General features: G+C 46.6%; 1 protein-coding gene across 7 annotated transcripts; it reads left to right on the top strand.

The window, feature by feature from the left end:
• Positions 1–23,840: 23,840 nt before the first annotated feature.
• On the top strand, positions 23,841–65,274 carry DISP3 (dispatched RND transporter family member 3). Of its 7 annotated transcripts, none has more exons than XM_088178784.1 (21): positions 23,841–23,951; positions 40,127–41,063; positions 42,849–43,068; positions 44,549–44,685; positions 45,118–45,252; positions 45,480–45,640; positions 46,654–46,793; positions 47,470–47,615; positions 49,053–49,214; positions 49,601–49,762; positions 50,206–50,328; positions 50,923–51,059; positions 51,560–51,741; positions 52,181–52,311; positions 54,187–54,362; positions 56,038–56,164; positions 56,972–57,117; positions 57,461–57,620; positions 58,002–58,115; positions 59,079–59,245; positions 59,890–65,274. In XM_088178784.1, exons 2-21 carry the CDS (start codon positions 40,136–40,138, stop codon positions 60,253–60,255), a joined length of 4,020 nt encoding a protein of 1,339 aa, XP_088034910.1. In that variant the 5' UTR covers positions 23,841–23,951; positions 40,127–40,135; the 3' UTR covers positions 60,256–65,274. The 7 variants fall into 7 exon arrangements, 6 of the variants coding, with proteins under 6 accessions (XP_088034910.1, XP_088034907.1, XP_088034911.1 ...); XM_088178781.1 differs by lacking the exon at positions 23,841–23,951 and adding an exon at positions 23,983–24,001; XM_088178785.1 differs by lacking the exon at positions 23,841–23,951 and adding an exon at positions 37,948–39,561.
• The last annotated feature ends 5,710 nt before the right edge of the window (positions 65,275–70,984 follow it).

The raw sequence follows: 70,984 nt of genomic DNA, 5'->3' as shown, positions 1-70,984 counted from the left end.
GCCACTGAGATTTATTTGCAATTACAATTACACAGACATCTCAGTGCTCAGTTAGTTTTAGCCAAAGAATAACTTTGCAAAACTGAGCTGTCATTACCTGTTGTGCAGGTGGAGACATAGCAATGTTTTGGGGGCCTGACCTAAGGCAGCATCAGGGCTCCTTAATCTGAGGTGGTGGGAGTAGCAAGTGTCTGATTCTTCAGTGTTGCACAGGAGCCAAGCCTACTCCAAAATTTTACAAATCTTTTCAAGCCTTTGGCTCAGCCTGGGGTGAATTTCTAATCTGATGCTCTAAGTATGTGATTTCCTCGTTCAAGATGTCATTATTGACATTTTGCATTGTTCAGATAAAAATCATAGCCAGAAAGATGAATTCTGTTTTTCCTTCTGCCTCCCTCCCCCTTTTTCTCAATTTCTAGGCTGTGCTGGCTACTTAGTAATGCTGCCATATGTGGTGGGAAACTCAGACCTCATGGAAGGAAAGAAGTTTTTCACATGCATCTTTAGATTAATTATTAGTTTCTTTAATGTCTCAGAGCCTTTAACGAAGGGTGGTGCAGACTCTACCACTTGTGTCCAAGCAAGTGCTCCCTCAGCCTAAAACTAATGAGTGCATTAACTTCAGAGAGAGATTCATGAACTTTCACTGCCTGAGGATGCCATGCTTAATGTTTAAAGAGTAGCCTCTAGAGATTGCTTTAGCCAACTGTGCCCCATTTCCTTTAGAAAAATCCACGGGAAGGTTCCCATTATTCACAAAAGGTAGTGTGGTTTTTCCAGGAGTGATGGCTGTGGTATAGTAGATTAAATCCATCATTTACACTGCTCAGGAAACAGGACTGGAAAGCTCACTCTGACCACTCAGACAGATGATTTAAAAAATAACAAATGCAGGCACAGTGGATGTGAAGTCTGTGCCACCCTGCACAAACGTGCTGTGTGTAGGATGCTGGAGCACCAGTGGCTTTTTGCATGTTGGTGTAAATGAGGACCCAAGGAGCAGTGAAGCTGGGAGGATGTAAAAGACTCACACAGGTGAGTATCAGAAACAGAACCAGAGGTCAAAGGTCCTCCATTATTGTCACTGCACTGCCTTGATTTCACCATACCCTTCTAGTCAAATGAGATTTGTCCTCCCTTTGAGTGGCTAACTGCTCTCTACTTAACATGCAAGTGCAATGTTTTAAATGAGATGCCTTGGTTTGTGGGAAGAGGCACTGACATTCAGTCTGTGTTTATATTCACAAGCAAACAACCTGTGGACTCAGATACAACTGACAGGGCCACAGAGGCTGACACCAAGAGCCTGGATCATTGGTGTGTTCATGCCATAAATTCATGGTTTAAATGCAGATTCATACAGGGGTGACTCTGTTGCTTTGGCTTGAGCCCATGGAGCCTGCCTGGTGGAGAGGTGAGCTGCACACTGCAGTGCCTGTGCTGGATTCCAGCTGGCTTTGCCTCGTGTCCCAGTTGAATACTGACCTGAACCAGTTTGTGTACACTTTTTTTCTCATTTTGAAACACCAAGCCTCCCAATTTTCTAAATAGATCTTGCAATCTGTAGCCATTTGACTCCCATTAAAGACATCAGCATTTACATACTACATTGTTATGTGCACATCTCTCCTGAAGCAGCCTGGGATGCAGCTATCAGGAACCATTTTTATTTTTGGCTGTTGCCAATCAGAGAGGACTGGGGAGTTTTCCTGTTGTCCTGTCTGGTGAAATGTTATGTTGTATGAAGGTGTTGAGCATCTGCTTCTTCATACAGGGAGAAGGTTGGAACAGCTCCCTGGTGCCCTATCAATGCTGCCAGAAAGATAAGCAAAGAGCTGGGGTCAGAGGGGCAGTTGCTAAAATGAGAATTATGCTAAGTGCTCACACTTTTTAGCTGTGGAGCTTTATGCACAGTGAGTGGAATGAAATTAAAAAGTGAGAGGCAGATTCTGTTTTTGCTGTTGCTGGAGCTGGTGTGGCTGTGGAGGGGGTGATACCAAGCTCCAATGCAAAGAGCCACACAGCAGAGGCAACGTGCACAATCTTTATTATCTGAGATATAAAACTTTCTGAGCATGGCCCACTGTTTGCTAACTGCATGTCAACAGATTGCTGGGTAGCTTTTTGGCAATATTTGGGATGGTACTGACCCAATGGTGGCTGGTGCAGGAGTATCAACAATGACACAGCCTATAAAAATGAAAATTAGACAGAATGTTTTTAAGCTTGATTTGTAACAGACGTGGCACATTTCTAAGGGGGAGAGGTTATTTTTTTTCCCTCAGATGAGGGTGCCTAGTGCTTTAAAGAAAATATTGAGCATTTTCCAAGATTCACTTCTGTAGGTGGGTGAGGTTTCCTGGGAATATTGATGATCAGACCAGCTCAACAAAGGTCCCAGCTCTGTCGTAGCACACCTGACTCTATTTGAACATTTTTGTGAGATTTGTTGTGACATAAAATCCTACTGATGATTCAGAGAGACACTTGTCAACAGATACTAAAGAATAAAAGTGGAAGAGCATTCATCTGCAATTACCTTAGATGCTTTTAGTAACAAAAGAATGAATTTTGCATGCAAGTGAAGCTACACAGAAATCAATCTGGCCTGCAGCTATATTTTTTTGTCAGTTCTCTGTACATTTTTCTTTTCAAAGACCATTTTCCTGCTCACTATTTGCAAAGAGACATTGACTATGACATAGAATAAGCATGCTAGTTTTATGAGTAGCCTGACATGGCCTGTTTATCCTTTCATTTCAAAAGCACACCAGATAGATCTATCTCATCCTCCTGTAATTCCCTCCTTTTCTTGCTTTTTTCCCCTCTTCTTGAGAACTGTAGTAGCAAAATTGAATGGGAGCTGAGATCTTCTTGGCAAAATTGGAGCTCAGCAGTAAGCTTTCTGTGCAGAGACTTGAAAAAGGAAACCTCAGAGGGAAGGAAACAGGGAGTTAAGATGGAAGTGCTGATATGACCTTAACTTGAGTGTCATCCACAGCAATGCTTTAATTTATTCAATCAATTGCAGGGCTCTTAGGCTGGGAAAGGATAACTCTGGGATATTAAATCTGTCCCTCTCTCCAATCTGTCACTGGTGTGTCAGAATACATTGATTCTTCTAGTCTGCTTTTATTAACTGTCTCCTCAACGTGGCCTCTCAATCTATCACACACTAACCTGCAATTGCTTGCTGAGTGCAAGACCCCTGGAAAACCTCTGGATTCTCTGCTGACCCCATATTTTATCCCTGTCAGTGCAGATGTACTGACCTGCTGTTACTGTATGTCACTCACCCCCACACACCTGGGGATTGCCATGGGAGCCTTGGCTGGAATCCTGCTTTGTCTTCTGCCCTCTCACAGCCTGTGTGCATCACAGGAGATGTGACAGCTGTGCTGGAAATCCTGTGGCATGGTAAAGGGTGAGGGATCCAGATGCCCCCAGATGCTGTTGATGGTTGGTTTAATTACACTCGATGGCATTTCCAGCTCCAAGCTGCCTGGGACAATCTCTGTCAGGCCAGTGGCAGGAGGAGGTTTCTTAGTTGCTCACTGTGCAAACAGCCTGGAGCTGAAGGGTTGGCATTTCCCAGGTGCCAAAGCCCCTCAAGGCTGGCCTGACTCTCTAAACTAACTCTGGGGGCTTAACAGTAATATAAAAAGGGCTAAACTCATCTCTCCTATAGTACTGTATGCATTTTTAAATCCTTTTTAAAGGCTAAGGCTACTTATAAGCATCCTGTGGATCCAAAGTGCTTGGTGTCAGTAGTTTTGTGGATGCCTACCTTGGTGGCCAAAGCTGGTACACATTTATGGCACAGCTTTGCCTCAGTGATTACTGGCCCCCAGTAGCTCAGTGAAGCACACAGATGTGAACATTAAAACTGGAAGCACCGTTTTGATCACCCAATTCTGCCTTAACCAAGCTAAAGACTCTAAGCCAGGCTGCCTGTCTCCTCAGTTTGGACTGATTTATTAATTTCGGGTTTGGAAACTGTCAGAACTGGAAACTCTGTGTCTTTTGTACAAGTTGAAATGAACCTGATCATCAGAGAAATAAATTGCCCAGGAGTTCAGCAGGGTGTGGGAGCTCCATGAGCTGCACACCCCTAGTCACAGCATGAGTGAGAGGCTGAGAAAATCCTGCCTAAAATCCATTGCCACAATCCTTCCTCTGGCTCTCATACCCCTGTAAGATTTGGAGAGAGGTTGTTTAGGGTGGCCATCATCACCTTCCCAGCTGTAGCATCCAAATCCACTTGCAGCTTTGAAAATGTCAGCCTTTTGGCTATACCCTGATTATGTTATCCACAGCCCCAGAGAGCTTTAATTAAAGACTTTCCCAGTACTTCGACCACTGCAAAGCTGGGCACTGGCAGTGGGTGGCTTTGAAAATTTTTATCTTTATTGAGAAGCCTCTGTTGTAGAGAGAGGTACATTTCCCCTCTGTAGTCTGAGTAATTGAGACACTCCTCTTGCCTGATTTATTGGCCCATAAAATTCCAGGTGGTTTTGGCACTGTTTCTTTCCCTTGTAGCATGAGCAAATATTAAGCAGCAAATCCTCACCTTAATTTCATTAATTATCTGCTAGGGCGGGAAGCCTCTGAAATTATGTCTGATTTTAATAGAGATCTCAAAAGCAAAATAAGCTCACAGTCCCTCCACTCCTTTCAAAGCTCTTTTTCTCCTTTTTCTTTGAATCTGATTTTAATTCACCTTCACCTTTCAAAGATTTTCAGACTTCTTTGTTCTTATCTGAGATGGAGAAGAATAGATGATTGTGTTTCATTACTATGGGCAATACATTTGCAGTAAATTTCTCACTCCCACAAAAATAAATAATGAAATAAAGTCCCTAATTCATCGAGGTGATTTTTCTTTTTAGTGCCTGCATGCATACTCACTGTGTCTGCCAGGTTCGAAGGGAAGAAACCATCTTGTTGTTCTGTAAATATCCCAGCAGGAATAATACAGAGTGCAGAAAGGAAGTGGAAAAGAAACAGCTGACAAAAGTCCTCTGAAACGATCCTGTTCAGGATGCAGACTCCTATTAGCTGAAGTTCTGGCCAGGGACCCTAAAGCAGCTGAATAATCAAGATTTCTTGTTTCATAGAGAGGTCTCTGCTGCCTGGGCTTCTTCTGAAGCTGAATCTCACTTTGATAATCTGGGCTAGCCCTGATGTGTTCTGCTATCCCTTACTTCCCTCCTGCTGCTGCAACAGCACAAGAGCTGAGAAGAAGTTGTCAAAATAAAAAATCTCACAGTTGTTTCATTAAAAATTAAGTATTTGTGGCCTGGAGGACGGTGCTGAGTGTCCAGATCTCCTCTAGCTTACTGACAGAAACACCCACATACCCAACTAACAGGCACAGAGGTGAGCTAGGGTTTCTGCTGCTTTATTCTTCAGGCTGAGGAGCAGTGCTCTGTATTTACACCCTTGGGGTAGGTGCAGGAGGCTGCTCTGGGCTCTGCCAGATATGGAAGTTGGTGGCTATCATAGCAAATCAATCTCCTGCACATAAAATATCACTATGATCAGGAAACACATTTCTCATCTAGTCACTCTTTGTTCTGGCTGCTCAGAAGTTCCAGGAGAATTAAATACATCTTGCAGAGGAAAGATCGATGTGCACGTTTATGGGGAAGAGCAGAGTGTGGACTGTGTGAGGTGTAAAGGGCTGACAGCTGCTATCAAATGTTCTCAAAATCCTATTAAAAGAAGAGTTTCTGGGAAGGCTCTGTGAGAAGAGGGATAAGGGAACCCGAGAAAGGGAGTACAGTAGATTTAATTGATCAAATTTTCTTATTATCACTCCTCAGAGCAGTGTGTGATATATATGAAGATGTCATAGGTTAATGTGTTCGTGAATTTTAAGTGGGAACAATCACTTTTGTAGGAAATTTTTTAAGACAAGATCTCAGTCACTGTGAACATAAAGAGCACAACAATTTGCAGAGCACTTGTAACCAGTTAAATATACAGAGAAAGGAAAGTTGGTCTGGATGGTAATCCCAGAACTGGAAGAATTCAATTTAACATGTCATGGAAAAATCACTTAGAAGACCCCCAGAACAACTAGGGTCTGTCTCTCCTCTGCATTCCTAAATATATTTGTTGGCTTGACTTTGTAATCTGAATTTCATTTCCCATACATTTAAAAGGGGGTTTTAGCAGAGAGACTTTGGAGATTTAATTTATCAGTCATCCACCAAATCCACCAACATCCTGACTGGAAAGGCTGGCAGCACTGGGTGCACAAAGAGGTGAGTAGGTGGTGTTAACTGCAACAGCAGTGGGAGTTTTGCACCATTTAATTAGTGCTTTGTCTCAGTTTCTTCTGTCTTCACTCAGAGCCAGGATTAACAAATACACAAAGGAAACGAATTTTCTCCTGTTTGGGCTTGGTTGTTTATTAAATCTTATCAGAAAGTACAGAGCATTTAACTTCCTGCTAGAAGTGAGGAAAATGGAGGAAGATCCAGCTGCTACAAGGTCTCTTAAAGGTAAACAGTCCAATAGAGAATTAACACCCATATTATTTATATTTTTAACCCAACGACTAAATTCCCATGACCCTCAGTGTGACACTGACTGACCAACCAGAAACTACAGCCTGAAACCATGAAGAAGAAGAAAGATGAACAAAGAAAGAGACAACACCCAAAATCTTCTATCTTGTCCCATGTCTATTACTGTGTTATAAAAACCTCAAATTAAAAACCCTTTACAATGGGAAATCACACAGTTCTATTTCACTACACACCCGTGATTTTTACTTCATCACTCATATTTAGAAGCCTTCTCCAAGGCCTCAGGTCAAAAGCAGTGTTCTCCAGCGGGTCTGTGTCAGAAAGCACAGAAAGCTCAGAAACTCCAGGTTTCTGGGATCCCACACTTATCTGCATGTGTAGATAGAGACAAACATCCAGGCAAACAAATCACTCTGTGCTGCCTGGTCTGCTTCTGTAGCTTATCTGAGACTCACTGTGGCAAGTCCTTTTTTGATTTCTGCTCTCTTTGGGAAATGAGCCTGTGGTTTGGGACCAAGACATCATTGATATTTAAAGGCAGCAGTGAAACTGGGTATTTGACTGTTTGTGCTTGGTTGGAAATTCCTTCTAAACTTGGCAGCTCTTCTCAAGAGGAGAATCGCAGCAGTTGTTGCAATCAACACAGATTTCTGTTGCAAAGCACAGATTTCTGAAGAAGTTCATTGCAGAGGAGAACAGCTCACCTCAGGTGGAAAAATAAAGGCTAACATCTTTTTTAGGCCCCAAGTTGGATTCCTAGTTAGGTCATCCTTGTGCCTCCTAATCATGTGTGACATTAAACACTTATTCAATGAAACTCCACTCTTTGCACTAATTATTAAGCATGAAAAATTGATATTGAGTGAGGCCACTGAGCCAAGACGGTTCAATAACTAGCAGGGAGGAGAGATTATTTCGATAAAATAAGTTTGCTTGAGCCAGATGGAGTTCCCAGGATGCACTGAGACAATGACACATGAAATTGTCCTCTGACTTGTGTGACAGCTCTAACTGTGCTATTAAAAAGCCATCAATGAGCAGAGTGAGGTGATGCAAGAAAGGGCACAATGAGGGGGAAATTGAGGGTGTTTTAGATCAAATGTAGGTAAATGGTGAATATAAAATGTATCAGGGCATGGCTGGGAGTTTTGGAATACCTCTGTGATCCTCAGTGACTGGGATGAAACAAAACTGCTGTATTCTTGCAGGACTCCCAAGCAGATGTTATGTGACCTGCCCCTGCCCAGTGGGACAGGCTTGTTCTCACAGTGAATTTCTAGCTCAAAGACCTGTGCAGCACCTCACAATTTAAGAAGAAAATGCTTTGTGTTTGCTGGGGAAAAAAAATCCCAAAATTAATCAGTTTTCTCTTTTCCTTCTCCTTTTCTCTTCGCTTAGATTTCCTTCTTTCCCTTTCATTTCTTCATCTCATTCTTGTTCTTTATGCTCTGTCTTTCACCCTCTCTGCTTCCAGCCTGACTCTGAGAGGTTTAGTTTGGAATGAGGACTTCTTGGAGCCAGCACCTCTGTGTCCTTACTTTTTCCTTTATACTTCATGGGACCTGTGCCTTGTGCTCTCTGTCCTGGGATGCAGCTAACAGCATGGTTATGGAAGGAAATGCCATCCCAGAACAGGTTGGGTGGTATATGACATCCAATTATCCAAACAGAATATAATGTAATTTCACCCATGGGCAGTGCTGAAAGGAATGAATTTCCTCTGAGTGTGATGTATGAGGCTGCCTCTGCTATCTCTGTTTGCTGAGCCTCTTGCCTCATTCCCAGCTTCCCAGCAAATCTCTAAAGCTCAGAAAACACTGGAGCACAGCACGTTTCACAGCTGAGGAACCAAGATAAACCAGAGACACAGAGGTTTGTTGTTTAAACCCCAGAGCAAACAGAAGCAAATTAATGGCTCTATCTTATATCCCTCCCTTTCACTCTTCTGTTTGTCTTTTCCTTTCTTGTTTTCTCTTCTCTTTCCCTTTTCCTTTGTTCTCTTCCTCCTTTGTTTCTTGTTTTGATAAACATTATTCATGGCACAAGGGCATTCAGCCTTTGAAGCTTTGCTTTACATCAGGGGAAAGGCTAAGGGCAAGGGACTCCAGTTCAGGGATTTAGCAACTTGTGTTTGACCTGTTTTTCCCAGGGATGAGGTGCTGGCCAGGAAGGAGAACAGAGCTGTGCCAAGATGGGTCAGTTAAATCCCAACGGGAAGGGCCAGAAAAGTGCTGAGCTTGTTCCAATCTTACATCTCACAGGTTATTCATATATTATTAACTTAATAACAACCCTCCAGTGAGAAAGTCTGTAGCATTTCTGACTGGCTCTGCTTCTGTACAAATATTCAAAGGTATGGAGACATCTATAGAAAGAGAAACATCCAGCAAGAAGTTCAGAGCACCCAAGCAGTTTGGGTGTTTGTTTGTGAGTAGGAATGGTCTCTGACCTCTTTGGATGTTTTTGGGGTCTTCCTGCCCAGTGTCTGCATCATGAGGTGCCAACAGCCCCCAGTAACTGTTTTAGTTCTGGCAGGTGAATGCAGGAGTGCTTGTACCACACAACCACATATCTGCCTGCACTGAGCACCACATCATCACTCCCGAGTTAAAAACACAGAATGTGCATCCCTCAGGCAGCTTTGGGAGGGTAAGCAGAGTCCTGGGTGTTATTAACATGGTACCTGGCACTTCAAACTTCCTCTTAGCAGAGAGTGGTCCAGATGTGACCAACAGATCATGCCATCATATGAATTACAGGTGTGAGAAAAGGAAAACAGCAGTTGGTGTGGAGGAGAATATTTGGATGTTTGGCTGATTCCTGATTTCAACTCTGCTTCCCCAGGACAGCTGGGGGCTCCCCAGGGATTTCTCTGGGATTCCCCAGGCTGAAACTGGGCAGATTTCTGACACAGCTTCTGATCTCCCTCATGAAATGCCTTTTTCCAGAATGGAATTAATGGACTAAGGGTTCATTGTGTTCTTTTTGAGGCCTAATGCTCTATAAGCTTTAGCACTTTGTGAGCTGAAGGTGGCATCATGCATGTCACTACCAAGTGAGGACCACTCCAACCCAAGCAGAGTTGGTTTGGATGTGCACTAGGGTGTCTGAGATGAGCTGTGGGAATACCAGGATGTAACAGGGTGGTGGTTTGCCTAGTCCAGGGTGGTTCCACTAGAAGAAGACAATGATATGTTCTCCAGTGGGAAACATCAACTGTGTACACTACACAGCATTCATCATATGAAGACAGGGAAGTAGAATGTTGAGGGCTGTCTCCAGAACACTCTCAGGGTGAAATTCCTTTGACTAATGCCTGTGTCTCCTCTCAGGCATTCCCTAGACTGGCATTGTCTCTGTGCATGTCCCTAAGTGGCTGATAAAGAGGCACAGATACATCTCTGCCCTGCAGCAGGTTATTGGTAGGGTTATTTCATTTTGAAGGTTTGGATGAGTCTTCTCTTTGCAACACTGGTGAGACATTTAAGAAAGGCTGTGCAGGAGTGAAAGGAGTACCCAGCACTACCTTGCACAGGCAAGAAACATGAAAGGAAAAGTTATGTTAACCCTTCTGGGCTGGACTGTGATGAGCCTTTAATTGTAGGATTGCACACAACTTCCTGCACCATGGAATACAACAAACAGCATTTCTTCAAACTCCAGCTGTATTCTCATGAGTTACTGCCTTCATGTTTATTTGAAAGAGCTGACTGTGAAGCTTGTTTAAAAGTAAATCCAATGAAAAATGACAGCAAATGGTGCTGAAAGCAATTGTGCAGATCCCAAAGGTCTAAATTAAAGGGAAACCCCTTTCCTATGGGAACAGCATGGAGAGGATTCAGGAGAGACAGGTCTGCCAGCCCTTCTGATGTTTCTCTTTTTCTCTCCCCTGCCTTTCTCCTTGCTGTTTAAGGTAAACACCAAGGGTTGCTGGAGGCACCCTTGGCCCTCTGAAGTGGTGATGCCTATTTGATTTGCCATTTGAAAGTGCATTGTAGTGGTTTGGCAAGTGAATGTCTTTCTGCTTCCTTGCTGTGTCTTTGTCAGGGATATAATTTGAGACTAATTAGTTCTCAGCTCTCAGGCCTCACAAAGGAGCACCAGCACCTGGTAGACTTGCTGAAGCCTTTATGAAATGGGAACACATTGCTCTTTCATCTTATTGTGCAAATAATTAGAATAACTTAGCCAAAGTCCCTTGGGATGCAGTTTGTGTTAAAAACACTTCCCTGCAGTGACTGGCAGCCAGTACAGAACTGGAGGGGCTGAGACCTCTTGCCTGTGAACACTTCCAGCCTTTCATCTGTATCCCTGTGGGCTCCAATCCTTTCTAATCCAATCCCTCTAATCCTCTCCTGTGTTTAGAGGAGTGAACACAGGCCAGGAAGAGGCAGGATGGATGACACACTGAGTGGATGGATGCAGGAGGTCCTCCAATGATTCCTCCAGCTTTGTGGTCTGGCTCATGGTGCATGCCCTGGTCTGGGGGCCATGTCAGACCCTTCTCTGTGGGGTTTTCTGGGTCACCCCAACTGCTCTGCACAGCAGAGAAGCTCACACACGTGTGCTCAGTGCACTCTCTTGAGCTCCTGAAGGCCTTGGCATCTTTAAAGCCAGTGGAGTTGACAATAAAAGTAACACCAGCTCAGTAAGGTGATTCTGCATATTGCAAGGCTGAATTCTATTTATGTCCATAAAGGTTGAGGTCTTTGAGACAGCTGCTTTTGTTTGATGACATCTTGTCACAAGCAGACATGAAATGTTTCACATCTATGGGATTTCAACCAGTAGCAGAATTCTCTCACACATATTCCATTGCTGTGTTGGTGTTAATTTCCCTGCTTCTAATGTATGTGCACATTAACGTTGAGTTACTGTTGCTGTGGGAGCTATAACTTCAAGTTTTATGATTCAAAATGAAAAAAAGAGTATATTTATATACTTTATTTTGCTTATGGATCAACATGGCAATATTGATATAAAGGGAGAAGAAAGAGAAACTTCTGAATAGAAAGCATAAAATCAAATACTGTTCTGTTTATTCTCCCTTCCATAATGTTCATCTCATGGGCAAAATCCCCACTATGAAGAAAAAAATATAAACTATGAAGCAGAAAAAAGGGAAAAAAGAAAGCAACAGATAATTGAGATGTTAAATGAAGTTGTTCAGAGAGAACATGTTTGCAATTGCCAGATACATGCCAGGAACCTTAGTGTAAAACCAGGCAATAACTTGAGATACTGAGATTGGCAAGTCTAGGACTTAGAGTGGGCAATTCCAGTCACACTGCTGGAGCTGTGGTGATGTAGAGAAACAAAACTGACACTGAAAAGCACGTAGGGGAGACCTAAAATCTATTTATGGTGTTTATGATGTCTCTCCCACTGCCCTGGGATTGCTCACAGGTTTGTGAATTCAAAGCAGAAAGGTTCATTCCTCACAGGAACTCAGGAGAATTGGAAAATGTTTGTGGGAGGCTCGAGTAGAAGACTGCATCAGTGTCTCTGAAAAATGAGGAATCTGGTTTTGGTCTCACACTGGTATTAAGTCAGAAGGAACCTTCTTCAAGTTAATGGTGTTATATGGAATAAATCAGGAGTAATGGGGCTGTGTAGTACACAGGGAAACACTTCCCAGCAGTGGCCAATATTACTTCCTAGTCATGAGTCAATATGATGTAGGATCTAAAGTACAGTCTGTGTTTACCCAGTACCTTTCCAGCATGGATACTTCTAATGAAGCCACAAAGTTCTCTCTTTTCAATTTTTCTCTAATTTTAAAAAATACAAGCCTTTTCCCTCTCACAGCAAAAGGCCACTCTTCCCTGGTCACACTGCCTACTGTGATTTAATTTGTTATTGATTTTTACTGAGGTGGTGTCCATAACAGAAGTGGAGCAACCCAAATCACAAATCACTAATGAAAATTGTGACCAGCCTCTTACCAGCCTGCAAAGATGATGATTAAAAAGGACTGGGAAAGCAAAATCAATCAGGCCTCTCCACAAAATTGTTTGTGTAGGGTCCTGACTGAGGTACAAAAACAAATAGAAAAGATTAGCAAATATTAAAAACTGATTTTTTTCAAAAGCTTCAGATGGTCTCCTGTGTGACAGAAATACCTTTGTTTCCTGAACACAGAAGAGGGATTTATTTCCTCAGCAGTAGTGGCTGAGGAGGAGCCACTCTAGTGTGTCAGATGAATAATGTGAATTTCTAACATTGTTTTGCATTCCAGAGTTCACAAAAGTCTTAACAGCCTTCAGGACAATAAATGTGGAGAGTGAGTTAGAGATGTAACATTTCAGATCCCGGATGGCTGCTGTGGGACAGATTTTAACTCTGGTGGATTCCTGAGAGAGGCGTGTCCCTGCTGGCTGGGCTTGGAGCCTGCTGTGCTGAAGGCACTCAGAGCACTCCCTGGAGCTCCCTGCACCCATCCCAGCACCAGCTCCAGCTCCCCTTGGGGCCAAGCGTGGTTTCAGTGAGGTATTCACAGGGCTGCTATTTTCCTAGGGGCACAGCACAGGGATATTGGTAGATGTAACCTCGGGGGATCACTGCACACATGGGCATTGTGACACACCTGGTGCAGCCCCAGCACTGTCAGAGTCCCCAGTGGGGATAAACTGCTCTAAATCCAGCAGATTCACTGCCACTACAGCGACTGATCTGCACCATGAGAGGGCTCAGATGGAGCTGGGGAGGTTGCAGACCATGAGAAATATCTCTCATTCAGCTCGTCTGGATGATGGGGTCTGTTGACTGAGCAAGGGAAGAAGTCCAGCAAGATCTCTGCATCTTCTCTTTCAAGGCATGAGAGAGCTTTGGGAAGGCCTTTTCTGTTCTTCTCTGTCAAATGTGCCAGTTCTGCATACCCATCACATCAGTTACATACACTGCAAATATTTGATTTCAGGGAATTGTGAAAAGAAGGGAAACTACTGCTCCCTGTCTCAGGGTGGACTGGATGTGCATCAGGAGACAGACAGAGCTGGAGAAGCAGCTTTTATGGCTTGTGGATGAAATGGCATGAAAATGAGACTGTGATTGGCTCCCACACAGTAACCAAGCTGCCAGAAGGCCCAGGTGTCCTGGCTAATTGTTGTAGACAATTAATAACTCACATTGTACTCATTCCATATGGAGCTGGGCAGCTCTTTACAGGAGCAGAGAGTGAGAGTCTCTGCAAAAGCTGCTCGGAGATAGGGAGCCTTGGGGGATCCAGGCTTAGGGGCAGAGGAGGTCACAACTGGGCTGGCACTGCTGTTGGCTCAAATGGCAGCAAAATGAGAGGCACAGCAGGAGGCAGTGACAGTCTGCCAGCCTTTGGCTGAGATCTGCAGTCACATCAGGGAGAGCTCTTACCCCCTGCTCCTCCCTGGAAACAGGAGCTGGGTAATGACCCTGTGGGTTTAGCAAAGCCTAACAAACCACATCTTTGTCCTGTCACCCAGCTCACATGTGGACTTTTCTTTGTGGTAACATGAATCCCATAAGTCAAACCCATAAATTGACCCATTGTGTCCCATCCACACATATATCCTGCAAACTGGCTGACTGGTGATGGTGGATGTGACTTCCTGAAGCCCACTTGAGCCTTTCATGATAACCTGCCACTAAGCACAAGTGTCCCTGAGAGGAACCACCAGTAATTTCAAGGAGGGGATGTGGCAGCTGCCCAGTTTGCTCTGTGTTGCAGGGCCCTGACAGAATTTGGGGGAGGGCTTGTGCTGCCACCAGCCATGCTCTGCATGCTCTGGGAATGCTGGCATCTGTCTCGAGCCAGACTGGTCAATACTTATAAAAAAGTATTCTGAAAAGTGATGGAGCCTGGTTTTCAGAGCCTTCTAAGGCTCATTTTTGCTGGGTTTAATGCACTTATCACAGCAGCATCCATCACAAGCCAGCAGCACTTGAGAGAGTGCAGCTCCCTGGTACCTGAGCACCCAAAAAATGGATGGTGCTCCAAGCTGAGATTTTGAAGGCAGCATGGATCACATCTAGAAGCAACTGATATTTTTATGGAGTTCCAATAAGCTCCTCCATGAGCTGCCTCTCCCCCTTCCTCCAGCATTCAGACACTTGGGCTTGCAGGGGTTGTAACTGCACAGCTTCAGGAGCTGTCTCCTATTCCTATTTTAACTTTCTCCTTTTTTCTTTCTATTAATACCTTTCCTGGTGTTTAACACTAAGTGTTAGGAAGTTCCTTCTCTGCAGCTTTTCTATCCATCTCCCCGAAGTTCTGTGGCAGAGATTATAGATACCAGTCCTATGCTGTAGAACTGGTTTTCTAAAACTTCTGTTGTACTGTTTTTAATTCTCTCACTTGTCTCCTTAACACTTTTTCTCTTCTGAGTATTCTCCTTCCTATACTCACATATTTCCCTGCTTTTTCACTTTCCTTCCTGTTCTTTTGGCAACTTGATCATGGCAGAAGAGGTTCTGCAATATTTGGCTGCAAGGGGTTGAGTGTCCCAGAGCCTGGTGCCTGGGCTTGGATTACAGGGGGATCCAGGGGGATCCTGGAAGGGATCTTGGATGCTCTACTTTGAGTCAGGGTCATGTGAGCTACACTGGATTCTTACAGATATCTAAATAACAGCAATTCTAAATCATAACTGCAGGGAAATATAGGAAATTATAAATGTAGCAGACTGCTGATGGGCACTAGTGGAACTTTGATCTCAGGGCTGTTTTAAACACATCCATGCCACCCACCAGCTCTGGCCATTCTCACTGCTTTGCCATCTGCTGCAGGATGGCTGGATGAACAAAATTTCCATAATTTGCACAATGTCCTCATGTGAAGCACAGTAGGGAGGCTGCTGGTAATTTCTGACCTTATGACTCTGAGGAGACAAAGCTGGACTTTCACTACAGGGAAGAGACCAGACCCCTTCCCATGTAACTCTTTTTCTTTGGAGTTTCAGAACTCGAAGAAGTTTTCCAGTATTTTGTCAAATGGTCCTCATTTTTTCCCCAGGGACAATGAATTTCCACAGCATCCCATGGACTACAGCTTCAGCAAAACAATTCTCTGCCAGCACCTGAGGCAGTCAGGGAAGCAAAACAAACAAGTAAAACCCAAGCCACACACACTGCTTGAGCTTAATGCAAATAAATCACAGAAGTATTAAGTTCAACTCTAAATCTCTCTCTACATCTTCCTATCTTTCAGACTGTTACTTCACTAAGAATATTTTACCAATCTGCCCCTCTGGCTTTATGTAGTGTTTAGCTTTTTCCTGGCTGTGTATTGTCTTTCTGCTTCCCTGCTCATAGTTCTCACTCTACCTTTATTTTAATAACACTCTAATTATTCTAATAACATTCAAATAATGTGTTGGCAAATAAGGGCACACCACCTAAAGCAACTGCAAAAGACATTTCTTCAGCCTCATCTCTCAGGGGACACTTGTCTCCATTTTTTTTTGTTTTTATAGAAATTGTTTTCTTTCTGGTAATTTTCTGACTTTGAATCACTTCTGCAAGCTCTCCTTGTTTGGTTCTGCAACACTTGAAGAGATTAATAACATTTCCAAAGTGGTAGTGGGTATGCACTTGCATTTCAGTGTGTAAATAGGTTGGTTTGAGTTCCTGTCCTCCTCCTTATTTTCCTTATTCTGTTCTGCCTTCCTGGAGCAGACATTTCTCCCACCTGATTTTCAGAATCACTTTTTTCCTGCTGCTACTAATATGAAAAATCTTATTGTCCACACTGCATATCTGGTGGAGAAGGAGTCAAAAATGATGCTTTGCTTAAGTACATTTTAATTGCTTCAAAGAGGAATATCTAAACTCTAAATATTTCAGTCTAAACTAAACAGCCTAAACTAATATATTTTTGTTCCAGTCAGTGCTTCTTAAAGATTTGTGTTTCCAGTGAAGAGCTGAAATGTTCTGCTGGTAATGTAGAACATTTTCTGAGAAGTTTTTATGTAAATAGGAATATTTACATATCTGGAAATAAATGACCAAGTTTTAAAAGCCTTGAGTACTCACCAATTCCGTTACATGTAATGGGAGCTTCAGTTTTGATGCTTAGAGGTTTACATATTAATTTGAAAACCTACCTTTTGGCTTCTGGGTTCGAAGTTTTTGGGGTTTTATTATTGGAATGCCTTGAAAAGTCACACACTTTTCCTCAGTGTGACTGCTTCAAGATGTGTTCCCCCTTTGGGACCTTGCATTCAGCAGAGAAATAATTTCTGAAATGCATCAGAAGACTCTGAGTGATTTGTACCTGTGACACACAGCAGCTGAGGGGACCTGAACCTTCTGCTGCATGAGGATCAGCAGCTGCTGGGGCATTTCTGCACACAAAAATACAATCAGGTGTGGGAGTCAGCCTGACCAGTATTCCAAGCCAGGCAACCATCACTGAATGAGAGCTGTATCCCAGCCCTAGACTGTGGGAAGCATTTGTTCAGTTGTGGTGACCCCAGAGAAGTTGCCCATGTTAATATTTAATTTACTAGTCAATCATCACCACTCCCATATCCAGAATGTTTTCCCTTCCTTGTATCCCCATCGGTTGTGCATTGTTCCACCCCCCCTACCCCACTGGACCCTGCTTTCCCTTATCCCACCTCTGCACCACCTTCCCCTGTACCCATTGGACCCCACCTCAGCTCCACCTCCTCTCCTACCCCGTATTTAAACCCTGGACCTCCCTTCACCCTCGTCTTTGACCACCAGCTCCTAAGGAGGCCTTGTCCCCTTGGTTGGCGTATTTGGGTTTTTGGGCCTCGTCCCACATTTACTTTCATTATTATTAAAATGTTTTATGTTGCTAAGCCGTGCTCGTCCACCGCTCTTCTTTTATTTTGCCACTTACACCCTGAATATCTGTGAACCCTAACAAGGATTGTCAGGGACCACCCTGGACCCCAACAGTCCAGGAGCTCAGCTAGCAGCTCTGTCTCCATGGTGCTGGTGGGGGCTCAGGGGCAGTAATGCAATATGGCTCTCCTCTCTGGTGAGCAGTAAGTGAAGGTTAGTGCTGGCTGACTGTGATTTTTGGCCTCCTCGATGTGACCTTGTGGAGTGAACTTAGTCTCCAAATGCCAGATTCAGCAGCCTGCCTTCAGAGCAATACTTGGGAGCAAGTGTGACTGGATGTGGAAGGAGGGATGTGCAGGCTCTGGGTGGCACAGTGCAGCCTTGAAAGGTCAAGTTTAGAAATCACCCTAATCCTTCTGACCTCGTTAACTCTGGGGGCTGAGTGTGGTGAAGGCAGATGAACAAATAAATGGCACCTCAAATACCTCCCACCACCCAGCTTTACAGAAGGAAGGAGAAGGCTGGAGGAAAGCCAAGGTGGAAATAACCAGAGTGATTTATTCAAGATCCCAGAGTGGATCCTGGAGGTCCAGGAACAGAGGAACAGAGGTGTCCAGCAGACTGTGATGTGCTTCAGACTGTGCCCCCTCTATAGATGGTTATTCTTTATGTTTATACCGTTAATAGTTTGAAGGAAATCTATCTAAATCTATCAAAACTTCACTTACTATACCTCCCCTTCTGTGTTCAACTCTACCATGATCTGTTTGCTAAAGTCTGTTTAGGGACAGCTCTTTAACTAGAGGGAGAAAAAAATGGAATTAGGTGCTCTACAGGTGGATGTGAGTAAGAACAGTTGAACAATTGATTGCAGAGGGGTTTCTACAGATGCTGGGACTCCAGGAGGGGACCAGCTCTGTAAAAGACACAAGGGAGATACAAGGCCAAAGATAAACTATGGGATAGTAAAAAAAGTAGGAAAGGTTGAGCACTATCTGTCCCAGGAAGACCATTAGGAACAGGGTGACACTACCCTGCTGAGCCCTGCAGGAAAAGAGCTGCAGGATTAGTTCTGCTGTCTCCTGCCTCAGGGTGGTCTGTAGTGGATAAGCTCACCAGGAGGTACAGAAATGGCCTCATCTCTCCCCCTTCCCCTGTGTCCTCTGATGGCCACACTGCCACAGAGGAAGGGCTGTCCTGTTCAAGGTCACACACAATGAGTCGGTGGTAGAAGACAGCTGGGGACAAGAGCTTCCCCAATCCCTGCCTGCATCCACTGTGCACCACTGGCATAGAGGCAGCTCTGCAAATCTCACAGTCATTACAATACAATAAAGCTTTGTTGCATGGGTCTGGTTTTTGGGGTTTTTTTACAAAGTCTCTCAGAAACCCAAGACTGATTTGCATTTTAAACACCACCAGTACAGCTCAGGAAAATGCTATTCAGTAGCTCTGGGAGTTCAGGAGTAAAGATTATCTCTCAGTTTTTCTCTCCCAGTTTTTTGGCCTGAAATATATTTTTGTCCTAATAGCACAATACTTATTGCTAATGTTTGTGTTGTGAATATTCATTACATCCTGGGGTTTCAAGACTCCAGTAGGAAGGAGAGCACAGGAGGCACTGTGATACTCCTGATACCCCCACACTCACAGACACAGAGTAGAGGCATCAGGGTGAGAAGGCTTGTCTGGCTAGGGTGTGAGCTGTGGGATACTAATGCAGACTGGAAGCCTTTGGGGAATGCTGGTGAAACTCCATTAAATAGTGCACTGAAGGCCTTTTCAGCAAATAGCATCCATAAAACCATTACCTTCTCTTAATTGCACAGAAAAAGCTGCACACACAGCAGGGGTTTAGGACACACTCTGTCTCAACATCTCTTTCTTTCTCTATGACAATCTGCAGAATTTCCTAGCAAGCTTCAGGACTGGGGATACTCTTCCTGCTCTCAAAATTGTAGTGTTTTACCTGCCAGCGGTGGTGATTTAGGTTTCCACATGTGAATTTATGCAAAAGAGCCCTGCTGTCATGCATGCCCACAGCAGCATGGGCTGTAGCTGCCTGCAGGGCTGGGACATCCTTCCCTTCTCCTGATGTGGCTGGAGGCTCCTGAGCTCACTGCTGTTCAGATGGTGCCACCTGGCTCTCATGAAATATATGAGAAATGTTATCCAATAAAAGAAGGGGGCTGGCTGGCTGTGTGCTTTCACCTCTGCTCTTTGGGGAAGCAATTGTTTCTGCATCTAGGAAATGTTTAACAGAATCTTTGAGTACTAGTGTTGCCTGAGTAAGAAAGAATAGGTTGGCAATTAGAATTCAGTGGCCTGGATCAGTGGTAACTTGAAGATATTTTGCTTGGTCAGGACAGGGCTGAGGTTTATAAAAATACACAACACAAAGAAATTTTATTCTGCATTGATGAGCAGTCAGAATTTCAGAGAGGGGCCTTAAATATAAGCAAGTGGAGTGGCCAGTGGTGCCTGATCTTGGTGTGGAAGGTGCCTGTGCTGAGGCTGTGAGACATGAATAAATGGGAAGGGTTTTCCTTCAGTTTCCCAACTCCAAAAGGCATCCTTTAGCCATCAATGGTTTTAGGGGCAGTAGCAATCTCTTTCCTGCCTGCCTGTCACTGTGCCTCTGTGGACAGGTGTTTGTGGATTTGCAGCTGCTACCCACGAGTGCAATATAAGTACAGTGCTGATGTCCCCTGGTGTGGTGTGTGTTTCTACCTGAGCACAGTGTGCCACTAATGAGAGCCACAGATAATGTAAATTCTTTGTAGCTGCATTTGCATTGGTAGTGGAGTCTGCAATAAGGCACTGACACCTTTGTGTAGAGTTATGTGCAAGTAATGCAGGTACAGCTGGACACAGTTTGTGTTGATGTGCTGCTCACACAGACAGTTTCAACTTGTGTCTGAGTAAAGCACTGTCAGTATTGCTGATTTAAACAAGTAATGAACTATGTCCTCATTTTGGCAGCACATGCCATGTTTGATTGAACACTTCTATGAGACCTGAGGGAGGAGAGTGATAGCAGTTAGAAGCTGATGCTCTATGAACACAGAGGTACATGGAAGGCAATGTTAAATCAAGTATGAAGATTTCTCCTGGGCACTATATTGGCCCTCTCACCCCCAAATAATTTGAAATGCTTTATTTCTTTCCAATGCAGAATGAGAAGAGATTGAAATCATAGAAGTTGCCATAGCACAAGATTGTCAGCCCCTTCCATCCAGCTGAGTATTCCATGATGGGGCTTTTTGAGTGCTATGCAAGGTGTTCATGTAGTGATACTTAATGTTGAATGTGGCAGCTGGAGTGCCTCTATATTGACATGGAAAGGCATATTCTTCATGGTCATATTGTAGATGCCAGCACAAAAAGAGAAAATTCCAGTTCAGCTAAGGGCTAGTGTTGCTCTGTGGGGTGCATGTGAAGGAAGGCACCATGGTTTTATGTTCTTGGGAAACCATGTACAAGTTTTAAACAGTGAAATGGTCAGGTTGATTTGTGCAGAGAGGAGATGGGAAGGGTTTGTCTTTGCACAGTTGTGCCAGCAGCACTCTGTGGCTGTTCCCTCCCGTGTGCATCACACGGGGCCAGCTCAGGGGGGGAGTCTGTCTGAGGAGGCCCTTGAGCCTATCATGGGAACCTCTAGGAGGATGCTCTGGAAAAATCTGGCACAGTCTTCGAGAATGCCTCACTATCTGAAATGAGACAAAAAGGCTTCTCTCCTGGTCCCCTGCAGCACTATGTTAATCTATCCCTATTCCCTATAGGTCACTGCCCTTTGCCCTGCCCTTGTACCACCCCCATGCCCTCAACCATTGGCCCCCTGACCCCACACTTAACCCGAGACACTGCAGTGATTTTTGTCTTTTTTGTCTTTTGTCCCTGGACTCCTTCAGCGTGGTTTGGCAATAAACCTTGCTGGAACTCTATACAAAAGAATCTTCCCGTCTTTCTTTGCTGACTTATCTGTGGTTTGAATTCAGTGAGTGTCTGTGCCTATCCCAGAGGCTTTCTCAGAAAATGCTAGGAGAGGTAGCAGCACTCACCATCCAGTTGTACACTGCTACATCTGTGTGCACCTGGAGCTGTCAGGGTCAGGAACACTGCTGAGGAGGGTTGGGGTGTGTGTCTATGTGCACCTGGAGCTGTCAGGGTCAGAAACGCTGCTGAGGAGGGTTGGGGTGTGTGTCTATGTGCACCTGGAGCTGTCAGAACACTGCTGAGGAGGGCTGTGTTACTGTCTGAGTGCTCAGAAGCTCTCAGTCTGCTCAGAAACTCCTGCAGTCTGCTGGGCTCTGCTCGGTGATTGATTGAGCACTGTCCTTCACATCAGCGTGGGCTGCACTTGCAACATCAGCAAAGTTAGGAAAAGCAATTTTTCCCTTTACTGTACACTCGCAGTTCTCAATAAAATTGTGGTCACCTTCTCTGCAGACACCTTTATCACTGGCAGAAGTGTACAAAGCTGGTGGAATGCATTTTTACTTCAGAAGCCTCATTAAATTTGCATTCCTTGGAGCCCCACAAGGAAGATGATGATCTGGCTTTGTCTGCTTCACTTCCTGTTCGCTTTGGGTGATGCATCAGAAAGAGCTTTTGACACAGCCTGCTTGGAGCCAGACTCAGGTGATGGGCTTGTTTTATTGCACTGCTTTCTGTTTCTTACTGACTTGACAAATCTGTCTGAAAATAGATATTTTTCCTAAGCATCATCAACACTCAAGTAAGTGAGAATATAGGACAAAACAAGTTTAGGCTACATTACAGAGGTAATGTAGCCTGATTAAGAGCCATTACCACTGGGTAGTTGTCCAGCAATTTACTAACATAATCCTGCTCTTGTAGGAGTCCACATGACAGTAACAGGTCACTCCAGTACACAGGCCAAGGATGGGGGGCTATTGTTCTTTTTCTCTGCCTCCAAAGCCAGAAGAGCACAAAATAAACAAATGCAAAACCACTGTATCCAGCACAGTAATTAGAGACCATCGAGGATGTCTTTATCAAACATGGGACTCCATCTCCTGAAAGCCAAGGCAAGGACAGGGCAAGTTAGATGACCAGCTGTGCAGAATGCCTCGTCCCATGAGAAGCAAGTATGAATGTATAAACGATTTTCCCTAGCACCCTAATTGATAATTGCTGCCTCCCATTTAATGACTTCTACTTAAATCAGGGATTGTTGCCGCATATTTCTGCCACTTGACGCATATAGATATCTCCTGTATAGAGCATTTATCTAGCAGTGAGTGCATCAGAGACTCCTCATGATGAGTCCTTCCCAAAGCCCTGGCTCTAAGACGGGCTGGACCTGCAGCACCGAGCAGGTCTGCAAAAGTTCTCGGTACTTTCCTTCCCAAGACGCGCCAGGTCTCGGGGTGGTGGCAGTGCCCACCCGACAGAGCCAGACCCCATCCCCAGTCTGCAATCTGTCACACGGAGCAGCACAACTCCTGTGCAAACCAAAGGCTCCCTCTGCGGGCGGGCAGGGCAGTCCCGCATGGTCCCGCATCCCGGAGGGGACACGGGCACTGGGCAGTCCCGCATGGTCCCGAATCCTGGAGGGGACACGGGCACTGGGCAGTCCCGGATGGTCCCGAATCCTGGAGGGGACACGGGCACTGGACAGTCCCGAATGGTCCCGCACCCCGGAGGTGACACCCGCAGGTGCTCGCTCCGTTACCTGCCCTCGCCCTGCGGAGCTGTGCGGGGCGGGTGTCCCCAGGGGCCGCTCCTCAGCGCCGCATCGGTGGTACCGAGCCCTCCCGGCGGTACCGAGCCCTCCCGGCGGTACCGGGTATTCCCGGCGGTACCGAGCCCTGCGGTGCCGCTGCCTTCCCACCGGGGCTGCTGCCCGGCGCCACCGCAGGGGGGCCGATGGGGCGGGGGCCGCGCACGGGGCACGGTTCATATCCGTGGTTTATATCCGTGGTTTATATCTACAGTTTATAGCCGTGGTTTATATCGGCGGTTCATAGCGCGGCCACAGCGCCGCCCGCAGCCCGGCGGGGCGGCGGCAGCCCCGGAGCTCCGCACCCACGACTCGGCTCCGCTCCGCTCCGCTCTGATCCGCATCATTCCGCTCCGCACCGCACGACTCGGCTCCGCACCGCTCTGCTCCGCTCCTACCGCTCAGCTCCACACCGCACCATTCCACTCTGCACCGCATCATTCCGCTCCGCACTGCTCGGCTCCGCACCGCTCTGCTCCCACCGCACCACTCTGCCCCGCACCATTCCGCTCCGCACCGCACCACTCTGCCCCGCACCATTCCGCACCACACCGCTCTGCTCTGCACCGCACAATTCCGCTCTGCCCCGCACCACTCTGCACCGCTCCGCTCCGCACCGCACCGCTCTGCTCCCCGCACCATTCCGCACCGCTCTGCTCTGTCCCGCATCATTCCGCTCCGCACCGCTCAGCTCCGCTCCCCGGCACAGCGCCGGGCTCCGCCGCTCGCCCGCCCGCCCTTCCGCCCACGGCGCTCGGCGGGGCCGGGTCAGGGCTGCGGGACCGGAACCGCCGCTGTCGCTGCAGTGAGCACCGGTACCACGGGAGCCGGAGCTGCCCGGCATCGCTGCGAGCCCGCTGCTGCTGCCGCCCGGCGCGGCCCCGGTGAGTGATGCGCTCCGCGGCCCCGGTGAGTGATGCGCTCCGCGGCCCCGGTGAGTGATGCGCTCCGCGGCCCCGGGGCTCTGCGGGGCTTGGGAGTCTCTAAGCACACCCGTCTGCCGTGATTCCATCTCCTCAGCACTCGGCTCTGCCCCGGGGGTGGCCCGAGGTGTCGGTCGGGCTCCCGGGTCCCGCAACGCTTAGAGACAACACTGCTTGCAATCGTGCCTTTTTTATTTCTTTTTGGGTTTTTTGGGTTGTTTTTTTTTTTTTTTAATCCCCCCTTCTCTACCCTTTCCCTTTTTTGTTTCCCCATGGGAATCCAGCAGCTAAATCCCTCAGTTGTGTGTTTAGCCAACTCTCCCTGGAAGCTGTGGATAGTTCATGAATATGCACAGGGAGATCGTTTCCCGGGAGGCTGCCTCTGTAATGAGCTGATGGAGCTGCGCCTGCAGCAGGGCTGTTCTCCTGGGGGAAAAGTTGGGTGCCAGAAATGAGGAGCTTTGTGTCCCTGGCTTCACGGAGGCTTGGCTGGCCTCCCTGAGGAGGTATTGGCCATACTCAGTGGTGTCAGCAGGTCCAGCCAGGCAGGATCCTTGTCTGCTGTGTGTCCAAAAGATAAGAAGAGAATCATGTAACTAGTGCACTTAAGGTAACCTTCCTGTTTTATACCAGCTTGTGTAGAAATGGACTTTTCCTGCCTGAAAACACCGCACCACTTAATGAGGACATTTCATTGCTTAGCAATGTCCCAGCTCAGCTTGGTCCTTATGGCTCTCGCCATTCAGGGTCTCCAAAGATGTGCCAGTACAACAGCCACTGTTCTGGAGGAAAGGATCTCTTCTGTTTTTTCCTTGGTGATGTGATGACCAAGCCAAAAGAGCAGGGCTGGTTGCTACTGCCCAAGTATTTAAGAGCACTTGAGAGACTGGGAGCTGAGTGTAACTAAAAAACTCCAGGCCAGACAGAGTAAGCTGGAAGTGGCCCAGGCATGTCTGGAACTTTGCAGCTGCCTTGCTGCTGCCTCCTGTGTCTTTGCACCTTTGTTTTGTGCACAGGTACAGCAGCATGCTGGTTCTCAACCTTCACTTATGCAATTATTAGAATAGTATTTTGACAGCTGTGCAGAGTCTGCTAGTGTTTAATGTAAAATACAAACAAATAAGTTCCTTTAAAACAAGGCTGATGCATGCCCTGCTCTGCTGCAGGAAGACAGACTAGTTAAGTGGGGTGAGGACTTGTGCTTTGGAAGAGCAATTCAAATGACAAATAAACACACACACTTTTTGCTCACAAAACTACATCCTGATGCACATAAAATTTGCTACCCTAGAAACTCAGGCTTTTAAGAACAATTTCCCCATGAAAATTTCTGTAAGCTTTTGAAAGTAGCTCTCTGTTCTCATCAGAACAACTTTGCTTGGGGACAATATTTCTCCTTCTTTCTCACCAGTAACCTTGTGAAGTGCTGATAAAGATAGAATCCACATCAGCTTCAGCATCAGCTTCCTTTAATTGCTCTTTTAGACTGTGTATCTAGATGGAAACCTAGCAACACAACAACTGTATTGGAAGGAGATGTTTCAATAGCTACACTTCTTTTATCACCCTGGATTCATCTTTAGAGGTTAGATTCATCAAGCTATTCTCTTTACCCCTTGGAGCCTTAGAGCTTGGTTCCCTATGCCTGGAATAAACCAGAACTGAGCTAGTGAAAAACACAACAAAGATGGAATGGAAATGCTTAATATGATAACAGATCAATTCTTCCTTTCTTCCTGCTGCCCCTGTGAGTACCTGCAGTATTCCCATGGGGAAGATACTCCTCCACAAAGGGAGAATGCTTGTCTAATAGGGAAATGATTCAAGGAAAAACCACCTAGGAGCGTTTGTGTTTCACCTAGAGGCTCAAGGGGAAAGCTGAGGGACCAATGGCCCAGACCAGTGTGTAACATGTGAGAACTGGACTGGCATCTGGGGACAAGCATCAGCGATCACCCAAACTTCAATTGCCCGCGGTGCTGGCAACTGTGATTCAGTCTCTGCAATGTACAGGGCAAATTCATCCTCAGGGTAGAAAAAATCCCAACCACAAGCTGAAGTCACTGATGCTCTGTCCAGATTTCCCTCACTGGCTGTAGTGTTTTTAGCTATAGTGACAAACACCCTTGTTGGACATAATCTTTTTACCATAGAATTGAGCACTTACAGGGAGTCAAGATGGCAATATCTGACTGGCTCTGTGTAATTTGGGGACACATGAATGAGGGATTTCACACTGGTGAAATTGCTGTTAGTTTTTAAATGTTTGGGGGAAATGTGTTTGCTAGGTGCTAAAAATTCTCTCAATACCTAGCGTGTCCTTGGCTGTGACTCCCAAGATCTTGTATTTTTTTCAGCATTAATGAATTAAACATCACAAATGCTTTTGTCACACCAACAGAAGAAGCAGTTAAGTTACAGGAAAACTCTGACCCTTTCTGTATCTGTCATTTCTCAACTGCAAATGAAGTGTTGTAACAATCTGTATTTTGCAGGAGTTTATGGGGTGGCTGTGATGTGTGTGGGTATGTAATCAAATCACATGAGAGTGGTAGGATGGTGCATTTCTTTTTGGCACTGGGAGAAGGATTGCACACCGTGTTAACATTTTGCATCCAAAAAAAGCCACAGCACATCTGTAATCCTCTCGTGATGCCAGTGCTCTGTGATAAGTGCTGCTTATACAAAGACTTGCCTGTTGGGTATGAGTACTTAATAAATAAGCTTGAGTGAAGCTAGAGCAGGATAGAACTTCATACCCTGGTGCATACTGAAAATCTGGATAAGCTGTGATTTTTATTTCTGAAGTTTGAACGGGTCCTTCTGTGAGTCCCAGGGTCTCTGGGTAATGCTGCTGTGCTCTCTGTGCACACCAACACGCAGTAAATCCTGGCAAGACTCTCTTCAGCACGGAATATTTAGCATACAATTGGTTTAATCCTCTAATCTTATCAAGCACTAACATAAATGAGAACTGAACAGATGAGTTAATTCTAAAAAATCAAATCCCATTATATTTCTCAGTGTAGTGCAAAATATTTCTCCCTTTACTTACCTGATTGGCTTATTTTTTTAATCCATTGTTTGCTCAAAGGTATCAGACTATAGATTTGGGTTTAGTGGTGAAAGGTACAGGTAATCGGCTCTCCTGTGAGAGTTTATCTGCGGTTTGAACAGCTGGAGGGGATTTCAGGATCAGAGCAAGTACTGTGGCCTGGAGCCTGGTTACTGGGAGCTTGGCAGGGGAGGGAGTTTCTGTGAGTGCTCCTTACCTCGGCCACAGCAGTGCTGGGCACTTTTTATTGCTTTTCTGCCAGTCAGGAAGAGCAGATGTCCTTTGGTTTTTCCTTCCTGCACACCTCCCTGTCTCTCTCTTTGGAGAGGTAAGCAATCCTCACAAGGCATGAGTGAAAAGCTGTGAATGTGTGCCGGGGGCCAGGGAATGTGTTTTCAGACCTCCTGATAAAGTTGAGCAATGAAATATTAGTTTCTAGAGCTCAGTCTCCTGCGGTAATACCGCAGAACAGGCTGCCTCTTTAAATGATTGATTTCACAGAGATTTACCTGAATTCCTTTATCTTGTTGTAGCTTCACCTGGGTGAATTTTCTCTCAGTTTTGTCCTTACCTTGCCTTTGCTAAAGGCTGGATCCTGCCTCCTCTCCAGAGCATCACCTCATTTCATGAATAGCTCTGCTGCATTCAGCGAGGCTGTTAAAGGCTGTGGTGCCTGTGACTCAGACTAATGCAAGTCAATTTAAAGGACAGATTAAGCGCAGTGTGAGTATGGATTGCAGCGTCTGGCCCGTAATGAATAATTCAGGATATGGAGGAGACAGTGTAAGAGTTAAGTGCTTAATCCAGCTCTAGGTGAAGTCAGCAAAAGACTTTCCATTGACCCCCATCCAGGATACGTTTCAGCAAAGCTTAACTATGTGTGAGTTTGTAAATTGTCCCATTGATAGCAGCGTGCTGCAGGCGTGAGCTTCAGCAACTCTGCATTAGCACCCAGCTGAATGTTATTTACGGCTCTCTTTTCTGCTATACTGGCATTAACCAAGGGAAGCTTTCTGAGGTCTGAGCAAGGCTACTGAGTCAGCCTTTTATGGTATTGAAAACCAGAAAAGATTAATAACTGGAGTGCCACACAATTAACAGAAGAAAATACAGACACAAAAAGGTGGAAAAACAAACTTCAAAGGTTAAATTTTGGTTGTTTAGAGCCAGGAATGGTGCCCTGTTTCTTCAAGAACAAGGCAATTGTCTGTGATAGGGATCCCATCCCACCACAACTGGACACTCAGCCTTTCACAGCTCAGGAGTCCACTTGTACCTGCTCTGAGTGTGATCCACCTTCCTGGGGGGAGTTGGACCCCCAGTTCAGGGACTGAAGTGCCCCTGGCAGACCTGCTGTGGGAATGGCAGAGCAGTTCTGCTGGTGGGAACCACAGGATGCTCTGCACCTGCAGCTCTTGTTTTCAGGTATGGGTCTGTAGCACCTGGGAATTCTGTCCTTCATCTGCTCCACGGGGATTTACTTTCCCATAAAAGTTCAGTTCAGCACAGCCAGTAGCAGAGCTGATTTTTTTCATGCTGGCAGCATCATCGACTTGGAGAGGGAGGGCATCTCCTCCCTCTGCTTGTAACTCAACATATAAAAATTGCAATATAACCTGTGCCTTTGTTCTGAGCCTGCAGATTCTGGCAGTACCACAGGCTTTGCTCTCCTGTGGGAAGACAAGCACACCCACAGCAGAGCAGGGCACCCCAGAGCAGAGGCTGTCTGCTGCACTGAAATTAGGGCTTCCTAATACCCTTTTTTCCTGTTTTTGATACCTCACCTTTTTTTTCTGTTTTTGAGTTCTCTCTGCTTGCTGGGAGAAGTGGTTTGGGGGACAAGGCTGGGATATTTTCCCTGCCATCTGCCTTAAAGGCAGCAGGCTTGAAAGCTGGCACAGTTACTTCCTGATCTTTGCCAAGCTCTGTTAATAGAGAACAGCTTTCCTGAATAGAAGGCAGTTCATTTTTCATAAATAGTGGAGAAAGGGGAGAGGCCAGTGTGTTTAAAGGAGTTGAAAGACACATTGTCAGTCATCTGATTCTTGAACTGCTGCTGGCCTTGACTCTCTGCTGCTTTATGGGTGGAGATTTAGGGGTGAGCATCATTTTTCTGCCTGGACTTGAAGGTGTGAGTGCTTTGTTGTTTTGGTGGCCTGGTTCTGCAGCTGCATCTCACTTGCAGTCATTTCATTGAAATCACTTTGGATTTGTTACTGGGAATTTTACCTGGGATCTACCTGCTAAGTAACTACATGGATATGTTTATTTGGGCTTCAAGGGCATCCTGTCTGGTGCTGCCACAGACTTCCTTCCTGTCTTACTTTTGCATAGCAGAAATCTCTGACTTGAACAAAGAGGAGTGTTCTGGGAGATCTCTAGTTTTAATCTGAGATGGCTGGGCTGATGTTGGGCTAGCAAGTCACAGGGTCTCTGTGTCACTGTTAAATGGAGTTGTGGGTACCACTGCTGCTCCTCTTTTGGCAGCTAAAGCTGAGTGATGTTAGCTGTAACTTGCTTAGTCTGTATTTAGCTTCTTTGAAAGTCAGCAAAAGTGGTAGATGAATTCCATTCGTCTGAATTCAGAGATGAAGCTCGACTGTGGAACCTTGCTTAATTCATTTGTGAACTTGCATATAATCCTACCTATTTCCCTGGAGGAATAAGGAATTGGATGTGATAGGTGTTTGCAAAGGGTTTATGCAATCTCTGATATATGATGCACAAAGTACCTTTTGCTCCTAGGGGGATGTTGACTTTCTTGGCTCTGTGTTACACCTAGGAGCTGAGAATGAACTGCTTTTGAGCTATATTTACATCTTTGGAGACAACTTGGGGAAAAAACCCCACAAAACAACACCTAACCCTTCTGCTGCTTGGGGTACTGCTGCACCTGCAGCACACCTGATTCCCTGAATCCAACAAGTTCTCTCTGTTCCTCCTTTTAACAAGGGAAATGCATTACTGAAGAAGATGGGGCTGCAGACTCAGGTTTGAACTAGAGCCCAACAGGGCATTTTAAACATGTTTGAGAAATGCCCAAAGCAACCCTGACACCTGCTTATAAATCAACCCTGGCCAAATCCTCTTTCATATTTCCACTGCCACCACTTTCCCTCCACCTCCTCCCTTGCACACCCTCCCACTTTCCAGGTAAATCTCAGGCACCAGGTTTAATCTCCAAGCCAGTTTTTATAGCTGGGTTGAAATGGGGAGGTGGACAGGCCCACAGGAGCATGAAAGTGACTCAGTAACACAATGGGCTCCAGTTAAACTGGGAGTCTGGACAATATAGACATCAGCTTGTTTTTAAAGCTGAATTTACTTTGCCTGAAAGCTCAGACTGGTTCTTGGGCCATGCTGAAAGCTGCTCCTTCAGTTGCAATTTCCAACCTCTGGGCACTGCAGGCTGGGCTTCTTCAGGACCCACAGAGCACCTGTCAGTGCCTTGGACTGGACATGCAGAGTGTGCAGTCTCTGGGTGTGCTCCTCAGTGGAGTGTCTCACAATCTGATGTACATGCTGCAAGCCATCTCTTGGAATGCCAAGGCCACCCCTTCTCTTTCTCCCCATCCTACCCTTGGATCTCAGCTCTGTCCCTTCACACAGGGCTCAGAGCTGGGCAGCTGAGCTGTGCTCTCTGGTGGTCTCTGCTCCAGTGCATGCCTGTCTCTGGTGTCACTGTACTTGTGCACAGAGCGTGGCAGAAAAGCTGCAGCATCGTAGGGAGCTATAAAACACCAGTCTGTGACAACTGCAAACAAGATATATCAGCAGGTAAATGTTTCATCCCCTGTGGCAGTGCTTATGCCAAAGAAGCAAAGCTTCATTCCTGTAAATCTGCTGTCTGGAACCAATTCCTTGGTGCAAGTTTCCTCACAGTAACTGCAGAGTTCATAGCATGGGTTTGTGTGTAAAGTGGCACAGGAAAGCATCTGGCCCTGATTAGATTCCAGTAACAGAGAGCTGTGCTGTAAGTAGCAGACAAATAAGATTTTGATGACGTTTCCTTTACAGACCTCTTGCAGTTCCTTGTATTTCTGATGTGTTGTGGGAGACATAATTCCTTCTGGATCCAAATCTTGGCTTATATGCAGCTAAATTCATTCCTGCATGTACGCCAACCTGCCTACACCCTCATTTATTTGGTTATGTTGTGGATCCTGGTACTGTTTGCATTTCCATTTCTTTGGCTGATTTGGGAAATGCTTGCAGTGACTTTGCACTTGTACTCAGCTAACAGCCTGGTTTCCAGAGGGCCAGACACAATTCCACATCCACATAGTGCTGCAGAGCGAGTCCCTTTGAAAATCAATTTACAAATGTCTTTGCAAAAATAGCCTGTGTTTCCTTGTGAAGGGGAATCCCAGGAGTCTTTTGAACAAGGCATGTTGTAAAAGGATGGAAGTCTCAAACTCCAAAATAGGAGAGCAATTCAGAGCAGATGATGTGCTTTGCCTCAGGAAAGCTGGAAAAACTAACAGTAGAGCCACAAATATTTCTTTCATTTTTGTGTTTTAACTGCAGGACTTGGCCCTTAGAGATAGCACAAGTAACATCTCAGCCTGTGAACATCTGTCTGAAGGTGTGGGATGCAGTAAAAAACTGGGAACAATTGGCTGAAATGCTTTGCTTTGGCAGTTCTTGTCCCTTTGGGTTGCTGGTAGCTCCTGTGGCTGTGAAACTGCATCTTTGGTGGTAGAAGGATAATAAGGACGAGGGTGATGTTTGCCTCTTTCTGAACTGCTTCAGGTCACTGACTTCCAGGTCTGTGCTGGGAAGGAGGAGGAAAGAGCAGAGAAGAGGGACATTGCTGCTGTCTCAGTTCTGGTGGCCTAAATCTGTATCCTAGAGACAGATCTGGTGGCTTCCCTGGCAGCTTCTGGGAGCTGTTGCAAGCAACATTTCCCTCCCTTGCACAGTGACTAATAGGAACCAGCTCATGGTGTCTCTTGTTTGTCCTAGGAAGCACCCTGTACTTTCTCTGAGATGAATGTGTCATTAAAGCCTGCTTGCTTATTCTGAGACCCTGCCTCATCCTCTGCTAATGGTCTACAGGACTGTGCTCATTGAGCTGTAGTAATATTTAATGGGAGTTTCTGCATGGCTGCTGCAGCTGGCAGTAAGCTTTACCTCGCTGTACTGGCAGGGGATCTGCCGACCTGCTGCTCGGGCACTGAGGCAGCTTGTCCTGTCTGCACATCTTCCCCTCAACAAGTTTCCCTTCTGTTCTGAAAAACCTTGTGCTTGCCCACGTCCTGCTTCAGACCAGTGAGCTGTGTGGCACTTGAGGCTCTTCAGCCTCTGGATATTGCACATCTGCTTCCAGATTTCTCACTGATTCTTGGAGGATGAAATAAGCAGTGCTAATTAATCTGATTCCACAATGGGAGGAGAGCAGGTAGCTGCATCTGTTTGGGAGAGAGAGAGAGAGAAGTGTGGGAGGTAAGAAAGACATACCTGCTCAGATCCCACTTTTCAGGCTGCTTTGTGAGCCTCTCCTGATCCAGTAATAAGTTTTCTATGGGTCATGCTGTAAAGCATGGTTTGCTGCAGTTATTTTCACTCAGTTGTAGTGATGAGAATTCTCACTCAGTAATTGCCCCCAGAATTCACCCTCACATTCTCAGAAATAGGAGGCTGTGTTTGTGCCACAGATGAGCCCAGCTCAGTGCATGGAGCTGGAATGGTGCACAAGTATTTCAGTATTCCTGCTGCTCCCTCATTTGGGGGAGTGCTACAATCCCCCACTTTCCTCTCTCATGCTGGTGTGTGGAAAGCCCTACTGAAAAAGTCAATGTGACTGAAATACTGTGAGAGCTGTGTCCTCACCACACATTGCAGCCTTACAGCCTTCCTCTTCCAAATCTGGCATTTTCTGATGTCAGTAAATTGTAGCAGGGAAAAATAAGACCTTTGGATCCATTAGATCAAAGTAGGTGGCACTTGGAGTGTGACACTGTGACCTGCATGACTCCACACGTGCTGATGGGACTTTGTGCCTGTTCTTCCTCTTTGTGCAAGGTCAGAGCACAATGAGCAGAGCTGGCTAAGTACACTCTTCAGGTGGAGCACTTGTAATATTTTCTTTTAACCTCATAGTACTTTTTAAGTTGGAGTGGCAAGAAGTGGAGCTGAAACAGCTGCCTGTGCTGTGCTTGGCAAGAAGGTCTGGCAGCACAGGTTGGAATTCCTGCCTTACCTCATATTGCTGCCAACAGAACCACAGCCAGCAAAGCCTCCTCTGCTTGAGCTGCTGAGAGAACCAGCTCAGATGGAAGGTGAGGAAGAAGTTTTCCTCCTCTTTCTCAGTGATGAACTCGCAGCTTATGTGAATAATGTGGAGAGGGTGTTTTGATCAGTGCCAGAAGCAGTGTGCACACCAGCAGGGTTCTGCTGGAGAACTGCACATGGATGAGGCTGCACAGCCAGCCTTGTCTGTGTCCTTCCTCCCACTGCCAGGGGACTGGGGAGAGGATTCAGGTCTGCAAGGGAATCCTGCAGATGAGCACAGAGTGGTGTCAGTCCTGGTGGTTAACATAAACCATGGAGGCTGAGCACAGGGTAGAGTCATAAATGACTGGTAGGCACTGCCAGCCTGATCTGGCTTTCCTTTTCAGGGTGACAGTGATGTGTAAAGCTGGAGTGCATCTGTGAAACAGCAGCACACAAGCTTTGGGGTTGGCAGTTTATTCCATTGGCTTGGGAATTGATGATTCCCTGCTGTGGTCTGACATTGCTTCCTGGAGTGATACTTCATGGGATTGTAATGCAAGGCCCTGGTTTGTGGCAGCCATCTATATTTAATGATCTGCAAAGGCTTTGCTCTGAGCACAGGCACTTGGGGAATCCACATCACTTTGACAGGCTTGTTCCTTTGGGCCCTGGCAGGTGGGATCCAGGGTGCCTTTGAAATCTGTCAAGGCACCCAAAGGCACCTGTCTGAGCCAGAAGCAATCCCTTTACTTAGCAGCAGCAACTGGCTGGGGTTCAGACAAAATCGAAGTAATTTTTATAGTGGTTAGGTAAGTCATGTCTGAAGCATATCAGAGCCTCAGCTTGCTTGGTACCTGTTTGCAGAAACTTGGAAGTGCCACACGCCTGAGTGACAGCAGAGCTTATCACCAGCACAAGCAAGTAACTTGAATATTAAACATGGCACAAGGCTGAGAGGCATGTTCTGTGAGATTATAATCAAGACGCTGCTTCTGACACCTACAATCATTAGTTACAATAACCAGAAGCAAATTATTTTATCAGGAAATTAATTTTCTTTGGCAGTGACAAGCATGTTAGGGAAGTGTTCATGCAGGTGTTCCTCTGCAGCAATCCCAGGGTGTCAGTGAGAATCTCCTATATTACAAAAATTGTCTTTCCCTCTCTTCTAGTTTTGAACATTCTTTCCTTTTTTTCTTTCTAGCTTGCTTATTGCAGAATGCTTCCTTTTTCCTGTGGGAAGGAACAACTGGGTAATTGAAATGGAGCACTAGTGAGGATTTTTTAATGTGAAAGTCAGCATTAATTAGTCGGGTCGGGTGTAATTAGCTTCCTCATCTGTCACTGCTTCTCTCCAACTTGCCAATGACTTTCTTCTATCCCGGATGTCACTGAAAAAGACCTGTCTTGTGGGAGCTGCATGGGTGTTTTTCCTGCTGGAGGTGCAACTGAGTGACAATCCCTGTGGGGCTGTTGGGGCTTGAGCTGGATCCCACCTGCAGGAAGCCTGTTTGCTTTGGAAATAGCAGAGGGAAGCCCAAGAAATCTAAATGCCTACCCAAACCAGCTGAATCAGTGCCTGTTCTCTGAAGAAACAAGACCCAGAGCTTCAAGGAATGCTCTAATCCTCTGCCTCTTTCAACCTGGTAAAGGCTAAGCTTGCACAGAAGTGAGGCAGAGCTTTAATGAAGGCTGCAGGATTAAGTTCTCTCTATATATCCTGTAGCTGAAAAAGTAATTGGGCCATGATTCAGTGCTGGGAGTCTCTGGATAGTATGAGAAGTGGTGGAGGGAAAACAGGCCAGCCCCCAAGTAAAATTCAAGCAGAAAAAATGCATTTCAATCCTCTTCTGGATGATTTGAGGGTTTATATCCCCTGCCAATTCCACTTGCCATGTTTTGGGTTGGATAGGCTTTCATCCTGACCCAGGCAGGATCTGAGGAAGGTGGCAAAGCCAGATGGGTCCAAGGGCAATGCTGAGTGTGCCATGTCTGGCTTTGGAGCTGGATCAGCTCTCCTGGAGGGTTTCAGAGCTGTGGATGCAGGCATTTGTGTGCCCGGTGTGCAGAGGGAGACTGGCACTGCTGGGGACAGCCTGGCTGCCACCCACCCTGCCCTTGCCTCTGACCCAGACCAAACCTTTATCCTTCCCTGGCAGTTCTCATGTGAGTGTATATAGGGGCTTCTCCAGAAATTTCTGAGCTGGAGTTCACACCAGTGTCAGAATTTGTGCCAGTTTGCAACTAGAATGTGACACATGTTGGTCACCAGACATGATAGGTGTTACAAATTGGGGTTTGCAGTCACCATGACAATTGATGGAGAAGTCAGAGGGAGATGCCTGAGATCTGATCCCATCCTTGAGTTGAGGATTTTGCTCTTGGTTAAAAAAGAAGATGGTGTGATCCCTCTTCTGCTGCCTTATTATTATGTTCTCTCTCATTTCCCTTTCTTGTCACATGCAGGCTCTTCTGTCTCAGGATAAGAATCTTTTCCCTCCTTCTCCTCAGTAACTCAATAAAATGGGAAATTAATATGGCTCTTTACCTCTCTTTCTAAAGAGAGAATACATACATTTTCAGACCTCACAGTAACTCCATTCTGTTGAAGGAGAGCCAGGCCAGTGGGAGAAAAGCCAGGGTGGAGGTGAGGTGACTGCAGGTACACACCAACCTGCCCAAGGGGGACGAGTGAGGTTTGCACCTGAGCTCCAGCAGCGTCAATCTGCACTAATGTGAACTGGAGTTGTAGCTTGGCTGTCCCTTAGAGCTGAAGGGTGACAGTCCCTGTCAGTGGGTGATGGATGGGGGTCACACAGCAGCCAAAGCAAAGGTGAGCAGTGTGGGGTGACCTGTGAGCTGGGCTGACAAGGTGCTGTGTGTGGGGGGGAATCCATGCCAGCAGGCTTTGGACCCCTTATCTTGTCATCTTGGATGGGATTATGGCTGTGTTTGGGAGTGTAGAGTGTGAGAAAGAAAGCAGGACTGTGCTAAGAGTCCTCCAGGAGAGGACTAATTTGCACAATCAGGGATTTGGGAAAGCCTCCTCCCTGTCGTGATGCAAATGAGGCTCTGCAAGCAGCAGCACAAGGGTCTGTGGTCTGTGCAGTGCCCGTAGCTCAGTGCCTGTCCTGGCAGCATCATTTTCACACTCTTGGCTTTGCCCCAGTGCCAAGGGCTCACACACTGATCCGTGGGTATTTAGGGAAACCTTCAGGCACTCCTTGGCTGTTTAGGATTATGCATCATGAATATGAAAGACATCTCAATGGAGTCTAAACCAGCTAGATTACTCCTAACCTTTCCAGAGGATTGAATAGACACCTCCTCCCCTCTGCCCACCCCTGGGTTTTCCTCTTGCTGGGATAACACCACCACAGAAGGGTTTTGTGAGCTGTGCTCTCTTCACCCCATTCCTCAGCCTGCTGAGGGTTGGAGGTGTGGCAGGGGAGGGGCTGTGGCCAGCTGTGCTACCTGGCTGTTTGTGTACTGGGGTGGCACAGCTGGAGGCTCACATTTACCCTCCTGCTCAGTCCTGTGGAAAACAAAGTTCACTCTTTAGAATTTTTAAAAGTTTAATAAGGGATAAAAAAGGACAATGTCCAGCACTGGGGTGTTTGGTAATCTGCCAAAAACACACGGCTTAAAACAATGTTCTTATAAACTTTTACATTAGATGGGTTAATGCATATTTATGAGTATTTATACATATACAAACATTTTTGTGAGTTTAGATGTTCCAAAAGTTTTTTTGCTTGGTTTTAACCTTTGACTTGTCTGCATGCCATCCTGCAGATTAAATAAATATCTTTGATTTCGTCTTGAAGCTCCCTTCTGTTGTTTTTACACTTCTTGATAATGTAGAGTCAGTAATTTTTTTCTCTTGGTATCCTGGTTTTTGTCACTGTTATCATTCAGATAAGATAGTCCACAAATGTGAGAAACAGCATAGCTATTTCCCACTAGTACTTGAGTTAGTTACACAAATAAAAGCATTTTAACATTACATAGATTCTATTTTAATATTATGCTAATGCCTAAAAAACATATATATTTATCACAGTACTATTTATGTAAGCTATACGGTACATACATAAACTGACAGCTTATACTATACCAAAAAGTAGTTAAAAGGGAGTACAAATTGTACTGTATAGAAATCTTTGTGGTTAATAATAACTTGCAAAGGCGAATACATAAATGCAAAAGCCAATCCTCTATTGTCATTGATAGCAGTCTCCACAGTTTAGCCTGAGGTGGGTGAGCCATTGTAGGAGCCTCAGCAGGGTGAGGGGCTGGGGGAGCCCCTGCTCTCACACTGACAGAAGGGGGGGATGTTTTGGGACAAGATCAGTTACAGATTATAGGCACTTATAAACTTTCCTTCTTTGCTTGGTGTGGGCTGGAGCAGGGGACTGGAGATTCCCTGTTCTCCACAGGTTCTGTGATAAGAGGAGCACTCTGCCCAGATGTGCACAGATGCTGTCCAGCCCAGACTGAATCCACAGCAGCTGCTGGGGATCCCTGTACAAGCTGGCTTGTACTGGACAATTAATTCAGGTATTAAATAAGACACCCAGCCTGGTCCCATGGGCTGGCCCCTGGCTGGACAATGACATTATATATCATTATATTATTATATTCAAATCCAAACAGGGATTTCACCCAATCTTATTGGGCTGCAGACACCATTGGTGAGGGAGCTGGGACCAGACCAGTCAGGTGTCTGGATGAGGGACTTTTAAATCTGCTCTAAAAGAAGGAACTGTACAATAAACCATGCTGTTTGCTGCAAGAAACTCTGGGGAGTGTGTCCTGTCTGCCATGGACCCCTTCCCCCCACTGTATTACAGATCCCCTGAGTTCTCTGTGAGCTAAGCCCTGGCATTGCTCAGACTCGCCAGAGCCAGAGAGGTTGTTGTGATCTTTGCTGCTTTGCACCAATGCTCCTCTGCCAGGGAGCATTTTTGTCCCATTGCTTTTCCTCCCAGTCCAAGTTCATGCAGCTCCTCTGCCTTCTGAAGACATAGAGTTAAGAGGTAATTTATCTTTCTGCTGATATAAAGCCTGTTAAAATAGAAACACTGCTTAGGAGCAAAGCTCGTAAATTTTTTCTGTCCTGTGTGTAAATTGTTTTCAACTCCCAGGGTCAGGTAACAAACTGAACATTTAGTTCATTCATTCAGTGACATTCATTCAGGGACTACTGGCTTTGCTGCCTGGAGGGAGAAAAGGGAGTGACACAGGGGCAGGGCTTTGCTCTGAGGGACCACCACATGTGCTTCCCTGGCTTGGGAGGCCACTATGAAACACCCAGTCTGAGAACCTGGGAAACCCCTGCTAAGGAGAACACTTCCCAAGGATTATCCCTTATCCCTGGCCAAGTCTGGGCTGATCAGGGAGCGTTTCCTCCTTCATTCCATGAAAGCATGTCTTGGTTTGAAAGACAGGTGTCTTCCAAGAAAGGCAGGAGCCTCTCTTTCAAATAGAGAATGTAAACCCCCTCCCTCCAAATCATTATAATTTTGAAATTAAGGGGCTCTCAGGCAAAGATATAGAAATAGGAATAACAGCTCTTTACCAGGAAAATTAAAATAAAAATACAGTAATACAAAACAACCAAACACTGACAGAGTCAGAATCCAATTTGATACCCCATTAGTCACGGTGTTGGCAGCAGTCCCATTCCATGGTGGCTGCAATCCTGCAGTGACAGATGTGGTTCTGCTGGAGCAGGGCTCCTGCACAAGGTGCAGTTTTCCTCCAAAGCTGCAGGGATGATGTGGAAGGCTCTGGTTTTCCTCTGGGATCCAGTGGGAAAAGGCTGCTCTGCTGTTCCAAATCTCACCTTTGATCTGGGTAGGAAATGCTTGGCTCCTCCCCTGGCTGGAGCATCTCCCAATGGGATGATGGAATTTGATCAGCCCTGCCCTGGGACTGCATGGCCATGAACAGGAGAGATCTCCTGGAGGGAGGATGGGCTGTGGGGAAGATAAAGAACACTGCAACAGCTGGGTTAACACCCAGCCCATTAACAGAGGATATCTCCCATGGAGATCAGGATCACTGTCCCACCTGTTTTCAACAGATGGTGACAGAATAAATACTTTTGGTCACATCCTGTATTGCAGCCTAAGACAAAGCAGTAACTTGCTTTTTCTTCCTGGTTGTTCTGTAGGAATGGGGAACATGCACTCCACTAACAATATCCTGCAGGAGTGGAAGGAAGGCAGGTTGTTCAGCCTTTTCCCTTCCCGTGCTGTCATGGAATATCCCTTCAGGAACTAGAGCAGGGCCACAGTGAGTTCCTGGAGGGGTTGATGTGTGCATCTGCAGGTATGGCTGTGTGTGCTTCTGGCTCTGTGTGCCACACATGCACAGTGCATTGGAAAGATGAATACTGCTATAAATAGCTGGGGGAAATCTATTATCAGCTCTAAGGAGAGGAAGATAACGCTCCCTTGCATTTTGTGTCTGGTAGCATGAACCATTTCTGGGTGTGAGAACTGGGCTAGCTAATTAAATGTTCCTGCTGCTGCAGTGTGAGCAACATACTGTGAATCCCTGCAGTCTCCTGGAGCCACGCAGAGCCTTCCTCTGCCACAGCACTGAGTTCTGGGACTGTCACTTGAAATTCTTCCTCTCTGGTTCCTCTGCCAGGCAGAGTGTGGGATACCTCATGGCAAGGTTGTTGTTTCAGTGGCTGCAGCAGATCTGTGGGGTTTGGAAGGAGTGATGCTCTCCTCCTGATGGAACTGGAGCATTCCTCTGTCCTGGTTCTGCTGCTGCGAGTCTGTGGATTCAGGGCTGTGCCTGTGACACCACTGCTGGCTCTTGCTGACTGCACTTCTCTGCCTGTGTGCAGGTGCTGGACATGGACACAGAGGATGACCCGTTGTTACAGGACGCCTGGCTAGAGGAGGAAGATGAAGAGGTAGCCTTCAGCTCCCAGAAGAGGAGAGAGGGTGCTCTGTTGTGTGGAAAAAGCCCGTGCAGAGTCAGGCCCGTGTGTGTCACACTGCCCGTGTCTGGCTTCTGGAATATGGTTGGCTGGGTGTTCACCAACCCATACTGTGCTGGCTTCATCCTTTTCCTGGGCTGTGCCATCCCTGCTGTGCTTGCTGTTGTCATGTTCCTGCACTACCCTGCCCTGGACATTGACATCTCCTACAACGCTTTTGAGATCCGCAACCACGAGTCCTCGCAGCGCTTCGACGCCCTGGCCTTGGCCCTCAAATCCCAGTTTGGGTCCTGGGGGAGGAACCGCCGGGACCTGGCTGACTTCACCTCAGAAACCCTGCAGAGGCTCATCTTTGAGCAGCTCCAGCAGCTTCACCTGAACGTTTCCCACCTGGGGGTCAGCGCCCGGGTCAAGCGCAGCCCCCCGGAGGGCAGGGTGGGCTCCCTGCAGCCCCAGGGCCACCTGGGCACAGGGAACCAGACTGCCAGAACTGGGAGGAGAGCCCCACGCTGGGACTACTCCAGCTCTTACATCAGTGCCAACACACAGGCTCACGCTCACTGGCGCATTGAGCTCATTTTCCTGGCCCGGGGGGACTCTGAGAACAACATCTTCACCACCGAGCGCCTGGTCACCATCCATGAGGTGGAGCGCAAGATCATGGACCACCCTCGCTTCAGGGAGTTCTGCTGGAAGCCCCATGAGGTCCTCAAGGACCTGCCCCTGGGTTCTTACTCCTACTGCTCCCCTCCCAGCTCCCTCATGACCTACTTCTTCCCCACGGAGAGAGGAGGGAAGATTTATTATGATGGCATGGGACAAGACCTTGCTGACATCCAAGGTGAGCTGAGGGCCGTGGGCAAGGGCTGGCATGCTCAAGGAATGCCTCCCCTCAAGTTCAGGCAGTCAGTGCTGTGCAGTTAAGGGGAGTGACTGCCTTGTATGGAGAGGAAGATGCTGCTGGGCTGTGCCTTGAGGAATTGTCTTTTCTGCGCCAGGGCCCCTTTTCAACTCTGCCATTCCAGTGACAGGTCACACAGACCCCCACAGGCGAGTGACGGGGTGTCCTGCATGGTACAGATATCTTCTACTGACCCTTGTCCCCTGTAGATGGTCGTGGTTAACTAGAGCAATGCCAGGGCTTTGCTGGCCAAACAAATAGAGATGAGCCTCTCTGCACAACAGAGTAGATTAAAGAGGTCTGTGGGCTGCTCCAGCAGCTTGTGAGTCACCAACCTTCCTGTAAGGAGAGGAGGAGAAAGGCCCTGTATGTGCACCTCCAACAGAACAGAGGCTCTGGGTGGTGACAAGGAGATGACTCATGAGGAGGCTGTGGGTGTGATGTGGCTGTGGGATGTACCCTCCATCTGTCTCCCAAGCCAGGCTGCAGAGGGTAGCTGTCCAGGAGCCAGGCAGGGAGCAAACAAAGAAGTAAGTCCATCTGCTCCAGTAACAGTTCTGCTACCAAAAGAGGAAAGAACACAGTTTCTGGTAGAAACTCTAGGAAACTGGGTTTTGGGAATAGATAGGCAGTGTCTCTTAGTCAGAACTAGCTGAGTGCCTCCATCTCTGCATCCCTCACACCATCAGATGGCAGAGGTACCAGGTCACAGCAGAGCCAGGACTCCTCTACCATGGGCATTGTTTAGTTCTTGTGCTTCCAAATGTAATGGAGAAAATGTTGTCTCAGTGTAAGAGAAGGAAGAGCATCCAGCAGTGGAAATATTGATGAGGATGTTGTTGGCTGGGGCTGCTGTGGTTCAGGTCAGTCAGGTAGAAGACATGTCCCTGATGGGGAAGTGCATGTGGGCAGTGTGGACACACACATTAGAGAGCTGGGGAATTACAGCTTGGAAATTCCTTTCAGGCCTGGATTTCTCCTGACTCTCAGCTCCATTCCCAGGCTGACAAGCTGACTGCAGCTTCAGTTAGGGAGGAGTCTCCCAGGGTGAGAACATGGTGACAAACAGAGTGGAATTCATCATCAACATTAACCCTTGGTGTCTTTCCCGTGGGACACATTCTGATGTCCCAAGGATGTTTTTCCCAATTGTCCAATGAGCTCCTGTCCTGTCCTAGCTGCACGTAACACACTTTAAATCCGGGCTGTCTGTACAATAAATTGGCCTTTTTTCCCCAAAAGAGCTCCGTGTGTGTTGCTGTCCTTTCTCTCTCTTTTTAGCGCAGTGACCACAGGGCAGCAACACAAGCAGTCACAGAACAGAAGTAGAATGTGAGGGAAAATTAGGTTGGATGTTAGGAAAAAGTTTTTCATGGAAAGAGTGATAAAATACTGGAATGGTCTGCCCAGGGAGGTGGTGGAGTCACCATCCCTGGATGTGTTTAATAAAAGCCTGGATGTGGCACTGGGTGCCATGGGTTAGTTGAGGTGTTAGGGCATGGGTTGGACTCGATCATCTTGAAGGGCTCTTCCAACCCAAAATTCTGTGAATTCTGTGAGTCTTTGCAATCCAGGTTTCCCTGGCCCTCCTTGCTCTCTAGAAGGCAGCAGCAGTCAGCATCGCTCAGATGAAGGACAGGATGATTCCCAGTTTCCCTGTGGCAGACTAGACCCTGTGCCTTGCCAAGACAGTTAAGCAGGATCTAACCCTGCTTTCTCCTGCAGGGTCCCTGGAGCTGGCCATGACCCACCCCGAATTCTACTGGTATGTGGATGAGGGCTTGTCTGCTGAGAACAGGAAGAGCTCCCTGCTGAGGAGTGAGATCCTCTTTGGGGCACCACTGCCCAACTACTACTCGGTGGAGGATCGCTGGGAGGAGCAGCGCCGAAAGTTCCAGAACTTCGTGGTCACCTATGTGGCCATGCTGGCCAAGCAGTCCACGAGGTGAGTAAGGGTGTGTGCAGGAAGGGCAGGTGGGAGTGCACAGGAGCAGGGAAGGTCAGAGGATGGAATTGACCTTTCAGGGCAGTAGCTCTGCCTTAATGTTCACAGCAGGGCAGAAGTGGCTGTTCCACTCCAATAGCCATGTTCCATTTGGCTTCACTGGGAAGGCACCAGGCACAGAAGGCTGGACATGCTAGCTTGGACTCCTGGTCAGACTTAAACAGTGGCTATGGCATAATGTTCCAGATGAAAGAGAAAAAGCATCTCCATTGAAGCTGGCCTCAGGCAAGGAGCTGTGAGTGACGGTGGGGAGCAAGTGGCAGAAAACTCCTCATATGCTCTCCTTTACTGCCACTTCCTACTGCAGCAACATGCCAGAGACACCAACAGAGACAATGAAAAGGGGCCAAAGTTTAAATCTACTGCCTGCCTTTCCACTGAGTCCTTGCCTGGCACTGGATCTTTTTGCTTCCATCTTACAAATCCAGTTCCACTGGCTCAAACAGAACTGCCTTCCTGCTCTGAATTTAACCACCACTGGTCTGATGTAGGGGATGAAATGATCTTTACTCAAGGCTGCTCAACCTGTGGATCCAATTCTGCTTTTGCTTTTTGTACAGAGAGGTAGGGAGGGGAGTTTCAGGGCAGGAAAAGCTTCAGGAAGTGCAGGCTTTTTTCACTACCAGGTCTGTGTGACTTGGTAGAGCAGAGCTTTGCTCCAGTGCTGGTGAGAGAGAGATGATAAAATAGAGCTCAAATGGCTAAAAGAGCATCCCAGTAGTCAGGCAGCTGACAGAAGGCTGTGCATCCCAGTCTCTTTACCTTCTTAGACTCCAGTTTTCTACTGCCCTGAGCACTTCCCAGAAGGAAGGGATGTTGATCCTCAAAAGCAGGTTGGAATGCAGGCAGTCACAGAGCATTCTCAGCAATGGGCTGGGAAAGCAGGTTGTGATTTCTGACAAGCCAAAAGGGAATTGAGGCCAAGGCACAGTTCCAAAGCTCAGTTCCCTGATGGCCTCCTGTGGTGCAGCATTATTGTAGTCCTGGTTAAATTATGTTGGATTACTTCTACTCTGAGCCTGCTTCCAAAGGCAGAAGCTGGTAAATCATATGGTTTCTGATTAAGCTCTCCCTCTGCCTGCATCCACTGTGCTAATATAATAAGCAATGATTAGGATTCCAGATGGAATTAGCTTTGAAGGCTCCAGGAACTGTCTATTAGTGCCTAAGACCCACCATGCAGGGGAGGAATTTTAGAAATATTAGACTTGTTCTTTATTTTTGTCCTTCCCTGTGTGAATTTCACCTCCAGCAGCAACTTTGTTCAACCTGCTCTCACTGCTCTGTTTTCTCAGAGAGCTGCCAGGTAATTAGAGCAGTGACCTCCTTTGGCTCTGGAGAAGATACTGTGCTTCAAACCACCTGGCTCTGCTCCTTTTGTGCTCAACTATTCCTCTTCTTTCATATCTCCCCACCCTAGCAAAGTCCAGGTGCTGTATGGAGGGACAGATTTGTTTGATTACGAAGTGAGGAGAACTTTCAACAATGACATGTTGTTGGCCTTCATCAGCAGTAGCTGCATAGCTGTCTTGGTCTACATCCTCACCTCCTGCTCAGGTAGGCTGGAGTCACAGCTACCCCGTTCTAACACAAATCCAGATGTGCTGTGTCTCTCTGTGTCTGTGCAAGCCCAGGGAGAGACTCTGATGCCCTGGCACCAGTGTGGCTCTGTGGCACAGCAGCATGCAGAAGGGCTAGCCAGTCTGATTCTCCAGAGCAGAGATTTATGGGCAGGGTGAGGGGAAGACTCACAGGAGATCAGGAATAAGATGCAAATGCCCATCTTGCTAACACTGGCTAAAACTGATGTAATTTTTTGCAAGAGCCTCATGGGAAAGAGTCTGCAAGCTGTACTCCTGTACCCCTGATCTGTTCTCTGTCACCAACACATTCTTGGGAACCAGTATCCCAACAGGGCAGGTGGGAGGTGTCTGTTCTCCTGGAGGTGGCCAGAGATACTATTTTTTCCGTGTTTCTTTTCTGCTGTAGTGTTTCTGTCATTCTTTGGCATTGCCAGCATTGGGCTAAGCTGCCTGGTGGCTCTGTTCCTGTACCATGTCGTATTTGGGATCCAGTATCTGGGTATACTCAATGGTGTGGCTGCCTTTGTCATCATGGGGATTGGTAAGCTCATCTTTACTCAAAGCCTGTGCTTTACCTGTGCTGCCTTGCCCTGCCTTCTCTCTGCAGGAGAGAAGAAGGTGATGGTGGCAAATGCAGATTGAATTTTCAGGCCCTTTTCCATTACCTGTAAGTTTAATATTTGCAGGTCAAAAGTCAAGGGGGAAATGAGATTTTTAGCAGGTGTCACTCCTGTGAGTAGTATCAACATCTCTGCTGTCTTTTCCCAGGAGTTGATGATGTCTTTGTTTTCATCAACACCTTCCGCCAAGCCACCCACCTCAGGGACGTGCGGCTGCGCATGATCCACACTGTCCAGACGGCAGGGAAGGCCACCTTCTTCACCTCCCTGACCACAGCTGCAGCCTACGCTGCCAACATCTTCTCCCAGGTACCCTGCACCTTTGGGATCCGGGGTTTCCATTTCAGCCAAAGGGTCTAAGAGATCAGAAGCCTGCCAACACCATCTGTCCTCTCCTTCAGCACCGTGGGCTGCCAGTCCTGCTTCTTACAGGGCTGTCTCTTACCTGCTGCCAGGCAATGGATTATCCCAGGAAATACTTCAGTGCCACTGATCAAACAGCCTCTGTCTCAGTGCTTTACCTACCAGGTTTGCTGGTTATCATGGCTGAGGTCAGCGTGTGTTGGGAAGGATGAGGATTTGACAGGAAGGTCTCACAGATATGTGTGTATAACAGAAAGATCTGTGAATGTGGAATCTGGAGAAGGAATAGAAATGATAGCAAGTTTTGATATAGAAGAAAAGAATTGCTGAGCCAGTCTGACTGGATAACTAAGAAGGCAAAGAGCAAGTGAGTTGAAAGGGGCTTCTATGACTTAGAGCAAAGGATAAATCCACCTCAAACAAAAGATGTTTTTACCAAGCAAAAAGATTTTCACAGGCAATCAAGAAAGCCAGTGTTGCAAGTAGAGAAAAGATCTCAAAAGTTTCCACTCCAAGAAAACTGAAAAACAACTTCTAGCTTCAGCTGTAACACACTGACCTTTCGTGATTGGGAAAGTGTAACATGAATATGGTAATGTTGGTAGTTATGATAGGCTGTAGGTGATAGTAAAGGTATTGATTGGTTGTCAATGTTTTAAGATGCTCTGCAATGAAAAGTCTAGAATGCATTGAAACCAGAACTAGAGAGGCTTCAGAGAACCCAGAGCTGTGGCTGAAAAGGCTGTGGGCTGGGCTCTTGTCACCCACTACCTATGAATTGCTGCATCATTTGGATACAATAAACAGCATTTTAAAGAGCCACCTGGAGCTCCACATCCCTGATTTAGGCTCTTACAAGCCCGTGCTATTCTCAGGTTCCTCCAGACATCCTTGCCTGCTGTCTCTCCAGCAATCCTGCCCCAGCTGATCCCAGCCCTGTGGTCTCTCTCTTCATGTAGATCCCAGCTGTGCATGACTTTGGACTCTTCATGTCACTGATTGTGTCCTGCTGCTGGGTAGCTGTGCTCTTCACCATGCCAGCTGCTCTTGGAATATGGACCCTTTATGTGTCCCCATTAGAGAGCTCCTGCCAAGCCAGGTGAGCCCTGGAGCCTGTGGGTGGGAAGTTGTGGAATTTGCAGTCAATGAGGTTTGCAAATTCCTTCCCTGTCATCTCAGTTTATCCTCATTCTCCTCATTCCCTTGGCTCTGACAGAAGGGAAATTCAAATTCTGCCATTCCAGACTGAAGCAAAATGGAAGTTCCAATTCCCAGTCTCATTGTCTCTCAGTCAATCCTCTTGGCTGAGCCCCATGGAGTGCTGGACCATTTGTTTCCTCTGAGCACTTAATGCACAGCTAAACCTTGAAGCAGAGGAGACACAAGTCCTGCAAGGCAGACAGGTCACCATTGCTCCTGCTGTGAGCACAAGCAGGACCTGGAGATTTGTGTTTGAAAGGCAGCACATTTCCTTTTCCCCTGCTCTTTAGCACTGCGAATGTCCTGGCCTGATTTTATTCATTAGCAGGGAGATGAAACTCCCCTCACTCAGCACCCAGAGTCCATGGCTCAGCCCTGCTCTGTGTATCCAGCCCAGCCCTTGCCCTCTCAGCACTTAGCAATGGGATTTGCTCCTGGCAGTGCCTGTTGTCTTTCCAAGTAGTTGGAGCAGGTTGTTGCTGTGCTCCTTGCCACAGAAGGGGCCCACTGGTAACTCTTCACAGGGTATGTGGCTTAAAATTCTTGCCTTTGTCTCCTTTCCTGCTTCAATCCAGCTGCAGTCAGAAATGCACCAAAAAGAGTGCCTTGCACCTGGCTGAAGATCTCTTCATTGCCTCAGAGGCCACCTCCAGAGCAGGCAGAGACACCCTTCCCTACCTTGACGATGACATCCCACTGCTCAGCGTGGAGGAGGAGCCTGGTATGTGCCTTCAGGGCATCTCACTGCCCTCTTCATCCTCCAGTCCTCCCTGCCCCTGGCACTGGTCCTTGCATCCTGAGTTGTAAGCTGAAGATGGTGCCATCAGGGGAGGTTGTAGGAGTCAGAACTCAGTGTTCTTTGTAAGTTTGCTTTGAGATCTTCAGTGGGTGTCAGTGCATGCTTTCTTAACTACTTTGCTAAATATCTTGGGTCCACTGTGGTCTGCTTTCTGTCTGGAATCACTGATTGTGACATGGATGTAGCCATGAAATATCTAATCCATAGCACCAGGACAGCTCAGCATGGAGTGAAGTTTTCTCCTCTTCCCAGCCATTTGGAGCACTGTATTTGGGAAACAGGGAAAGAACATTGTTGTTCTCTAGCATCAGCCCCCTAGAGCAGCTCCTCCATCATGGTATGAAGAAGGCAGTGACTTGCCTGAGATCACATAAAAAAGAAAAAAAGCCCAGAAATTCCGTGTCTGTTGTTAGCAGGATATAATCCTTCCAGCCCTGATCCCAAGAAAAAGGTGCTTACAGGCTCATGCTCTCTTGTATTTGGCTTTTAAAACTTCCTGGAATCTCTTCCTTTCAAAACCCCCAACAGCAGTGGTCAGGGCAGTGAGTATCTCCCAGGCCTAGAAGCAAACTGGAACTGGAGATAACTGGAGATAACTGAATTAATTCCATGGCCTGTGCAGAGCCCTTGCTGCAGAGTAGGCTCTGAGATGCCTCTGGCAGGCAGAGAAGCTCTGGTTCTGTGCTGCAAGAGTTCTCCTTAGTATGCCAGAGCCACAAGCAGTGGTGATGTATGGAAATAATGCCTCTCTTCCCTGCAAACAGCAGAATGTTTTCCTCCAAGGCCCCTGGGCATCAGGGAACTGTGAAGAAGCAAAGCAGCTTGTTCCAGTCGCTGACCAAGCATGGTTTGTAGGTTGGCTGTACAGTGTGCTGGCCATGCTTCATCCCACTGCAGCAAGTGCTCTCACACACAGAGAAAGGGGCAGTTCCCTTGGCATTCCTGATCTGGAGATAAGAGAATCGGGGAGGAGCCAGGCTGCAGTCAGGAAGGGGTCAGCTGTGTTTAATTAGCAGTAAGACATTTTTAATGGGACAGGGACAAATTGTAATCTAATGTAACCTTGTCCCAAGAAGCATGCAGTGTCCCTGGGACAGTGTTTGTGGGGATTGGTAGAGCAAGGAATAGCCTGAAGCACAGATTTGGACTGAGCTACAGATTTACATGTGTAGCTGTTGCATGGCAGTGACTTGACAAAGATGGTTCTTAAAACATCTGGAATCACTGCCTCTGCAGGGGTCTGTCCCTTTAGCCTCAGTGAGTTGTACAGAATCCTGCAGAAGATTTGATAAAGGACACCAGAGAACTCTGAGAAACACTCATGACACTGAGACTGCTTTTGATTTCTCTTTATTCTAGTCTCCCTGGAAATGGGGGATGTCCCCTTGGTGTCTGTGATGCCAGAAAATCTGCAGCTCTCTGCAGAGAAGAGCAACCGGGGTCACTTGATAACTCATCTGCAAGAGCTGCTGGAACACTGGGTGCTGTGGTCTGCAGTGAAGAGCAGATGGGTGATCGTGGGTAAGGAAGGAGGGGTTGCATCTCCATGGATTTTAGAGGGTTTGACATTTCAATCACTCTCCAAGCCTTGATTATTAGTGACAAGAAGTGGGAAAAGGGGCATGGTAAATGGCTTCTAACACAGTGTAAGAGTGCTCCCAGAACAGTTAGTCCCTAAGGGACTTTTCCATCCCTTTTTTCTCACTTAGATCTAAAGTGGCAAATCCTAATGGAGTTTTTTCCAAGCATGGGGCTTATTACAAGAAAGCCCAGCTGTCAGTGTGCTTTAGTGGCTGTTCTTTTTCCAGCTGAAAATACCATCTTTCTACCACATGCCTGCTCTCTGAGCATGTCTGAAGTGTGAAGGGCACGGAGGGTCCCACACTCACCCAGGTTTCTCCTTGCAGGGCTCTTTCTCCTTGTTTTGCTGCTGTCCATATTCTTTGCCAGCCGCCTCCACCCAGCGAGCCGTGCTCCAGTCTTGTTCCGGCCAGACACGAACATCCAGGTGCTGCTGGACCTGAAATACAACCTGAGTGCTGAAGGTATCTCCTGCATCACCTGCTCAGGTGAGAACACTGGTCCTCAAATCATGATGGGTGCACCCCAGCCTGGCCTAAGCTCTTGACTGGAAGCTCTGAAATGTGAGGCAGACATCAACAATGTTTAAATATCTCACTGGACATTGGATGGACCCCATGGAAAGGAGGCACACATTGGGAATGGGATAGTTGAGTTGCCTGTAGGAGTGGAGTATTTAGAAAAGTATTTCCTGCTTTAGCCATGAGCTGCCTGAGTATTTCCTCTGGAGTAATCCCATCACAGACCATGAAAACTGACTGTTTTTACTCATAAGTGCTGGTCTCATGTCAGTGCCCAGCTGAAGGTCTGTGGCACTGTGTTGACTGCTCAGGGTTTGGTATTCAGCAGCAGAGGCTGTGGTGTGCACAGGCCTGGTACATCTTTTCTCATGCCTTTCACTCCTTCCTCCCTGACTAACCTTGTGGGACAGGTTTGTTTCAGGAAAAGCCCCACAGTTTGCAGAACAACATCCGAACTTCCTTGGAAAAAAAGAAGAGGGGCTCAGGGTCACCTTGGGGAAGCAAAGGCAGCACGAGTGATACAGGGCAGCAAGGTGAGTGGGGCATGATGACTCTGGCCAGGGCCCAAGAATCCACTGGGATACAAACTAAACCACCTATTCTCTGAATAGCTGATGGGGAATAATTTTCTTCCTCAGAGACTGCCCCACTGAGCCCTAGGGTGGTGCTGGATGTATGGGGCATCTTTAAAATCCCCCTTCCCTAAATATCGACTGTTCTCTAGGACATGGTCCTATAACCCAGGTGGCAGTACTGTTTACTGTCATATCCCTCTAATCTGAGTACAGGGCTAGGAACTCCAAGTTTTCACATCCCAGTCCTGTTCACAACCTTGTTGGCAGGTCACGAGGAGAGTAAATTCAGTTTGCAGGGGATTTTGAGGATAAAACAGTTATTGGGCCAGGTCCCGAGATGCCCTGAATCAATAAGACATCAGGAATTACTGCAGCTCAAGATGTATTTGTGATAGCCTTTGAAATGTGTGCTGAGCTGCCAGGAGGCAGAGGCTGTGCCTGGTGTCCCAGAGCACACAGCAGACCATAGGAACCCTCCTCTGCCCTGGCTGTGTCTGTAGGATTTGCTGATTGAGAAGTGCCACCAAACCTCATGCCCTCTGTTTTCTCCAGAGCTCCAGGGAACTGTGTATATCTCCAAGTCCAGGAGCAAGGGAAGGCCAGCCATCTACAGATTCTCCCTCAATGCCAGTGTCCCTGCACCCTGGCAGATGGTGTCACCGGGAGACGGGGAGGTGCCTTCATTCCAGGTAAGTCAGCCCAGAATGGACCCCCCTAGCAAGAGGGCAGCACCCAGCAGGTGAGCACAAGAGCCTCCTCCTGTCTCTCCATGGGGTCCTGTGTAGCTTTGGGTGACATTTTCAGGGCACTGCAGTAGGGTAGTTAGCACAGAAGGCATTGTGCTTGGCATCCATGTTGGAGTGCAAAGAGCCTTCACCTGTTGCTGTTGTGAGGTGACTGTCAGTGATGGGAGCAAAGCTGAGGGTGACACTAGGGCAGATGTCCCTCAGCCTGGGCAGAGCAGCCACCATTTAACCTCGGCCACTGGGAATGGGGGTGATAAGGAGCCTGTCACTCACTGGCCATCGCTGGGCAGGGGCAGGCTGGGGGCTGGCTGGGGCTGTGCCTGCAGTGCTCGTTCTGTGTGGCTGTGCCAGCGCTCAGGGAGGAGGGGAGAGTGTGATGCTAATGTGCAACAGGCTGCAAGCCCGTGGAGTTAAGTGTCTGTTTTCATTAATCCATTGCTTAGGTGTATAGAGTGCCTTTCGGTAACTTCACCAGGAAGCTGACAGCTTGTGTGTCCACAGTAGGGCTGCTTAAGCAGATGAGCCCCAGGAAGTGGATGATGACCACCTTGTCCTGTGACACCAAGAAGGGCTGGAAGTTCGATTTCAGTTTCTACGTGGCCTCCAAGGAGCAGCAGCGAACACGGTAACGTTCCCAAACCCCCCTCAGGACGAGGAACACAAACAGCACAACCGAGAGGCCGATGTGGGATGGCCAGTGCTAGTCCTGCCCTCCATCTGTGACATCCATGGCTCTAGAATCTGCTTTGCTGCAGACGTGCCTCACCTCTGCAGCAGTAATGGTGCACACAGCATCATTAACATGCAAAAGGCTGGAGGAACTGTGACTGGGAGTTGCTTTGGGTGGCAGGAAGATGTTGCTGATCTGGTTCTTGCCCTTACCCGCCTGAACTCTTGGGCTGAGCAGCAGCACAGAATTTGTAATGGCTGGGGGATACAGGTGTGCACATTCACCTTTCCCCTGGCTCTGTCCCTGACTGACAATGTCTGTTACCATGTAACACTTCACGTGCTTCACCTCCTCTACCTCTGTTCCCCTGTAACAAACTTTCTTTGCTGCACAGGAAATTGTATTTTGCCCAGTCACACAAGCCCCCTTACCATGGCCGAGTGTGTGTGGCACCTCCAGGCTGTCTGCTCAGCTCGAGCCCAGATGGGCCCACCAAGGGCATCCTGTACGTTCCCAGTGACAAAGGTGAGCTGGGGCCCTGTGCAGGGATCCACAGAATCACACATTGGATTTATTCTGGATTTATTCTGGATTTATTCTGGATTTATTCTGTATTTATTCTGTATTTATTCTTTATTCTGTATTTCTATTTATAGTTATATTGATATTTAGAGTTAATTTTATATGTATTTTGATATTTATATTTATTTTGATATTTATAGTTAATTTTATATCTATATATCTATATATCTATATATCTATATATCTATTTTTATAGTTAATTTTATATTTACATTAATTTTTATTATTATTTTTAGAGTTATTTTAATAGTTATCTTTATAGTTATAGTTAATTTTACATTTCTATTTATATTTTTTCTTATTTTTAGAGTTATTTTAACAGTTTTTTTAATATTTATAGTTAATTTTACATTTACATTTGCATTTTTTTATTTTTAGAGTTATTTTAATAGTTATCTTTATAGTTATAGTTAATTTTATATATACATTTACATTTATTTTTATTTTTATTTTTATAGTTATTTTAATATTTATTTTGATATTTATAGTTAATTTTACATCTATATTTCTATTTATATTTACATTTGTTTTTATTTTTATAGTTATTTTGATATTTATAGTTAATTTTACATTTATATTTATATTTTTTCTTATTTTTATAGTTATTTTAACAGGTTTTTTATATTTATAGCTAATTTTACATTTACATTTACATTTTTTTATTTTTATAGTTATTTTAACAGGTTTTTTAATATTTATAGTTAATTTTACATTTACATTTACATTTTTTAATTTTTATAGTTATTTTAATAGTTTTTTTTATAGTTACAGTTAATTTTATATTTACATTTACATTTCTTTATCTTTTTATTTTTATAGTTATTTTGATATTTATAGTTAATTTTACATTTACATTTACATTTTTTATTTTTATAGTTATTTTAATAGTTATCTTTATAGTTATAGTTAATTTTATATATACATTTACATTTATATTTATTTTTATTTTTATAGTTATTTTAATATTTATTTTGATATTTATAGTTAATTTTACATTTACATTTACATTTTTTTATTTTTATAGTTATTTTAACAGTTTTTTATATTTATAGTTAATTTTACATTTACATTTCTTTTTATTTTTATAGTTATTTTGATAGTTATTTTTATAGTTATAGTTAATTTTATATTTACATTTACATTAATAGTTTTATTTTTATCGTTATTTTAATATTTATTTTGATATTTATAGTTAATTTTAAATGTACATTTATATTTATAGTTATATTTACATTTATTTATATTTTTATAGTTATCTTTCGAGTTATTTTAATAATTATAGTTAATTTTAACATTTACCTTTACATTTACATTTATATTTATAGTTATAGTTATTTTGATATTTATAGTTAATTTTACATTTACGTTTATATTTATATTTATACTTATATTTATGCTTATACTTATATTTATACTTATACTTGTATTTATATTTATACTTATATTTATATTTACATTTATATTTATTTTTATATTTACATTTATATTTATATTTATACTTATATTTATATTTATATTTACATTTATATTTATTTTTATATTTACATTTATGCTTATATTTATATTTATACTTATATTCGTATTTATTTTTATATTTATACTTATATTTGTATTTATACTTATATTTACATTTATGCTTATATTTATATTTATACTTATATTCGTATTTATATTTATACTTATATTTATATTTATACTTATATTTATATTTATACTTATATTTGTATTTATACTTATATTTACATTTATATTTATATTTACATTTCTATTTACATTTACCCTTACCTTCATTCCGTTTTTGTATTCTGTGTTTGGCAGCAGCACCCAGGGCCAAGCCGTCAGCCACGTCAGGATTTAACCCGTGCATGAACGCGGGCTGCGGGAAGCCGGCGGTGCGGCCGCTGGTGGACACGGGGGCCATGGTGTTCGTGGTGTTTGGGATCCGAGGAGTGAACCGAACCCGGCACCCGGACAACCACGTCCTCGGAGACCTGGTACAGCCTGGGCTGGCCTCAGGGAGCCACGGCAAGGGGTTTGAGCCTTTTAAGTGAGGAAGAAATGACATGGACAGCTACACGGGTGTCTGTCAGGATAGAAAGAAAGAGACAAGTTTATTCAGGAACACGCTTGGTTTTATAGCATGACTCGTGTTATAAATGAGAGACAAAAGTCTCGATATTCAGCAAATTTTAGATTGTTTTATTTGATACAGACAGAGCAAGCAGCGCTGGGGAATGTGAGGGGTCACCGCCCACTCCACGCTCCACCCAACCTCGGTTTGCAGCCTCTTCTCACACTGTGGGTTCTCACTGTACACAAATTCACAAAGCCTTTGGGTGATAATCAGTCACAGCCATCTGATCCTTGTAGATGACCACCAGAGAAGTTCTGGGAGTCTGGTTTTTGTAGACAACCACCAGAGAAGTTCTGGGAGTCTGGTTTTTGGGATAGGCAGTATTGATCAGACAAAGGCAGGAAGGGCTTTTTGGGAAGTCTGATTTTGCAAGCTGGTAGCCAGTACAACTTATTTGAAAAACATAACATATTATAATGTAACATAATACAACATAATATAACATAACAAGGTGATTTTAAACAGAATTATTTAATCATATAATTTCCTTTATCTAGTGTCCATGCTTCACTTCAGAGCTGAGTATTCTGGTTTATACAAACCCCAGTGCTTTTGTGATTAACACGAATCTTTTATCAATTATCACAACTCGCAATTCCAAGAGTAGAGAAAAGGTGATTGGTTCAGAGAGAAGACACCCCATTGCCAGGGCCTGGGCACACACCACAACAGGTGTTCTATCTTTGTTATTAATTCCTTTTTATTTTGACCAAGACATCACCCTGGGAGAAATTCTCCCTAGCCTTGAGCTGGACCAGCTCATGGGCTGGGAACAGAGCTGAGAAGCTCCAGCCTGGAATATTTTTCAGGCTGTAATTTTCTTACTTTCTCAATATGTGTCCCACAGCCTGGCCTGGCTGCTCAGGGGCTGGGAGGCAGGACAGGCTCTCGGGATGCTGTTTATTAAATACCCACAGCCCAGGCTGGGTTGTAGCACTGTGATGAGCCAGTTCTGCTTTAGCAAGTTGACAAAATAATGTCAGTTATTTTGACAATAATTGTTTTTGAGATCAGGAAGTCCTTACTGAATAAAACCACTTCAGGCTTTTCAGAAAATCAGTGCAGTATATAGCCTTCTAATTTTCAGTCTAAACCTGGTTTCTTGAGGATTTTAGAAACAAACCCATCTTGAGCACAGTACAAAATCTCACTACAAATTTAAGACTGAGGGAAGTAATATTTTTCTATAATATATATCTTGTTGTGAAGTATTAACAAAAAAAAAATCAGTTACTCTAGGGAAAGGTTACTAAATGTGACTTTTCCAGAAACTAACTTATCTCTGAGATCTCATACCTTGACACATGAAAGACTTTCCCTAGAAAAATTATCCTTAGCTTGGCTGATGCACTTCACCTCTCTGCTGTTGTCCCTGCTGTGTGGTTTGGGGGGTGCTGTGCAGATTCAGCCTCTGCCTGTTTCCCTGAAGGGGCACTGAGGGCTGCAGGCAGCAGAGCAGGCAGGAGGCTGCAGTGCCAGCGGCCGTGTGTGTGTCTCACGTGTGGTGCTCTTGTCGTTGTGTCTCCTTGTGAAAGGGCAGTGTTATCTACGATGACAGCTTTGACCTCTTCAAAGAGATTGGCAACCTGTGCCGCCTCTGCAAAGCCATTGCCAGCAACTCGGAGCTGGTGAAGCCTGGAGGGGCTCAGTGCCTGCCCTCGGGTAGGTCACACCAACTCCTCTGCAGCCCTACCTGTGCTTGCTTGTGCTGGGGTCCTCAACACCAAACCACAAAGGGTTTGCTTCTTGCTGTCTCCTTTTCTTCCCAAGGCAGCTTGACCCTTCTAGAACATGTCATTGCTTGTGCTTTTTGGGACAGAAAGAAAGAAAGGTGGTCTCTTTAATGCCAAAGACACTGGGTATATTCTTCGGGATTTAATCCAGAAAGATAAGAACAGAATTGCATTTTTTTCTTTCCAGTCGTGGGCATTGCTTGAGATACAATCTTTTGATTCAGTAAATGTCTTCTTAGTAGCCCCTGAATAACAACGAACTCACACCTGATGTCATTGCAGTGAGACTGCACTGTCTCTGTGGCTTTGCATACCTGACCAGTGACCATCTCATCCAACTGCAGAGGTCACAAGCTTGTGGAGCTGAGCCTAGGAAGTGTATGCTGGCTTCAAGCCAAAAGCCAATTTCATGTCTGGAACAAATCCCTGCCAGGCCAGGCAAACAGCCCTCAGCACTTGCTCTTTGTGCTGCTCCCTGACAGCTGGGGACGAACAGCAGTGGCACTGTCCTGGGCCATGCTGATGACAGAGGGTGTCCTCTCAAGCTACAGCAGCTGAGAGCTGAGACCTCAAGGGCTTTGAGTGGCAAGGGGAAGCAGCTGTGGACAAATGGGTCCTGTGACTCTCTTGGGGCTCTCATTTTGGGTTGTTGGTTGGGGTTTTTTTCATCCTCTTGCTCCAGTGTGCTTCCTTTCCCTGTTCTGCCCTCCATCTCTTGCTCTTTCTGTCTCTCCAGGTTACAGCATCTCCTCCTTTCTGCAGATGTTGCACCCCGAGTGCAAGAATATCCCTGAGCCAAACCTGCTGCCTGGACAGCTCTCCCACGGGGCAGTGGGGGTGAAGGATGGCAAGGTGCAGTGGATCTCCATGGCATTTGAATCGGTGAGCACATGGCATCTGTCACCCGGTGACATTGTCATTCTGGTGACAGTTTCATCTTGTGACTTCTGGGGGTTTAGCTCTGCTCTTTCTGCACTGGTCACTTCCATTTGCAGCCATAATTTATTAATGTTTGTTGCAGACAGATGCCTGCACTCACAAGTTGGCAGAAGTGGCTGCTTACACCACAATTAGCTTAGGCAAAAAGCTGCTGGCAGATTTGCTCAAATGCCAGTGCCAGTTGTGCCTGGTGCTGCCACTCCAGCTAGGTGGTTGTGCCCTTTCTCTTGCCATGCATGCCCTGCCCAAAGAGCAGGACATGAGGGATGTGCTTATCTTGTTACAGACAACCTACAAGGGGAAATCATCCTTCCAGACATATGCTGACTATCTGAAATGGGAGACATTCCTGCAGCAGCAGCTCCAGATCTTCCCAGAGGGTTCTGCTCTCCGACATGGTTTCCAGACCTGTGAGCACTGGAAGCAGATTTTCATGGAGATTATAGGCAAGTGACTGCCATGTTTCTCTCCCTGGGGAACCCATGATCTCTGATACATCTTCACAGCACACTCCATCCCGTGTGGTGGGCCTGGGTTATATCTGCAGTCCCTTACCACTGCTGTGCAAGCTCCTAAAGCCTGTTCCTGCCCTAAGCAGTGTGTATCGTCAAAATCAGGCAAAGCCCAAGGAAATAGGGAAGGGAAGGGACTCAGCCCTGCTGATGCAAGATTCAAGAAACCAATCACCTTCTTTCCACTTCCATCCTCCCCTTCCTGTCTTCCCCAGTGTGAGCCCCTGCCTGCCTTGTTGCCAGCAGGAACGTGGTGCCTTTCTTATCAGGGCTGTCACCTTCCAGGATTCATGTCAGCTGGCTGTTTCCTTCCAGGAGTGCAGAGTGCCCTGTATGGTCTGGTCCTCTCCCTGGTCATCTGTGTGGCTGCTGTGGCAGTGTTCACCACACACATCCTCCTCCTGCTGCCAGTGCTGCTCAGCATCTTAGGTAAAAACACCAATTCCAATGTGTCAGACTTTGACTTTTCCTGAAATTGGTGGATTGTGGCACTGCTGATTCTCTGGTGATTTGAACTGAATTGCTCATATTCTGTGTAAACCCTTTCGGCTTTCCAGGAGCCAGTCCTGGAGAACAGACTGGCTAAGTGAACAGAAGAAACTCTCAACAAATGCACAGGAACCTCACTGGGAAAGTAAATTTGTGTGTCTAATTCCCAGTGTATTTTATCTACACAATCCCTTCTATTTGTTTAAATAAGAGTTTTGGCTACACAAATGCCATCTCTACCTGTTATGTATAATACTGTGATTAAGTCCCACAAGCTCTGAATAACAATTGCACTATCCAAGAACCTGCACCATGGCTGCTGTTTCCATGCAGTGGGAGATGTTAAAAGCTGAGTATTTTAGCAGATTTTTAGTATTTGAAGCAAAACTGTAAATAGTATCCTCTCCCTGGCTGTTGATTTGATAATATTGAGGTCTAAGTGTGTTGCTAAACTTCTTCGTTTAAAAATCTAACATTTTGGAACCACTTAGTCTCCCACACATGACTCATAAACTAGCAGTATTATTTGCCTTCAAAAAAGTGTGCTCAGCCTCTGTGTAACTAAAGCAAAACAACAGGCTCACTTCCTTTGTGTGCACATGTGGACTTGGATTCATTTAGCAAGAGTTAGTCTAGATTGGCATCAGTCTGTCAGTTTGCCTGATGTTTAACTAGGTATTCCACTAGGCCCAGCAGGTCTGGTCACCTCATGGGATGGTCCCTGTGCTAAGGGAAGGTGAGGGGAGTGTTTGTTGTTTTTCTCTGTGGCAGGGGCAGTGTGTACCAGATTGAGGCTGGGTGGCACACAGACCTGTGGGGTATGATCACAAACTCCTCAGGGACTGACTTGTGCAGCAGTCCCAGAGTCCTTTCCATTTGCCTAACAACACCTTCCTGTCACAGGGGTTGTCTGCCTTGTGGTGACCATCATGTACTGGTCTGGCTGGGAAATGGGAGCTGTGGAAGCCATTTCCCTCTCCATCCTCGTGGGCTCCTCTGTTGATTACTGCGTGCACTTGGTGGAGGGTTACCTGCTGGCAGGGGAGAACCTGCCACTCCACCAGGCAGAGGTGAGCTCTGTTCTTCCTGCAGCCTTGCATTCATTCCTCTTGTGCCCTCTATGCCTCTCAGCTCTGATGCAGGATGGGGGGATGTGACCCCAGAGCATCCCTGGGGTCTGGTGCTCGCTGCTTGTCCAGCTGACTGCTCCAGACTGTGGGCTTGTGTACCTGAGTACAGAGAACTCAGAGGAGGGTTTCCAACCCACATGGTTGTCCCTTTCTTGCTGGCCACAGCTGTGTCCAAAGCCACCCATTTTCATGTCCGAGTGAAGAGAGTCTGTGCTGGAACAGCTCTACACTAATTCTGTAACCTCTGAAAATTGCTTTGCTGGACCAACCACCAGCTCACCTCTGGCCTTGTTAATATCTTTTGTCTCATTGGGAAGAGGGAGACCACAAAAACCTGAGATCTCTGATGTGTCTGCATGCAGTGCCTGTGTGGTGCAGGCCCAGCAATCAGTCTGATGTGATGGAAAGGAGGCACAAAATCCAGCAGCCTCTGCTGGGTTTTAACCCTTTGCTCAGCGTGCACAAATTATCTGAGCTGCGCTCAGGCAGCCTCTTCATCCTGGGCCAGGGTTCTGTAGCTAAGCCACCCTCTCAAAGCCTGAAATGCCCTCGTGGCTGTGACACTAACAGTGCTGTCCCTGCAGCAGGACCCCGGGGCGTGCCGGCAGTGGAGGACGATGGAAGCAGTCCGGCACGTGGGGGTGGCAATGGTCTCCAGCGCTGTCACCACCGTCATCGCCACCGTCCCGCTCTTCTTCTGCATCATTGCCCCCTTTGCCAAGTTTGGGAAGATCGTGGCCCTGAACACGGCAGTGTCCATCCTGTACACGTTAACTGTGAGCACAGCCCTGCTCAGCACCATGGGCCCTGGCACCTTCACCCGCAGCAGCACCTCCTGCCTCAAGGCTGTGCTGGGCGTGCTCCTGGCTGCCCTGCTGGGGCTCTGCATCTGCCTTGCCCTGCTCAAGAGTGGATTTAAAATCCCCCTCCCCAACGGGACAGCCCTCTAGACCCCAGGCTGAGAGCCACATGCTCTTGTCTTCTTGCTCCTTTTCTTTGTTCTTTTGTTTTTAAAGAATATTTTTGGTAAGAAAAAAAAGAGGAAAAAAAAGTCCCTTTTTTCATGAAGTTTTTCAACTCCACAGATGCACTTTATTTTCTAATGGGTTTTGCTCTAAACTTGTATTTATTTTGGGTAGTGATGGATGGATGATGGACAGTGAGGGCTGCCCAGGGAATACCTCAGCCCGTGAATAGGAGAGGAGGAGGTTTCCTTCTCTCAGTTTCATTTCTGCTTTCTTTTTTTCTTTTTCTTATTCTTTCAATTTATTTTTAACAAACAGGACTTTCTGGACCCACAAAGCTGAAATGGGAGAATTTGAGAAGGTCATCTGATCCTTTCAAAACTCCTTCCTTCCAACCTTCCCCTCCACTTGTCCAGGGTCAGCGTTGCAGCCATGACTTGAGGTGATGTCCTACTCCCACACCAAGCCTGTGCCTTGTTACTTGAGCCTTCAAGAAGAGCAGTGAGCTGTTGGACAGGCCTGGGGAACAGCATTGTCTGGATCCCTTTGCCAGGCCCTGTACCCAGGGCAGACCAGCAGTGAACTTGCTGCACAGGAGCTCTTTAGTTAGTTAGTAAGTTAGTGTCACTTTGGGATCCAGACTAGAGCTGTTGGGTGGCACCAGCTGCAGTGGACCTGCTGTCATGATTCAGGGAGGGTGTTGGGACACATGGCATTCCCCTTCTTTCTGGAGGGACAGTGCACCTTGTACTGGGATCTCATGAGTCTGTGAGCAGCCATCAGGAAGCAGATGGTGCCCTCAGCAGCCTGCCCTCCTCTCCCTCATCTCAGGAGTGAGGCCAGGGCAGTTTCAATGCCCAGTCCCCCCATGTCACCTCACCAGTCACTGCCTCTGCTCTTCCTGGTGGAGAGAAAAGAGAGCCCTGAGGTCCCTGCAGAGCTCTGTGGTCATAGCAGCCAGCTCTTAGCCTGAGGACCAGCTAAGCCCTGGTAGAGCCCATACCCAGTGGTGTGCACAGCATCCTCTGTGGCAGCTCAGACACCCTCCTGTGTGGAGAGCCCAGGGCAGCAGAGCTGCAGCTGCTGTCTGCTCTGAGCAGATGGTTTGTATTAAAGTAAAATGAAATCACGAACTGGTGCCATTAACAAGTACATTTTAAGCATCACTGACTCTATCGTATTTTAAAAATTGAAATAGCTAAGTGTGCATTAATATACATCTGATCCTTGGGAGAAGGGGAGGGTCAGGCCCCCTGGGAGATGCATTAACCAGTATTTACAAGTGTGGCCAGGAAGCAGCCTGACTCAATTTTTTTGCAGATTCCATGTCCTGGTGGCTTTGTGTTCTCTGTCTGGATCAACCCCTCTTTTTAAGATGAAAATTCCAGGAAGTCCAACCCCACTGCCAGCCAATTTGTGGGGCCTGCCCTGCTGAGAGACTGAGCTGCTTCTACTTGGCTCAGTGCATCCCTGCTCTGATCCCTGCCAGTCTTACACCTTCACATTGTGTCATCCCTGTGAAACTGGATCAAATACTTGTTTCTAAAGTAGCTTCCCCGAGGTGTCCCTGAGGTTCCCCAGGCTGGAGAGAGGAGTTCTTATTGTTTCCAGAGCAATCCTGCTGCAGGCAGTGAGTGTCATGAGAACGTGAGTAGAGCAGAATGTGAGTAGCCTGGTTTCTCCTTGCTATTCCATGGAGTTACCCCTTTCTGCAAAGTGCTAAATGTTTCTTGGCACCTACCTCCTTCATAATGAGCCCTGTGCCCATGAATAAATGGTTCTGGGAAGGATTTTTGACTATCTTTAAGCTGTGCTGCTTTGATGGCTGCTGTGCACAGTTCAGCCCCATCCTTGATCTGTAATGCTGTTCCCTATGTCTGTGCTCCAGATTTAACTCTTGGTGGTGCCCTGAGCACTCCTAAGGGGCAGGGACTGGAGAGGATGAGTGCTCATGATACACAGGGACCTGTGTGGCTGTGCAGGTGCTGCAGGGGACCCCCAGTGCTGTGGCCAAGGATGCTCTGGCTGGTGGCTTGATTTGAGCTTAGCAAACACTTCCAACCTCTTTTGGGTAATTAAAGCTGATGGATATTTCCAGGCCAGCAGATAAGAGAATAAAGTGCTGAGGGCACCCTTAGAGGAAGTTCCTCCTTCTGTAAGTATGAAGAAACCTTTAAAGAACTTTAAGAAAAGGCACAGATGTGCTTTGAATCCTGCAAAGTTGAAAGCCCATGTAAGCTCCTGGTATCCTATTTTGTGTTCACTATAAAGGGGCCACATCAACCCCCACGTCCAGTGTGATTCTGGACATGCCATGCTGGGAATATTCATTCACTGCTGTGGGGAGGCAAAGGTTAATTTTAAAATAGAGGAAAACCTTTTATGTTTCTTGGGCCTGATCTGGCAGTGTCTGATCTGCAGACAGAAATAACAAGAGTTCTTGGCACCTGACAGGATCCATCCTGTTTTCTGAAGCAGGTAGGAAAAAGGACAAGCCATCATTTTCCCTCCTCCTCTCCAGCCAGCCCAAGCTCCCTCAGTGCAGAAGGACTGGCTGGCACAAGCAGGAGCAGGGCAGCACCTTGGCTTTTGTTTCCCAAAGTGATACTGGGAATGGAATGGCTAGAACAATTCAGAAGGAAGAGGAGAGACAAGATAAGTGCAAATTAATCACAAAGGCATGCTGAGGAGATTGTGCCCCTCCAGGAAGGAAACTGAGGCAAGGAGAGGAGGAGGAACTTAGACCAGATCTAGCAGGATGAGGCAGAAGAGGATCCTGGTGATGTTTTACACTGCAAGGACTCACTGAATGTTGTAACCTGATTAAACACAGTCATGACAATTGTCCTGAGATCTAACTAGACATTTGCCCCTTCACTGCTTTGCCCTGTACAGCTGTGTGCTCAGGGTGCTTTCTCCACATGCAGTGGAGTGACAGAGACTTAAATTTGGGGCCCAGCCTTCTGCAAAACACTTAAAACATCCTGATCTCCCCAGGCATCAGGGGACAGCAAATGAGTAGCAGATGTACACATCCATGTCCACATAGGCAGTGTCATCCTTGTGATGACAGAACACTCATAAAATGACAGAGATAAGAAAAGAGATGGCTTTATCTGAGCAAGTGTGGAGATGGAGCTGACAGCCCTGCTGGGAATTGGAGCTCCAAGGCAGATGCTCACAGCAATAAAAAGCAAGGCCTCACCTATTGGTGCTGTTCCAGGAGCAGATGTTCACCTTATACAATTCCTCCCACATCTTTGCCTATCTTCTTTCTCTGATGACTCCTCTGTTTCACAGGACATCTCCTGGGCCCTGTTGTCTTGCTGAGCAGGGTTCAGCCTTTTCCCTGGTAGGTGTTTGTGCCTAAGGTGCTCACAGAGTCTGGACTGAAAGTGGATGGAGAAGTCTTAAGATATTCCTTAGGCAGAGGAAGCCAGGGAGTTAAAGCTTTGCACAGAGTTTTCATTTCTAAACAGAACACATCAGATCAGCCTTACTTGGAAGGAAATGCTCTGATTTTTCCATTTCAAAAGGATCTTGATGCAATTAAAAAGCATACAGGAATTTTCAGTTAGCACATGGCAAAATAGAATGTGCCTGTTAACTGCCCAATCCTTTATTTCTAGTAAATCCTGGTTTGAGGTTTAACCTCTGAATAGTTAGGTTAGTGTTTCAGGAGGGGGTCATTCTGGAACTATGCAGTCTCCTACAAAACAGAGTGGGTCTTGTCCTGCCCAGAAGTTCTCTTCCTTGCAGCACAGGGCAGTAGCAGAAGGACACTGCTCCTTGGTGCTGAAGTTCTGAGATTGGAGCACAGAGCTGGTGTGAGTGCTCTGAGTGGGTCCAGGGCTCCCCATGCTGTGGACACTCAAGAGTCCCTGCCCACAGCAGCTCTGGAGTAGGGAGGAACAGAGCTGATGTGCTGTGCAGTGATCAGTACCAGGGGAAGGGAAAGATCCATGACTCCTTGCTCTGTTTGATTCTTTATGTTGTGGTGCCTCTTGAGGTGCTGGGTTTGGGCAACTGGGGCATCAGATTTGGCCACCGACCTCAGCAATTGCCAAGGCTGCAGAAAGGCTGAGCTGTGGCTGAGCTGGGCTGTGTTTCTCAATTCCTGCTGGATCTGAAACGATGCCAGAGCAAAGGCAGCCTGAGAAATATCCCTGAGAGGAAGGACATGTTGACATTGGGAGAGCCACAGGACCATTGATAGAGCAGTCTGGAGGCAATGGTCTCCAGTGCCCCTGGCTTTGCCTCCACTGGAGCAAACTGGGCTGTTGCTTTATGTCACAGTGTCTAAGTCTTTTAGCTTGTCCTGCATTGAATTTCTGTAGCAGAGCAGCCTGCTCTTCTGGAAGGTTATAAAAGGCTTTTTGTTTAACCCCATGACACATATTATCCTCCCACACTGTCCACCAAGGAAGCTGTGCAGGATGATTTGCAGCCAGGCAGGACAAATTCAGTGTCTTGGTTCTTCCAAAATCACTGCTCACCCCAGACAGAGTGTAAGCCATCTGTACATTTTACAGAGATTTCAGAGGCTTCTGCTAACTGCTCTGCCCTGGGTTAGTACCCAGGGTCCCAGAGCTAGACATCTTTCAATGCCTTTCTCCATCCTGAGCGCAGAGGTTTTTGGCTTTTTCTTCTCTGCTCCTCCTTTGGGCAATTGCTGAAGGGAGGTGAGGGGCAGTGACCAGGGCCAGAGGCAGAGCAACAAGCAGATGAGCAGAAAGGTTTGGAGCCAGAAGCAGAACAAATGGGAGGGAGGATGGTTCAAAACACAAGGGGAGAAGAGGCGTGAGCACCCCATGGACAGTGGGAGGGAGGGCACTGCCATTCCACCACGCTGTGTGCAGACCTTAGAGTGTCAGTTCTCAGAGTGATGTAGCACAATCCCTGATGTATGCGTGTCACTTTTGTAAGTTGTCTCCTACCCTCACTATTTTCAGTGTTCCTTGATTTTTGGAGACTGTTGTAAATAAAAAGATTTTGACATTCGCACGTTTGGATCCCTCACTCGTCCCCACGTTCCTGTTCATGTACACACAGTGACAGCCAGAGTGGCACTGACAGGATCTGTGTTGTGTAAGGAATGCAGGGGGGATGAGGCCACAGAACCAGCTCCTAACATGCACAGGGTTGTCTGCTCCTGCTGCTGAAATTGGAGCCAATTTACCACATCCAGGAGAGCTGGAAGAGGCAGTGCAGGAACCCACACAGGTCTGCAAGAGGACTGGCTCGAGCAGAGCTTTAGCCATGGTTTGTGGAAGTTTTTTACTCCTCCATTTCATGCTGTGCTTGTTGCAGTGTATGAAGATGAGGGTGGGGTTCACCTGCTGCTCCTGCAGCACTGCAGTTTCCCACACCACACAATGTCTGGCATGAACTTCTGCTGGAGGTTTTGTCTCTCTGTCCTGTCCTGCAGCACCAAAGGGTTTTTCTGCACCTGCCAGGACCCGAATGAGCCACTGCAGAAGAGCAGCAGTGGGGCAGGAGGAAGAGCCCCTCACCTGGATGTGCTCACACTGCAGCCAGGTACAGCACTGCTGGGAAGGGCAGCACTGATCACAGCAAGATCCTCCTGTGATCTCCAGCCCTCATTTCTATGATAAGGCCAACATTTCTGGTAGAACCTCTGTTATTATGAAGTACCAGGAAGGCTCCAGGTCACAGCCTGACATGTACAAAAAAATGCAGTATCCACAGGAAGGAGGAATGTATTTCCTTTAATGAGAAGTTGGGGATTGCAGGCACGGGAGGGTTTATGCTCGACCTTGCTGCTGGGAACTTGCCAAGGCTGGAAATGGGTTGGTTTTGGTTACAAATTCAGTCCCTTGCCCCAAGAACAGGTGTGATGGGCACTCCCTAACACACAGGCAGGGATCTGGGTGAGAGCTGTGGACCACAGAGGAGGCACAGGTTGCCTTTCATAGGACTGTGGGACCACCTGGCAGTGGTGAGTGCCCAGGGCTGCCAAACATGGAAATGAGGGCACAGGAATGGGGTAGGACAGCTGCAGGCATGGCCAGAGATGGGCAGGGTTTCTGTAGCTCTTTAGAAAACAGCTGCTGGGCTGAGGAAGGGTTTGGGATAGGGGATTACACAGGGTGACAGCCGAAGTTGGTGGCTGATTTTAAAAAAAAAAGTTAACTTGCAGTTTTCCTGAAGGTTCTAGTTTGTCAGAGACGTGTGTGAGGAAACATCAGACTGTCCCCTGCCCCCTGTATTCATGGGAGCTGCTGTAAGGGAACCAAAGGCTGTTATGAATGCCTGGAATGACAGTGATGGTAAATCATGAGATCTTGCCAGTGCTTTGTGTCTGTATGTCTTTAAACTTCATTTTTCCTGATGTGAAAATGGAAGTGACAACTGTGTCTAATGTGTGAGGCTGTGACCTCAGTGAAATCTGCTGATGGATGCTGCCAGAAGAGCCTCATGCATCATCTAAGGCTGCTCTGCCCTTGCTCAGCTGACTTGTGCAGGCACCCTCACCATGTCCCAGGGCTCTTTTTGCTAGCTGGGAATATGGGAATGCTGCTGTTCCCTTGGTGCCTGCCTTGCACTGGCCACAGTGGAGTTTATGTGGGGGGAGGAAGCATGCTCTCAACTGCCCCACTGTGTGCTCAGGCACCTACTGTGCTGACAGATCTCACCCTCCAGCATGCAATTATCACCTTCCAGCTGCTGCTGGAGGTGCAGGTTTGCTGGGCCTTTGCTGATCTGGAGCTTTAGGGCTGAGCAGTCTGTGCAGCTGGTAATAACCCTGGGAGAAGAGCATGGCTTAGCACTGCAAAGCAGAGAGGGCACAAGATCAGATACACCCAACTAAGCATTAATTTCGTCCTTCACAGGTTATCATTGTGTGCTACTGGAGAAGTCTGCCACTGCTCTCCCAGAAATTTTTCTCTCTGCTGTCTGTTTTGCTGAGGCCATTTCTGATAAAGCTAACTACAGAAAATCAGATTCAGCTTGCTCCCGATGCATGGAGACAAGTAAATTTTTTTTTCTCCACCACTGCTACTCTGAGCCCATTCCTCTGAGCTGAGAAAACTGCCTTACCCACCTGACTGACAGCAAACTGTCTGCTCACGTGGCAGCCGGATTTTGGGGGCACTCTGGGATGGTAATTTTCTATGGCAGCTCCCAGCAGGGTTAACTGGGCACAGAGGCACATTTGGGACAGAGCTGGGATGGCTCGGCAGGCACAGCCACACTGCCTGTGCTGTGTTTGAAGGGCAGCAGTGGCTGCAGCACGGGCTGGGAGCTGCTCCAGGAGCCTGGCTGGGGAAGGCTGGTGGTGACCAGCTGCCAACCTCGTGTGCACTTGCAGCCTGCTGTCCCATTTATTAGCAGTTAAAACTCTGCTCCAAATGGAGTGTTTACAGCAATGACATGAACAGCTGTCCTAGTCAGGCAGATCATAACAAATGGGAGCTGTGGCTGGAGTGTTATTCTGCTGCAAGGGGGCAATACATCTTATTACTAAACAGTGAAGGTCGTGATGGATGGTGATGAGTCAGTTTGCTGTCTTGCTTGATGATTGCACTGAAAATAAACATAAAACCAAAGATGTTTCCAGGGAGCAAGGCAAGGCCTTGCACTGTACCTGGGAAGAGATAATATTGAGGTTCTCTGGTGTCTTATCTACAACAGCCTTTGCATCAGGCTATTGGTTATGCTACCTCCTCTCAAGGAAGGATGTGTTAGCTGGGCAAGAAAATTTGGGGGAGAGGAGGAGTTGCTTGTCAAGCTTCTCCTTCCATGGTAACACTGCAGAGGCCTTGTCCTGGGTAATGTTGTCTGATTACAAGACTGTGTGGGCTGAGCTGTGCTGTTTGATCCAGCCTGAAGCAGGGCTGTGTTATTGTGAGAGCTTAGAGCTCAAATTCAGGGCAAGGGGAGGCTGGAAACAAGGTACTACAAGAGGCCATGGAGGAAAATTATTATTTCTCTGGGGACAAGGTCCTCCTGAGGGCCAGGGATATCATCCTACTGCTTCAAGTCACTTGTGTGGAGGACTGTAAGCCACAGCCTCTCTGAGCAGAAAGCCAGAGCTATGAAATGCTTATTTAATGACAGTGCAAAATTGGAGGAAATACGTTTGATGGAAAGGAGGTGAGTTAGTCTGATCAGCCACCTCTGCACCTGTACAGCTGCAGCAGCCAAGTCCAACCCTGTGCAGGTTTGTTACCTACACCTCAGGCACTGCTGGACACCGATGGCTTCTTGGTCCAGCTCTGCAGGAGCTGCAGATGGAGGAGTGTGGGCTGGCTAAGGATGTGTGACTCACTGATCCCTGCAGTACCTTCACCCACGCAGCCTTCCCCTCCTGTCCTCAAAAGCAGCCAGTACAAGGACTGCTGGATTGCCTTACCAGCTCTCATCCACCCTAAGGGTGTTTTCTTTTAAATGGGAGCTTTGACATGATCAGAACAGGTGGTGCTGTGATTTCACATCAGAATAAATACATCCAGGGCACAAGTGGGGCATGCAGAACAGCCCCATAGCAGCCAGTGTCTCCTCTGGGCAGAGGGGCCTGGCAGCAGTGAGGGCTGGTGCAGGTGTGCAAGTGGCACAGGCAGTGTTGGGAAAACAATTAAAGCTCATTTACACTATTGGCATATCAGCAGGCTGTCACAGCACAGCTACTCTGTAGCTAAGCAAATAATTTGGCCATAAATAAGAAACCCAGTTTGGCCAGCCTGGTTGGATAACCAGGTCCCTGGGTGAACAAGGATAGGTTGGATTCGAGCCTACACAGGGAGCCTCAGGCAATGTCATTCAGCCCTAAATGCAGATGTGTCACTGGCCAGGGAGCTGGGTGGTGTTAAACCTCAACCACTCACAGGTGTAAGCCCAGGAAATTCAAACCCCCTATAAAAGGGGTGCCATAATAAACTCAGTGCTGTTTGTTGAGGATCCTCAGTACGTTTGTGTCATCTCTGTCACCAACCAACGACCCCATCATAACAGCAGGCAAGAATTATTCCAGCTGTACTGGAATCTCTAAAGGATTGGGCAATAGGGCCAGCATTCATCTGGCAGATTTCTTTGAGCAATCTTGCATTCATCATCATTTTCCCTGTCTGTGCATGGCAGGGATCTGCTGGGGGAGAGCAGCAGAGGGGCTTGGCTGTCCCTGCAGGAAGGGATTCCCAGGGAATCTCTGCAGCTGAAGCTGTGGCAGTGAATGGCAGTGGAGCAGGGATGAGCTCTCAATTGGAAGCCATGAAAGCCAAAAACAAAGCAGCTCTGTTTTGGTGTGTTTGTGGAATAGATGAAGAACGGGGAAGCTTTTAAAAATCCCCATCCTCTTTTCCCCCAGCACATTCTCCTGGCTATAGATTTATATTTAGTATTTATTTAACAGAGAGGAGGGGAGGGCTGTCTGGAAAAGGCCTTTGTTGGTAGAGGGTGGGTTTGTAATCCAGACAGATTCAAAGACTAACTTAAATAGAGCATTAAAGGAAGAGGGAAACTCTGAGATTGCAGCTTTCTATCGGGGAAAAAACAAAAAGGAGCTTTCTGTGCATGCCAGCTGCTGCTGGAGTGCAGGGGTGGTTGGTCCCTGCACAAAGAGGTTTTCATTTATGTGCACACATGCACTCCTGAATGCATCTGTGCTGGCTGGGGGAATTTTTGGATCAAGTCTTAGAAAGGTCAGGAAGAGAGGGAGTGGAGCTGGCTAACCATGGCTTGGGTGTGTGCCCCATGGTGGAATGAGCAGTCATGTTGCCACCTTTGGGGCTCACTTGCCCTTCTCCAGACATAGCTGAAAGCAGACTGGCCTGATGACCTGCAAGTTGCTGCAGGACTCATCTGGGAAATATCTTGTGGCTTTGTCTTTCTTCCCAGGTGGAAACTGGGGCTTTGCAGTACTGCTGAGCAGTGCCTGTGCCTGCTTCCAGGCTGGCTCCCATTACCTAGCTCCTGTACTGTCTTCTCCCTAAAATCATGCTGAAATTGGAAAGCCCAGTGCTGAAAGATTTGCTGAATATCAGACAGTAGCTGAAATCATTATACTCCCTTCTTTTTTCTTCTTGCCAAGGTCATGGTGCATCTGTATATTTTATTTCTGACTGTTCAGTAAAGATGAGTACTGGGACCAAGAAACTCATCTGCACCAGATCCATGTCCAGGGACTGTCTGGGCACAGGCTGCAGGTTCACATTTGCTCTTTGGGTCAGTCAAACAATGATTTCTTTGCATTTGCATTTTTGTCAATAAATACTGATATTGGAAAATTTCATTTATGTTGCCTGGTTACCATGGAGTAGAGAAATGACATGGATTTGACTTCTGTGGGTGGCTGTGGATGGTGTGTGAGCAATTCCTAAGCAGCTGTCTGGGGTAGGAGGGAAATTCAGGACCTGTGGTGTGGCATGAGACATCAAGAATACAAATCCAGCAGGAGAGAGACTGAAACAGGAGTCAGGTGATGAGATACTTAACTTCTGTGGACCTGTGTACATGATAATACATGAAAATAATCTGAAGAAGTCTCTGCACTCCTGTACCAGTAGTGGATAGGAAAAGTTACTCATCTCAGCAAAGAAATCTCAGTGTGGTCCCAGGACACAGACTTTGACAATCATTTCCTACAAATGCTTTGGCCAGGGTGTCTGTCACTCAAATATTTGCTGAGAGATGGGTTCTTAGCACAGTCTGTGCCTGGCTGAGTCCTTGCCAAGGAGGGATGAGAGTGATGGGA

This window comes from Sturnus vulgaris, chromosome 25, assembly GCF_052056855.1.
Source record: "Sturnus vulgaris isolate bStuVul1 chromosome 25, bStuVul1.hap1, whole genome shotgun sequence".
Lineage (NCBI taxonomy): Eukaryota > Metazoa > Chordata > Aves > Passeriformes > Sturnidae > Sturnus > Sturnus vulgaris.
Note: the sequence above shows the minus strand (reverse complement) of the source record. Positions and strands in the feature narration are given on the sequence as shown.

Bases quoted from the DNA above. Each gene is read 5' to 3' on its own strand.
- DISP3 (XM_088178781.1), top strand. The intron at 44,686-45,117 runs GTAGGCTGGAGT...TTTCTGCTGTAG, and splicing joins CATCCTCACCTCCTGCTCAG to TGTTTCTGTCATTCTTTGGC. The intron at 54,363-56,037 runs GTACAGCCTGGG...TCCTTGTGAAAG, and splicing joins ACCACGTCCTCGGAGACCTG to GGCAGTGTTATCTACGATGA.